A 72,089-nucleotide genomic window follows, 5' to 3' on the forward strand; every position below is an offset into this window, starting at 1 on the left:
GTAAATGTAAAGTATCTTCTAGGTCAGATACTGGGTGTAGTTCAAATGCCACTGGGTACAAGCACTTTTGTGTGACTGCTTCCCTCTGGTGGTTTGTTAGAGTACCTGACCAGCACGCGCAAAAAAAAATCCCCACCTGTAAATACATATATTTAAAAAGAGCTAGCAATATAGTTGCAATGTCTTATGGGTTTAATGGGGCTGTCTTGAATTCCATTAATCAGGTTTGACTACTTGTGCTTTTGACATGGACCATCGTTGAATCCTGCAGGCAGACATGAGAGTGAGGGTGGATTTGTCTTCTCTGTGCAGTGCTACATTTGGAGGTGTAGTGTGAGCTTGGCTCATCCGGTCTGAATGTGCAAAGCTGTTAGTGGTAACTACAGGTCACCTACACAAATGCACATAGAAAGAATTGTTCTTTGATGACAACAACTTAACTTTCTTACAGGTTAAATAATTAATCATGACATAATTAACTCACCCTCATGTTGTTGCAAACCCATTAGGCATTGTTTATATTCTGAACACAAATGAAGATAATTTTTATATTGTCATAATTTTTATCCATTAATTCGTTTCAAGCTTTCAAAATTTTATTTAAAAACAAATTGTGAAAGTAATCCATATACGGTAAATGAAGTGGTTTAATCCAAGTCTGAAAATATTTAATTATGCTTTTATTCATATATACAGTCAGGTCCATAAATATTGGGACATCGACACAATTCTAACATTTTTGGCTCTATACACCACCACAATGGATTTCAAATGAAACGAACAAGATGTGCTTTAACTGCAGACTGTCAGCTTTAATTTGAGGGTATTTACATACACTTGGTTGCAAATCCTTTGCAGTCAATTACAGCCTGAAGTCTGGAACGCATAGACATCACCAGACGCTGGGTTTCATCCCTGGTGATGCTCTGCCAGGCCTCTACTGCAACCGTCTTCAGTTCCTGCTTGTTCTTGGGGCATTTTCCCTTCAGTTTTGTCTTCAGCAAGTGAAATGCATGCTCAATCGGATTCAGGTCAGGTGATTGACTTCTTTCCCTTCAAAAACTCTTTGGTTGCTTTTGCAGTATGCTTTGGGTCATTGTCCATCTGCACTGTAAAACGCCGTCCAGTGAGTTCTGAAGCATCTGGCTGAATATGAGCAGATAATATTGCCCGAAACACTTCAGAATTCATCCTGCTGCTTTTGTCAGCAGTCACATCATCAATAAATACAAGAGAACCAGTTCCACTGGCAGCCATACATGCCCACGCCATGACACTACCACCACCATGCTTCACTGATGAGGTGGTATGCTTAGGATCATGAGCAGTTCCTTTCCTTCTCCATACTCTTCTCTTCCCATCACTCTGGTACAAGTTGATCTTGGTCTCATCTGTCCATAGGATGTTGTTCCAGAACTGTGAAGGCTTTTTTAGATGTCGTTTGGCAAACTCTAATCTGGCCTTCCTGTTTTTGAGGCTCACCAATGGTTTACATCTTGTGGTGAACCCTCTGTATTCACTCTGGTGAAGTCTTCTCTTGATTGTTGACTTTGACACGCATACACCTACCTCCTGGAGAGTGTTCTTGATCTGGCCAACTGTTGTGAAGGGTGTTTTCATCACCAGGGAAAGAATTCTTCAGTCATCCACCACAGTTGTTTTCCGTGGTCTTCTGGGTCTTTTGGTGTTGCTGAGCTCACCGGTGCGTTCCTTCTTTTTATGAATGTTCCAAACAGTTGTTTTGGCCACGCCTAATGTTTTTGCTATCTCTCTGATGGGTTTGTTTTGTTTTTTCAGCCTAATGATGGCTTGCTTCACTGATAGTGACAGCTCTTTGGATCTCATCTTGACAGTTGACAGCAACAGATTCCAAATGCAAATAGCACACTTGAAATGAACTCTGGACCTTTTATCTGCTCATTGTAATTGGGATACTGAGGGAATAACACACACCTGGCCATGGAACAGCTGATAAGTCAATTGTCCCATTACTTTTGGTCCCTTAACAAGTGGGAGGCACATATGCAAACTGTTGTAATTCCTACACCGTTCACCTGATTTGGATGTAAATACCCTCAAATTAAAGCTGACAGTCTACAGTTAAAGCACATCTTGTTCGTTTCATTTGAAATCCATTGTGGTGGTGTATAGAGCCATAAATGTTAGAATTGTGTCGATGTCCCAATATTTATGGACCTGACTGTATATATGTATGTGTATATATATGTATGTGTATGTATATGTATATGTATGTATATATATATATATATATATATATATATATATATATATATATATATATATATATACATTGATCAGTGCATATAGACAGTGCACAGTACAAATACAGTAAATGGAAGCTGAAAAGTTACTGCTTGATGCTTGAGACCCTCTTGTCTCAAGCAAGCACTTTTGACCTTATGTTTAAAATATTTCATAAAAGAAAACTGTTGAAATCCAGTCCTTTTTTATGCGTGTGCTGTACAGTATATGATAAACTCAGGTCGTGTCAGTTTGTATAGTACTGTTCACTGTCCATGCTTTTTTTATATCAGCTTTACATAAAATATTGCCTTGATACCCCCCGTGAGCAAGCCGAAGGTGACTGTGCTACGGAAAGGGCTCGTAAAATGAATTAACCAGACTCTTACGACACCTACAGTGCACAGCTGGTTTAAGTGTTCAGCCAAGTGTTCAGCTCGGTCACAGGGACCCACATTTTCCTCTTATTCACAGCTGTGCTAGCATTACTAGATTTTTTTTTCATTCTCTTAAATAAAGCTCCTTTTTCGATAAGTCTCAGGAACATTCCTGCTGCATTAGCTGCTCGGTCTGAAGCGGCCGCTGGAAATTCTTTGTGTCAGGGCAGTAATTGGAGGCAGACTGTTCATGACACGCAGGGCCCTGCTTTACTGCCTCTGTCCCTGCTCACCTCATCTTCCCTCTTGCTCTGGGGGGAAAAAAAACATGGCTCAACCAACATTGTACATTTTGTTTATCGCTCAAAATGCTGCACGTCTGGTTTAGTCTGTTTACAAGAGGTTGTGATAACATTTTTAGAGGGATTGAGGAAGGAGAATGCCACAAACCAAATAAAGAAGTAAAGATAGGTCATGTGGGAGTTTAGAGTTGAGTGGGAGAGAGAGTGTGAATATAAAAGAAAGATGTGGTGAGAGCCAGAGATAGGAGGGGATATGGTGCTGTTCAGGAGGGGGATTTGTTAAGAGCCCAACATATGGGAGGAACACAGGAAATGAGCTCTCCATCCTGCAGTTAAATCTGACCTTTTGGCTCATGATCAAATGTTCCTCCATCCGAATACCATAGAGTCTCTGTCCCGGGCACAGGCTGACGGAGGGAGGAGAGAGAGAGAGAGAGGGAGAGATGGAGGGAGGGAAAGAAAGAAAAGGGGCACTTCCCCAGCGTCTGTTTGTGAGTTGCAGGAATTACACAGTCACGCAGTAAGGGGAGAGAGAGTGCTAGATGCTCCTCCTGCTCCAGAATAACACGTCCCCTCTGACACAAACATGCACGCACTGACCAAAAAAAAAAAACAGTGCCTTTTCTAGCTCAGCTGATCACAGAAGCACCAAGGGACAACTTTGTCTGGGCATTGCAGCTCTTGTGGTTCTCTTATCACTTCCACTGTGGCTATCATCTGAGCGAGGGATTTGGGAATAGAAGAAACTGTTCTATTAATAGCTGGCCAGTGGACTGAACGGATGGATAGAGTAATGGACAACTGAGGAAAATGACTCTAACATACTCTGCAAAATCCTTTTCAGACATACAACAAGGAGGACATCACCTCACAGTTCTTGTGATTTGCTTCAGACCACGCAGTGTGAACTTTGTTTTGGGATGTTTTAACTAGGCTGCCAAGTGAACATTTCCCTTTGGCAGACCTCTCTCTCTAGTGTTTTCTTGCCTTGCCCCGCACAGTCCCCTACACACAAGTTCTCCATGCTAGCGCTGAGCTTCGGTTAAAGGAGCTTAATTTGGATTGCCCCGCGATGGAATGTAGTACATCGGCTTTACAAGTTGTGGAGACTTTCCAACTGAGGAGACCTTCAAAGTTTTGGAGCCGTCTCTCCATCTCTAACCCTGTTCTCCAGCAAAAGAGTCTCGGACGATTAGGCTGAACTTGTCTTTTTGTGGATTTTCTCTTAGAACTCAATATGCGTCGGTTTGACAAGCTCAAAAAATCATTTCCGTTTCTTGCTCATTTTCATGTTTACAGAGTAAGTCTGTTTTTCATTCTCTTGTGCAGCGCATGCTAGGTTTCAGTATGAGGTATAGAGCTGGGAATTTCAGAATTGATTCATGCTTGAGCGTACGTGTGTGTGCTGGTTCATGTCAGCATCTGTGTTGGTGTGAAACCGCACCATGCTTTTACACACGTGTCAGAGCTTAGCTGTGTTCATGGATATCATCAGACCATACTAGAGCCTGACACTAGCAATACATGAAACCTTCACAGTGCACAACATGAGTATCATGTCTAACAATGTATTTCTCACACACTGTCAGAAGTCAGGTGGTTTTTGCATTTGTTTGCCATTTATATAGCATTACGTTGCATCCATTAATCCATTCTTGTTGACTTTAATTGCATCACCATAATGTTGCCAATCTTTGTAGCTGATTTATTGTGCCTTATTATGGCAATTCATTTGTAATGTTCTTTCTTAAATTTGCATGAAGGGTGTAACCACTCTTAGTTGTAACTCATGGACTCTGTCCAAGGGCCATGGCAATAGTTTCCTTGGGCTTAAAGTCTACAGTCCTGTAATGCCATATGCAGTACTTCAAATTACACAAGCTTCACTCGTTGCCACTAGTATTGCTCAATATACCTGCATTTTGGTAATACTTCTTAGCAGTGCTACCACATTTTCCAAATGATAATACCGTCATGCAGTATTAAAATATATTATAGAGGGGTCTTGATTTGTTTGGAGTCACTTTTGGAAATTCTAGTGAAACATGCTGTATTGTAAAAGATGAATGCACACTATGCATGACCAGGATCAGGTGGATCAGACTCCTCACATATCAAGATCACAATTTAGCCAGACATTTCATGGATGCTTTGCCACAGTGGTTGTGAGGACAGATTGCTTGCTTAAATTAGCAGTTGGATTTGTCAGAGTGTTAGCCTTCATATCAAAAACAGAAAGTTGTAACTGATTTTAGTCTGTAGATTTGACTGACATATTTACTCACTTCACCCACAGAACAAGTGTTTTTCCTCCTCTATCATCAGTCTCTGAAGAGGCCTGGATTTCTCTCTCTCTTTCACACATTCCCCTTGCTCTTATGCATAGGAAAGATGTTTCCTGTATGTTCAAAGGTATACTGTATCTAAACTTTTGCTCCTAAGTTTGCAAGCCAGCAGGGTAGACCGGTACTATTGAGACATATTTGGACATGATGTTGGATCTGTTCCCAGTTTAAGTGTGAAAGGTTACTGGGAAGTTCATTGTGGGGGAGGGATACAGCTCTTTGTAGATGTAAATTACTATTTTGTCAATATAAACTCCAATATAAAAGCAATTTTTCAGTGGCATTTGCTAATGCATGCATCACTATTATTGGGCTGTATAGAATGAGTTTTATTTTTTCAAAATTCTAAAACTTTAACAATGTAATGCTATTGAAATAATAAGGCCATACCAAATCAGGTTTTTCCCCAAATTGTTGTCTGTTTTAATTTTTCTAGATTCTGTATTTTGTGATTGAATTCAATTGTGCTCAATTATATCACCTCCACAGCTCATTCACTTTGATGCAGATTTTATATTTAAATACATATTTAAGATGTATTTCAAGCATTTGAAAGAAATGCTTGAATACATTCAATACCAAATGTGCAGCAAGCTATGTTTTTATGACAGATTTAGCCATTTCTGCATCATGAAAATCATAGAGCCCTACTATTACTATTCTCATACTTGAAGTTAACAAAATGGAGAGATAGAAAGTCAGTGTGTTACTATGCTCTGAAATATATTGATGGTTAAATTAAAAGTTAAAAAGGCCCTGACCCTTATGACCCATGACTTTTCATGTGTCAACAGAGGAAGCACTTTGGCCACAAAGGCTGCTTGCACTCTCTCTCTTTTCCGACACTTATTCAAGAAACCTGTTGACTTTGTAACCCTTTGTTTTACGTTCATGAATATCCCACTTTTACAATTCTGCAACAGAGACCAACTATTTAAAAAGCAGCTCTGACAGAACACAATATATATATTTTTGGTCTATTGGGTGCGTTTCTTCCTCAGTAATGTCTTTTGAATTATCTAGTTTCAGCAAATGTTGATATATGATTATATGTAGTGATTGACTGATATATTGGCTTTGGCCAATAATTTTTTTTTCTTTTTTTTTTTAATTATCGGCCGACAAATTTTTCTGTTTGGCAGATGGATCACGCAAATCAGAAAGAATGTGAAGGTCATGATGACGGCAATGGACATGTGCAGGAAGTTATAGTTCTCAAGGAATTTGTTTGTTCCTTCCAGAATATTTTCAGGTGAAAGCATAATTTAAAAAGGTACGGCACTTACTCACACGCAATCGCTCTCTCAGTAAAATTGAATCTTACAGTGCTACTTAATCTGTATCCGATTTTGAATGAGCAGAAATCTGTAAAAAAAATACAGCGATCCATAGATAAAATAACTGGCGAAAACATAATTTTCGTCCTTCACAAAATATATTTGCAAAAAGCAGCAATGATACCTTTTAATGCTGACAACAATGTAATAAGTTTGGCATGTGGTAGGAATATTGTTCACACACTAGTGTTCCAATAAGCCACTTTGAAACTATTCATTTTTTATTTTATTTAATTTTAATATATGTTATGAAAAGAAGTTCTGTGGTATTTCAAAACATACTGAAATACTTTAGCCGTAAAATTCCTCAGGGAACGAAGATGGAGCGCTGTTTCTGATATCAGTGAGTGAGGAGTGGAGCAGGGAGCGGGAAATGGTGAACCCGGAGCGGAGCTGGAGTGGAGTGATTATTGAATACTTGGAGCGTGGAGTGGAAATTGTTGCTAATCCACATACCCTGAAAATCACACAAAGAGTGCCGTTTTTCCCCCCTCCAAATATCACTAAGATTGCAAATGTGTCATTGATTTTATACAAGTTAAATAAACAAGAAGTTAGTATAAAGTAACTTAGGCCTATATTATAGAGAACACTTCCCATTTTTGCTATTTCACTAATGGAAGAGTTTCAGACCTACTGCTGGCATTTTTAATTTTAAAGTTAAAGTATATTTTAAAGTAAAGTGTGTATATACTGCCCTACAAAGGCAAAAGATCTTAACTCGCTAGAGTGTGAAACTGAGAAAAATGACTTTGAAGTTTTTTACTTGTCCAGCCAAATTAATTATAGGTAGGACACTGGAAATTTGGCAATTAGATGTTTTAGTAATGAAAATTATCTACATTAAAAAATTGTGAGCTCAAACTTGTTAAACTCAAAACAGAGTACATTAACAAAAAAGTTAATGTACTCTGCCTTTGCATTATCTGCAAAAAGTGAAAAAGTCACACCAAGGCAAAAGGCAGTAACTTCCACATTATCAATATTTGATTGCTGATCACCATTTGCAAAATCGTTATAGTAACACCTGTATAAAATCTACTGATCATGGGCTATCTCATATTGGCTATTGCATATAGTAATGTGACTGTATTAATATTTTTTTTGACTGTAACAAGCAGACTAAAAGTTAAATGGAACAGTTAAATGGACAGTAAAACAAGGCAGAACACCGTATAACTCCAAGCCGGCACCGTAACTTCATTTTGATGCGCAGCTAAACAAATGCAGAACACCGCAACTCATTTTGAGCGTTCCAAACAAAGCGAAAGAGCCGTTACTGGTGTTATAAGGTGTTCTGCCTTGGTTTCTCTGGGGCTTTTTGAAGTTACGTTTGAGATGACCCATTATTTTCTCGGAAAAACAACGAAATTGACACAAGATACTTATGTACATGAAAAAGGATGTCTTCAATGTCCCAAAAATAATAGAAGTTACGGCCTTTTGCCTTTGCACGGCAGTATAGTGTCTAGTGTCTGATTGAATTTGATTTAACAATTCAACAATTCAACACAATGCATGCATTTAATTAGGTTAGGACAAATTGGCCTTAAAAAGTTACAATTGCCCATAATTTAAAAGGTTATTAAGTTAAAAAAAATTAAAGTTAATTTTTGTTACTGTGGCAAAATAAACACCGCACAGAATATGAAGAATATCTAAAGCTTGGGGATTCAGCAGTCCTAAACCTGTTATGCATGTGTTTTGTCCTAAATATGACTTTTGAGTCACAACCAATGATGTACTGGTGATACTCATCCAGCCTGATCCATGGTCTCCTGAGACTGAAGGATGTCTATAAATAAAAATCGGCTATCGGACACCCAGAAGAAGAAAAATAATGGTTGACCACCGTTTTATATCATTGTACATCATTTGATCATTTGACATTTCATGTAGGCTAAATAATTTGTGTACAGTCTGTAATTGATTGACAGCCCTAATTTCAACACATCAAGAGAAACGTAATCCCTCACAGCTCATAATTTTTTTTTTTTTTTGGAAGTGCAGACTTATTGATTACATTTGATTGAACTGACTGAGTTTGAAGCAGTTTTCCCCCATGGAATTTAGCATTAAACTAAAAGTGCAAACATATGTCTGCAGTTGTATTGCAGTTTTCACCCTTAGCAGCCTGTTATAGTTGCGCACATCATCAAGAAAGTGTCATGAACCAAAGCTTAAAAGTTACAGTCACAGATGCATACAAACATGCAGTGTCATTCAAAAGAGCGAGTTTCTCTGATTGCAAGATATGCTCTCCACCTCCTACCCTTCACCCTCCCAGGTTTTGCCTTAATGTTAAGAAGTGACTTACCACAAGACCTCCTGAGAAAGAAAGCGTGTCAGAGAAATATCACCAGTGTGAAGGAGTGCAGGGGGAGGGAGAGATTGAAAATTCAAAGCAGCTGATGTCCAATACGCTCCAACAGAAAAAAGAAGCAGCACAAAATCAGGCCATGGAAAACAGTAGCACACTTTATTTGTCCCAGAGCTTCCAAGCATCAGTGTCAGTGTTCTTCCATCCATTTGCTACACCATTCATCTGTTCCTTAAAGCTTAAAGGGACCATTGATGTTCATTGTTTGATACGTGATAAGGACTTTGGGACTTGAGGATTTAGATTTTTATGGATACGTCAAGACGTTGTTAATTGGGTCTGAAATTGAATTAGAGATGCAGCAGATTCTGTGAAAAGGTAAGGCCTATGTAATCTGGTCAGTTTTGGAGGTTTGGAGATGCTTCTTTTGGGAGTAATTAAATAGCTTTAGAGAGCAGCTTAGCACATGTGGCCTGGACCAGGGCCAATGCCATCTGTGTTTTATGAACTTCAGGTGTGCATGTTCATTTGTGTGTGTGTGCTCACCAGATGTGCGCCACGGTTAAACAGTGAAAGCCAACTGTATTGCCCCCCCCCCCCCCCCCCCCCCTCCTCATTGTTGCCGCACACTCTGAACATTTAGCATGCTATTCAAACTAGGGCTGTCGCGATTCGTCGATTTTAGTCAACTAGTCGATTTTTAAGAATCGTCGACTTCATTTCGACTAACCGGCCAAATAGTGGCGCATTTCACGGACGAGAATCCATAAAACACATTATTAGACTGTTTTCCAAGGCTGCATGATATATTAAAACCATTTAAAAATCATTATTAATCATAATTGTGAATTCACAAACGCTATGATTTAATTAAATAATTACAATTTTTCACCTAAATAAATTCTGGTAAATAATATTTCTGGTAAATACTCCTTTAAAAAGTGTTTTTTTTATTATAATTTTACTAGAACACATGGATATGTTGTCATTCTTACACTATGATACTGAACTTTGATTTCAGTGATTTGGACTATGAGATGGACACTTGCTTCTTGCACTCTATGTTGCACTTTACTTTTGCTTTAAAAAGGATTTCATAGAAATTTGGATTTCATTTGGTTTAATAAAATATTCTTAAGTAAAATTGTTGTTTTTTTTGGGGGGGGGGGGGAATTAATCGTTTAGATTAATCGATATATTAGTCAATAGATTAATCGAAATAAAAATAGTCGTTAGTGGCAGCCCTAATTCAAACGTGATTCAGTTCAATCACAATTTTGGACTTAGTCGCTTGGTCCTGTCTTGTTTGACACTACTTTTTGTTTTTGACTGTTTATTTTTCTGGAAATATCATGAACATGCTTGCTTCTGGGGTTTTGGGAGAGTGAATGCCTATGGGGAATAGCTCTGTGGAGTTCATTGTTGTGTCTCTGTCTGTGCAGAAGCTGGGCAGTAGTATGCAGTGTGAAGAGGGCACTGAGTGGCTGCTGGAGCTGCTGATGGAAGTGCAACTGCAGCAGTATTTCCTGCGCATCCGTGATGAGCTCAACGTTACACGTCTCTCACACTTTGACTATGTGAAGAATGAGGACCTGGAGAAGATCGGTATGGGCCGGCCCGGTGAGTCTAACCAAGGTTTTGCTTGTAGGTTCATTAACAAACAATGCTTTCCAAAAGGCAGTGTACTCAAAGAACAGAATCAACATATATGCAGAGATTCAAAACAAATGTTCCTGATTTAAATTTTGGCAACTGACATAGTGATAACCATAGGAATGATGAAGACCGAAAAAACTTTATTGTATTACAAAATAAAAACATATTATGTATTAGCTCTAAGCAGTAAGTCAGTGTAATGCTAAATATTTTCTGCCACAGTAACATTGAGATGACAAAGAAAACAAATCAATCATGTCTGAATATATTTAGAAGCTTTAAAGGGGTCATCGGATGCCCATTTTCCACAAGTCGCTATGATTCTTTAGGGTCTTAAAGAAAAGTCTTTAACATACTTTGGTTAAAATTTCTCAATGGTAGTGTAAAAAAACACCCTTTTTAACCTGTCAAAATCAGCCTGTCAGTTTTCAGCAAGCCATTCTAGTCCTTGTTTTAAATGCTAATGCTAAATTTAAATGCTCGCCCCACCCCTCTCTTCCGTGGGGTGACGAGCAGACTGTAAACTTCAGCCGCAAAACTTGCTAACTAGCATATATAAGGAAAGGCGATTTGCAAAGATTCATAAACTCTTATACTCACGTCCTCTGTAGATTAAGCTGGATCATGAATGATTCGCGCGAATATAAACGCATTTCGACAGATCGAGTATAATCACATTCCTTTCAAAAACGAAAGTAACGTTAATCCTCTGCGTCTTCAGCAGCTCAGATGTCGGGAGTAAATAACGACTGCTATATTCATTATTACATCCAACAATAAAACACCTCAGTTGCTCAATCGGAGACATTCTCGTCTTCCCCTGCACCGGAGTTGACACAATGGCGGACGGATGACAGCTCACTCAGTGCGGGTCTAAGGTAAAACGGCCCTGTCAATCAACTGTCGTGGAAGGGGCCTGTGCAGAACTACGTCATTCTGACAGGAATCTCAGAACAGCCTGATTTAAGAAAGGGGATTTTAAAATAGGGATTTAATAAAAAAACACTGGATGGATTTTTTTTTTCCATTGTCCACACACTTCCAACACACATTTGTGTTCAAACAACATGTAACAGTGACTGGCCACCACCTTCTGGCGTTTTTAGTTTCATATTTAAGAGTATCAGTTCTTTTTTTTTATTTATTTATTTTTTTAATTTTTATTAATTTGACATTTTACATTTACCATTAATAGGTTTTAATTTGGCATTAATCTCATAGCATTATTTTTCAGTTCTAATTAATAGCACATCTATTCTGTAAAAACTTTAATCGCTTGACAGCCCTATTTTATATATATATATATATTTTTTATTATTAACCTGTTAACGTTCACCAGAGCGACAGAGAAGCGTTTGAAGCGTTTCTTTCCCCACTAGTTTAATGTTTATGAATGAATTTAACGTGAAAGAATATCATTAATCTTGACAAACTATATATCATTCTGAAGGTCTAAGCCTCAAGCATCGACGACAGATCGCTGTTTTCCGATGGAAAGCTTATAAGGAATGTATTTGCTACATTTGTGTAAGCAGTACACATCAAAACAGGCAGAATAAAAAAGCAGTACGTACCTTTATCATTGTAATAACGAGCCACAAACACGTCCACTGCTGAAATCCCAGTTTAGTTAGAGAGGTAAGGGTCCACAGAACAACATCCCAGCGAGCACTTTTAGTCCAGCGAAACAATAACGCTGTAATAAGGATGAATATTCCTCTGTTTACGTTTCATTTCTTCGGGAGAGTTATTGTTCGTGTCCGTTATGGAATAAATTACGCTCAAAAACAGCGTCTTGGTGGTAAAAAAACAACACGGTGCTGTAGCATACAGTTTTACAAACAGAATGAGACCATCCACGGAAAAAAAAGTCTCAGAAAAGCGGAATATAGTTTATTTGAATTTGGCGCTCCCTCCTGCAAGCTCTGACGCAGGCTGTGACGCAGCTGTCATCTGAGCGGGGCGTAACTTAGCGATCTGCTTTTTACATAAAAAACTGTTTTTTTTTTTCTTCTACATTTTTTATATGTGTGTGTGTGTATTGTGTGGGAAATGTGGCCGTATCTGCATGATTATCATCTGTATGGACGGACATCAGCGTGTTTATTACCGACTCTATGACGGCTATCATTGTGATTCAATGATCAGCTATTATTGATTATATGGCCCATCTGTATGATTATCATCTGTATGGAAGCACATCAGCGTGTGATTACTGACTATATGACCATGTCTGCCAATATCACTTCATGTCTGGCAATCAGAATACTTCAGTATGCATACTATATACAAAGCATTTTTTTCTATTTTTTTTTTCCTTTTTTATTACTCAAATAATTATTTTTGTATTTTTTAGTGCTCAAATAAATCTGTCTATTATTTTATAATTGAAAAACTATGCAGGAACATGTATAATGACTAAAATAGCTTGTATAATTCTGCAATCCATTTGGTGGTTATTTTTCCTCAAACAGGGGGGTGGGGGGACTATAAATAGTTTCAGAAACAATATTGCAGGAATCTCATTTTTCATGGTATCTTCTTCAAATTTGAAATATGAACTCATGAGACATGTGGCGTTCAATCCATTACTTTTCTGGATTGCTCCAGGACTTATTTCATGTATTTGTATATGAAATAAAAAAACAATAAATATTTTTCAAGGCACGTCAGTGTCTATAACTTTTTATCTTTTTGAGCATTACCAACTCTGGATGATGGATAGTAAAGCCTAGAGTGTCTTCTTTCCAAAGATACCTAATTTGTTTGTGTAGCACACTTTGTCACGAACTGTTACCATTTTAATTTAGGTAGGTTATTTTCACCTGTGAGGCCCACAATGGGGGTGAAGGTTAACAGGTTAAATAGTTAAATAGATAATTTCAAATAGATTTTGCAGTAGTATCAAAATTGTTACGGTGAATTGTCAAAGTTGACTGGTATTGATACTGACTAGATTTTGTAGGCATGAGAACACTAATTTAGAAAATGGAAGTATATTTTAAAATTACGTTTCTCTTGACTTGTAGATGTATTTTTTCACAGAACTAGTTGCAATGCATTCTTCAATTTTTGAGTAGAAAGAAATTCATTGCCCACTCCAGTCAGTGCTTTGTTGATGATTGTTTGTGGATGTTGGGCGATGTCAGTAAGAGCTTTTGCAGCTCTCAATACAAAATCAGATGCTGTTTACATAAGTGGCAGGTAATTGTTCTTCAAAAGCCAGCTTTGTGAAGCTTCATCAAGGAAGGACATAGCATTTCTGTTTGTGTCTACTAATGTCAGGACCTTAATCCAAAGGTCACTAGATCTAAATTGGTTCAACCCAAGAATGAATATTTTCTCATTTATATAATGGACAAAGGTGACAAAGATGCATCTGAAAAAGTAACATTTTTAGGTGCATCTTTTTAATACAACAGAAGGCAGTCTGTGACTGATGAAATTTATTGAAAAGCAGGGATTTTTTTCTTTTCACTGGTAAACCCAGCACAAGTTTGATTGTCTGCCTAATCTAATCAGTGTGTCATTCCACACTCAGTATTAAGCCTTTGTGCGATGCCTGAAGTGTTAACTGTGCTAATGCAATTTCCTTTAAGCCAGCCTGATTATTGCCCAACTCAAGCTCATTACATGGCCCTTCTATCACTCTCGCTTTTCTCTCTTTTTTGGCACACATGTCCTGTTATATCCTATTATATAATGTTTTAAAAATCATTTTATTATAGTACTATCATTACATTAGGCTAAGTAATATACTTCTATCACTGTTTCTTCAAGTTAAATCGGACTTTTATTTTGACGGGTTGTTTTGAAGACCTTTTTAAGTTTTTCTGTATATATACAGTATGACAATAGTTTGTCTCAAATGAAGTGGTAAAATGCTCATGAAGTGACTCAGAGCAGTTTTAGAAATTATGTTCATGTACTCCTATACAGTGGGTACGGAAAGTATTCATTTTTCACTCTTTGTTATATTGCAGCCATTTGCTAAAATCATTTAAGTTAATTTTTTTTTCTCAATGTACACACAGCACCCCATATTGACAGAAAAACACAGAATTGTTGACATTTTTGCAGATTTATTAAAAAAGAAAAACTGAAATATCACATGGTCCTAAGTATTCAGACCCTTTGCTCAGTATTTAGTAGAAGCACCCTTTTGATCTAATACAGCCATGAGTCTTTTTGGGAAAGATGCAACAAGTTTTTCACTCCTGGATTTGGGGATCCTCTGCCATTCCTCCTTGCAGATCCTCTCCAGTTCTGTCAGGTTGGATGGTAAACGTTGGTAGACAGCCATTTTTAGGTCTCTCCAGAGATGCTCAATTGGGTTTAAGTCAGGGCTCTGGCTGGACCATTCAAGAACAGTCACGGAGTTGTTGTGAAGCCACTCCTTCGTTATTTTAGCTGTGTGCTTAGAGTCATTGTCTTGGTTGAAGGTAAACCTTCGGCCCAGTCTGAGGTCCTGAGCACTCTGGAGAAGGTTTTCGTCCAGGATATCCCTGTACTTGGCCGCATTCATCTTTCCCTCGATTGCAACCAGTCGTCCTGTCCCTACAGCTGAAAAACACCCCCACAGCATGATGCTGCCACCACCATGCTTCACTGTTGGGACTGTATTGGACAGGTGATGAGCAGTGCCTGGTTTTCTCCACACATACCGCTTAGAATTAAGGCCAAAAATTTCTATCTTGGTCTCATCAAACCAGAGAATCTTCAGGTGTTTTTTAGCAAACTCCATGCGGGCTTTCATGTGTCTTGCACTGAGGAGAGGCTTCCGTCGGGCCACTCTGCCATAAAGCCCCGACTGGTAGAGGGCTGCAGTGATGGTTGACTTTCTACAACTTTCTCCCATCTCCCGACTGCATCTCTGGAGGTTAGCCACAGTGATCTTTGGGTTCTTCTTTACCTCTCTCACCAAGGCTCTTCTCCCCGATAGCTCAGTTTGGCCGGACGGCCAGCTCTAAGAAGGGTTCTGGTCGTCCCAAACGTCATCCATTTAAGGATTATGGAGGCCACTGTGCTCTTAGGAACCTTAAGTGCAGCAGAAATTTTTTTGTAACCTTGGCCAGATCTGTGCCTTGCCACAATTCTGTCTCTGAGCTCTTCAGACAGTTCCTTTGACCTCATGATTCTCATTTGCTCTGACATGCACTGTGAGCTGTAAGGTCTTATATAGACAGGTGTGTGGCTTTCCTAATTAAGTCCAGTCAGTATAATCAAACACAGCTGGACTCAAATGAAGGTGTAGAACCATCTCAAGGATGATCCGAAGAAATGGACAGCACCTGAGTTAAATATGAGTGTCACAGCAAAGGGTCTGAATACTTAGGACCATGTGATATTTCAGTTTTTCTTTTTTAATAAATCTGCAAAAATGTCAACAATTCTGTGTTTTTCTGTCAATATGGGGTGCTGTGTGTACATTAATGAGGGAAAAAAATTAACTTAAATGATTTTAGCAAATGGCTTCAATATAACAAAGAGTGAAAAATTTAAGGGGGTCTGAATACTTTCCGTACCCACTGTATTGGCAGCAGAGACTGAAAACACCGTGAGCATCATGCATGCTTCATTATGTGTAGTAAGCGAATCCACACGTCTGCTCCATTCATTCACACAGAGGCTCGCAGGACATCCAGGATTTGTATTTAAATACTATTTTTGCAGCTAAATATACACATTGTTTTGATTTGTGTACTGATCTACTTTTGATTTATTCATCCAAAATTTGGCAAATTCCATGACATTCCGCGTTATTACAGTAAATTCAATTTTTATGGCTGGATTCCATGATTCTGTCCATGTTTAACGCATTGCGGAAATCATAGGGCCCTAACAACCAGGGCTTGAATTTCGGGATGGGATTGCAGGTTTTGCGCATTGTTTCTACTCATTCTCGCAGGTTTTTTATTTAGCGTGTAAGACGCTTGGGACAAATGGAGAAATGTGTCATTTGCACGTTTTTTTAAGTCTTACCAATTTAAACATTCAAGCGACTTTAAACCATTCAAGTGCAAGAATGCACGAGAGAGAACTTAAGTACATAGACACAGCACATATGCAAATTGCCAAAATACCCATCTTAGTGAGTGTTCACGTAAACACAGTTATATTATATAACGTGAATGTAAACAGCTGAGAAACAAAACACGTGTATAAGAAAATTAGATCCGCACATCCTCCAAGGTCTTAAAGAGACAGCAGTATAAATAAACCTGTTTGTGTCATTTGTTTATTCATACAGTGAAGACCACCCAGTGTTTTTACAGGTGAATAGATTATTCAGTGTCTGTAGTATTTCTACAGTATATCCGATTATTACTGTTACCGAACTGAAAAGATTAAAGCACTATTAGTTTCATTTGTGTCTTGTTCTTGTATTTATTTTTCTATTGGTTGTCATTTCTTTATTTGTTCCTATTTTATTACTGACTGTTTGCTTTTTTTAGAAAAAAAATTCAATTCGGAGTTTGAAATCAGCGCTGTGTGTAATCTACTGCACAACAAAATCACCCCATAGCACTATCTATAGTTGTACACTTTCAAATTTTTGCAAGTATCTTCCTAACAATATAAATATGAATTAACACAAAATTTTAAATGGTAAAACACAAAGGCATTGAGTGATTAAACATTTAGGTTAGATGACAGTAGTTTAAAAATGTCTAAACATTTACTGATGTAATTCCTACGTTTGGGTTTTTCTCTATATAAAGAGTACTTTTCTGGAGTTCTTGCACATGTCATGACAATTACAAGGTTTAACATGCTTTTTAGCTTTCTTTTGACACAGGTAGTAAGAATTTTTATTGCACTAATATGTAAGTGTTTATTTTTATTCAGATACATTGGTTTGCTCCAGATGACACTGTTGATAAAGTTGAACTTCTTTTTGACCGGCAAAATTCATTAAAAAAAATAATAATTCTCTCATTTGCTTTTTTTGACAGGGCAAAGACGGCTGTGGGAGGCGGTGAAGAGGAGAAAAACCATGTGCAAGCGCAAGTCTTGGATGAGCAAGGTATGTCATCAGCCTTTCTCACATGCACTGACAGATTAATGAGGCTTCCAGTCCAGGATGGGTACCCACACACATCTATACACATGCAGCCGGAAAAGGGCTTTGCTTTGTTCATTGGTCATTCAGCTTACATTGTCCCTCAAGCGCTTTAGAGTCTCTAACTTGCATTTAAAGCACTTGACCTAGACCAGTGGTTCTCAAACCTTTTACACCAAGTACCACCTCAGAAAATATTTGGCTGTCCAAGTACCACCATTATGCCAACATTAAAATACAGTATAGCACTATGCATAGTTAAAAAAAAATGAGTCAGTTTTATTCCTAATAAGAATATTTATTATTGTCAGCCAAAACATTGTAAATACACAGTTTGAACATTAACACTGCACCGTGCTTACTTCCAAGTAAATAAAAAAAATAATTATTACATTTAAATATATTGTACCTAAAAGTTGAATAAAAACTGTACTGTACTTCAGTGTTAAAAAACTGTACTTAAAGATTAAATGAAAATGTATCGTACTTAACATTTAAGAACAGTAACTTAGTTTTTTATTTAACTTTTAAATACAAAAGTACTTGATTTAAAAAAAAAAAAACAGGCTGTATGTGTAGCTGCAAGTAACTACAATCATGCCACGTGTCCACCAAAGCCAGCTGAAAACGCCCAGCTGTGAGCGCTTAAAAGGGCAGCGTATTTTAGTTTTTTTTCAGTTGAGATGCTGTGGTTGCTATGATATGGAATATCTGCTGAAGTAATATGAAGAAGTTTTTCCAAGCATTATTTTCATAACAATATTATGGTACAACGGCAAATCTGGTAAAAACATAAATATTCGGAGACAAGCAATTTTAACTTCTCCATTGTTGTTCAGTCGTAGTCGGTCGTAGTACAAGAAGGGTGTGACGGTATTAGTCCCTCCCCTCCTCCACTGTGATTGTTTAGCTGACTAAAAAGTGACAGTGATGAGCGCCAAGTTTTACCCAAAGATGAACATTCTTCAACTCTCTGTGCCGAGAAAAAAACACCCGAGTGCTCAACATGAAAAAAGACACTCCCATTTAAAACAATTAAAAACATTTGCTAGCCTCGGGGGGGAAAAACAAACCGCTTTGGTGGACACGTGTGGTCCTCTGCGTACCACTAGAGGACCACACTTTGAGAACCACTGACCTAGACGATTTCCAAAGCCTTTCATCTTTTTTTTAACAGCCTAAATGTCAAGCTGAGGTTATGATGCTTCTCAAAATATAACTCGCTGTTCATGGAGCTGAGCAGTTCAGGAATAGAGATTCTTTAAAGTTAGAGTAAGGAAACATATTTTGCCATCGACACTAAATTTGAGTGAGGCCTGTTGCTTCACCCCTCTGAAATTTACCAACTTATTTTCTTTCTTTTACACATAATACTGAAATGTCTGCTCTGACTGCTGAAGCAGTAAGTGTTGGCTCAGGCCTGCCGCTCACTCTCTAAAGCACTAACCAGGTTAATGGTCCATCAAATGCTGCAGGAAGAGGATCAAATTGGCCTCAGTCACAAGCAATAAATCAACACCATGTGGGCCATTCCCTAGGGTTTGTGTGTGCATGTGAGTGTGTGCATGTGTTTGACGATAGATTCGGAATGCAGAGGAAATTAAGTTTATAGCTGATCCTGTAGGCCAGGCTGAAATGTGGTTTGCATCATTCTGACAAAATAAAATTTTCAGAATATTAGATGATACATTGACTTTTTACAGTATTTTGTTGATAAAAAGTGAACTAATATCATAAATATTGCATTGATATTAACAGAATTTGTATTTGGTCTGGCAAGCATGAAAAAGTTTGCATGAAGAAGATTCACTTTGTTTCATCAATTAAAAATAAAATGGCAAAATTTAGAAAGGTAAACATAAATGGTATTGAAAAGCTAAAATATTAAGCGTCCCTGACGACGCATTCGCATGCTGTCCTCTGCTCGTGTTCAACGTAAGCAGCAGCATGCACATGCGTTGTTTACATGCAGAGGAAAGCATGCAAATGCGTCGTGGCAAGACAGGATGAGGAGGAGAAGAATTGTTGAATAAAGTCATTGTTTTCTTTGCTCACAGAAAGTATTCTCGTAGCTTCGTAAAATTACGGTTGAACCACTGTCACATGGACTATTTTACCAAAGTCCTTACTGCGTTTTTGTGCCTTGATCGTGGTAGTACCCTTGCTGTCTATGGAGGGTCAGATAGCTCTCAGATTTCATCAAAAATATCTTAATGTGTGTTCCGAAGATGAACGAAGGTCTTACGTGTTTGGAACGACATGAGGGTTAGTAATTAATGATAGAATTTTCAATTTTGGGTGAACTATCCCTTTAATTTGACCCATTTTCACTGCTACATACAGATGATACCTATGGTATTTAAATGGAATCATTAATGTTAATAAGGAATAAATAATGTTTAAACTAGAAATGTAGCTTGTTTCCCTCTATCAGAACAAACCTGTCTGAGTGCCAAAAATCTATTTAAGGAATATTAACTTGCTCTCAGTAGTCTGTTCATAAGATTTTGTATTTGACTCAGTTTCTGGGATATTTGGAAGAAGGGATTTTGTTCATTTTAACAGCTTCTGAAGCTAACGAGTTTAAATATGCAATATTGTAACTACATGTTACTGCATTGAGAACCCATTATCTCTGGAATTAAACTATATATGGCATGAAATATGACAATTCCAAAAGAATAATTTCTTAGGAACCAGAATATATATATAAAAAATGTATTAAGATATATTTAATACTTTGAGTTGCAGTCGTGCAAACTTTGTAAAACAACGTTTTTGGCTCCTAGAGCGGTATGTTGTGCAATTTTTTTTGGAAACAAGCTACATTTCTTGTTGCAAAATTATTTGTTCTTCATATATTCGTTTTTAAATGCAATAAGTATAAGCAATATGCAAAGTGACCCACATTTGGTTTTTGTACAATTCAACTGTGTATCAAACTAATTATCCCCATAGTTCCCCATTAAAATCCCAATATCTCTTGAAATAAACTTAAGATAGGTAAGATACCATAAGAAATTGTAAAAAAAAAAATCATTAATGCTTAATGCAAGAATTGCTTTGATCACTAAAGTCAATAGATTTCTGTGAAAAATAAAATGATGAGGTTGGCATCATTCTAAAGTAAATTTTACCCCCTAGTAATTTTCACCCCCCTCTACAAAGCAGTGTATTACTCAGAAAATATTCTTCCATGACATTTAATATTTAGGCTTTTTTTAATAATTCCTAGTAATTTTCACCCCCCTCTACAAAGCAGTGTATTACTCAGAAAATATTCTTCCATGACATTTAATATTTAGGCTTTTTTTAATAATTTATGTATTTCATTCTCTAGAACAAAATATATATCAAAATGGCCGGGGACCATTTGCCATTTGAGAGCAAATAGATGAGTAATAAAATGCATATTAAACATTGTTAAAAGGCAAAAAAATAGCATCCATTTGTAAATGTATTTATTTAGAAAAGAGCCTGTTTTTAGGTTTGTCAGACTTTTGAATGTTGGTTTGGTGTAGAAACAAATAAGCTAGGAGCTATATTGGACTGCATAAAAGGAGCAGCTTGTTTTGCCCAGAATATTTTTATTACATACAATAAACTGACCTGAATAAATGTATACTTTGCTTTGAGCTGTTTCTGTACGGCTGGTTATAATGTGTCCTCATTGTGAGAGTTGTTTTCATAGGGCTGGATGTCTGGGTGGTGCTGACCAAGGGCCACACTAGAGCGAGTCAGTTTTAACCCGAGTAAACCGCAACAGCAGTTGCGTATTTTTGTGTATTTATTTTTGTCTGCCCTGCTCTGTTTTTAATATTTAAAATACCACTACAATGTTTTGTTTCTGTGTTTGCCTATTGAATGTGTGTTAAGTGTGTATTATTTGTGCCTTACTGGTATCAAAGAGCCAAGGCTAGAATTAGAGAGACCATAGAATGAATCTGGCTCTTCCAGCTCCATCTGACTTGCCACATCATTAATCTCCTACTCTCACTTATATTTACATAATAGACAGTGTATGTGTGTTTGCTCATTTACAATATGTGTTGAGAGGAAGCGTGTATGTGGGAGTGATATGCACACAGGATTGCTCTTGGGCAAATTCCTCTGTCTGTGGGATGAGAGGACATCTTGACCTTTGGCACCAGAAATGGCACACTTGTGTTAAATGAAGCACATACACAGATATCCTCTACTCCCATACTCTGTCAGGAAAAATGTGCAAAAAGTTTACCTTTTTGGGTACAGCAGCTTGCCATTGGTGCAGTACCCTTAAATAGACAATGGCGTAACTTATTTAACCCTAAAAGGTGCATGTTAGTAGTAATATTATCTTAAGGTACTACTATAAACCTTTTAGGTGTAGATAAGGTATAGAGTTGTCCCTTTTGATGTTAAAAAGCGTCAAGCTTTTGTACCCCTAAAGGTACAATTTTGAACATCTGAAAGTGTACATGATTACGTTAACTGCTTTTATAAAGAGCATGCATATGTGACCATCCGCTTAGCCTCCTCTCAGCTCTTTCATACATGTCAAATAATGAAACCAACACACACACATACACAGACATATTTTCTCCCTTGTGTGAAGGCTTTGGTTACAGCTTTGGCCTGGGCCTACAGGAAGTGGCCTGAGAGGATGAGAGCTTTCTAAATTTACACCTGTTTGTTTCCGTTTCTGGCACCGAGAACAGACTGAGTAATCTACCTCCTCACTCCACTGTTAGTGTGTGGGGGCATGCTTTAGTTGACACTTACCCTTAGTACGTGTTCTCCTGTTTCAAGTGTTGCTTTCATGCAAATATGTGTGGATGTCTATATAGTTTTGTGTTTGAATGTTTTTTGTGATAGAGTTTTGGTGGCAATTATTATGTGGACAGTAAAACCTGAATCATCTATATTGTGGAGAGCAACTATCCCGCTTTGAAACAGCTTAATAAACATACTGATTAATGTCTTAATGAAGGTGTAAAAATATAAAAAGCTATTGTGAGGGTCAGGACGCGAAAATATCATTGGCTCAGTATACAAATGTCAATGGAAAGTCCAGAACCGAGATGGAAAGATGAGTTTGGATTTGTTACACATTGAGGCATTTGTCAGTGTGTAATATATGTTTGCTATGTGTATGGCTATCAGACAGTAGTCTGGGGTTCAAGCTCTGTCTAGATCCTCTATATTCACTCTGGTCCCAGTTCAGTTCTTCTATTTTTAGCCTGTCCATCAAATCCAGGCTCTCACTCTCAAGGCTACAGACATTGCGTTCTGGCTTTCTCTATTTTTGTTTTCTCTTTTTTGCAGTGTCACCACTCTCTCTAATCTGATCTTTCTGTCTGTTTTTAAAGGGTTAAAGTCAGGGTCACCTCTTACTCCTCCACGTTCCGTTCACGTCCATCCCCCTTGTCCCTTGAGTGTGTAGCCCCTGGCTTCCCTCAGCCCACACTCTGGTTCTTGATAGCTCAGCTCTCCTTGGCCAACCCACAGGCTCCTCATACAAAGTGCCTCAAGAGCCGATAAGCAGTTCTTCGTGGAATCACACACACTCTCTCTCTTTCTCTCTCTCTATCGCTCTTTCTCTCTTTAATTGTGATTTCTACTGCTGTCCTTTTTGGTTTTGAGATGTTCCCTGTTAGCACATATCATTACAGAAATGGGATAGAGACTGTCCAAGGAGTCCTCAAGTTCCCGGTACACATTTGATGTAGCTCTGGCAATTAAAACATGGTTTGTGCACATAGGTTGCTGAGGGCTTTTACTTGTCACCTCTAGTTGTTGACTTAATTGTTGTTTATCCCTCAGGTGTTCAGTGGCAAGAGACCAGAAGGAGACTTCAGTCCCCAGCCGGCCAGTACGTTCCGAAAACTCACCGCCACACCTCCTCCACTGGATGGACAGCAGCAGGCCCTCACCTGTCTCATCAGTGAGAAAGACCTGGCCCTCTTTGAGAAACTGGGCGATGGCTCCTTTGGCGTGGTCAAGCGTGGAGAGTGGTTCACGCCAAATGGAAAAGTGGTGAGTAGCCCTGCACGCTTAATTGTTTAAAGATTGCTATCTTGATTCAAACAGTCACGCGATCTTATTCCTAAATGACAACAATTCAGCTATGCCTATTAAGCCTGTTCTGAGTGTCAAGCTTAACTTGCATTGAAAAGAATTAAAACCGCACTCTCTGTGCCAGTGTCATTTATTAATGTGCTGCTCATGCTGGACTGATGCTTGCACTGTAAAACATTCAAATCTTCGTTCGTGCTGCCGCTGATCAGGAGAGAGCAGCTGCCATGAATATGTACAGTGTGAGAGCTTCACAAATAGTACACATTATCGTTATTTCTGTGTTATAAATATTACACAATTTCTGTGTTACAAAATAACAGAAGTACTGGGATAAAAAAATATAGTTTGGGTGTAAACTGATATCTACAGCAGTTATATGGAAACAACTTGACTAAAAAATGTATTTGTCATTGAATTATTAATTCAGAGATTCATTCACAAATGCTGCTGCTTCCGATAAAAAGCAGGTCTTTATAAATGAGACTATGTCACTATGGGACGCAGGGATTGACCCCTTCATTCAATTTTTAAAAAATATTTCATTCAAATAAATATATTTGGTCATAAATATTTTGTCATCAGAATTCTGGGAGAATCACAAAAAAAATCATGATTCTGAATTTATTCATTAATCATTCAGAGTTCTAGTGGTGAGTTGGGGAGGAGAGAAAGGTTAAAGTGTCTGGGAAAAACAGAGGGGGCTTTGTTAAAAACACAAGCTTTGACATCAGAATTCAGCCACCATCTCTGTCATGCACTAGGACGTACTCGAGATGAGGATTCAAATTGTACCATTGACATTTTTAGTGATATGTTTATCTGTTAATCTTTTTTTTTATTTATTTTTTATCTCCAACACTTGAATTCAGAAATTGAGGGTGACACTTTGGTAAAGGGACCAATTCTCACTATTAACTTGTTGCTTATTTACATGCCTATTATTAATATATTGGCTGTTTATTAGTACTTACAAAGCACATATTCTTGTTGGAAATGTTCTACATCCAATGTTCTACATTGTTTGTCACATTCAGAAACTGAGATCAACAAAACAATAGCTTTCAGACACTTTGTATCTGTGGTCCCACCTTTCCCTTAAAGTGTTCCAGGGCTCCATGTGAACACCCTGTTTCAGGACTGATTTCTATGTGTCATTGTAGCAGCTGTGTTCTCTAGAGGAGGTTTGTGGGAGAGATGGGCCTCTAATGACCTGATGAGGGGTCAGATGTTGTGTGAACTGAGCCGGAGGCTGTAGTGATAGTGTATATTGCACACCAAAGGGTTCTTTCCACATGGGACTTGAGTGGGAACTTTCCTGTGGCCATCTGTGCAGATCAAACACTGCTTCATTAAGCTATACAGAAAAATGTCAGGACCAAGCTGAGATTTGTCAACTGCTCTTTTCCTGCATGTAACATTCAAACACCCTCATCCAGTGGTCTCAAACTCGATTCCTGGAGGGCCACAGCTCTGCAAAGTTTAGCTCCAACAGTTTCTAGTAATCCCGAAGAGCTTGATTAGCTGGATCAGGTGTGTTTGATTAGGGTTGGAGCTAAACTGTGCTGAGCTGTGGCCCTTTAGGAATTGAGTTTGAGACCACTGCTTTAAAGCCCGAGACACACTGCACGATTTTCGGCTGTCCTAAACGAAATATTGGCATCGTGAAACAATCCTGGCGAATCAGAAATCACCACGACTGTTTCACGATGCCAGTCTTTCATCTGGGACAGCCGAAATTCGTGCAGTGTGTCTTGCATCACTATTACTGTTTTTCAAACATAGAAATTAAGATTTGAACAAACCCCTAACCCTTAGTGCGATACTTGTCCTGTGTTTGTGTTCTACACTGTACATGCTTATCACCTCAAAAAATCTGAGTAGAGTGCTTTTGATTTGAATTGGACTTGATCAGTTTTCACATGCAAGGCAGTTAACCTGTTAGCCTGCACCAGAGCGACCTCGCACTGAACGCTCTTTGTTTGCATGTGTCATTGTTTTCTAATAGAATAAATGAAACGGGACAAAGTTAATCTTGTCAAACTCTATATCATTCTGAGGGTCTAAGCCTCAAGCATCGACGACAGATCGCTGTTTTTCGATGGAAAGCTTATAAGGAATGAGTGGCACAAATTTGCTACATTTGTGTAAGCAGTACACATCCAAACACGCAGAGTAAAAAAGCCGTACGTACCTTTATCATTGTAATAACGAGCCACAAACGCGTCCACTGCTGAAATCCCAGTTTAGTTAGAGAGGTAAGGGTCCACAGAAAAACATCCCAGCGAGCACTTTTAGTCCAGCGAAACAATAACGCTGTAATAAGGATGAATATTCCTTTGTTTACGTTTCATTTCTTCAGAGAGTTATTGTTCGCGTCCGTTATGGAATAAATTACGCTCAAAAACAGCGTCTTGGTGGTAAAAAAACAAAACGATTTTGTAGAATACGGTCTTACAAACATAATGAGACCGTCTACGGAAAAAAAAGTCTCAGAAAAGCGGAATATAGATTATTTGAATTTGGCGCTCCCTCCTGCCGGCAGTGACGCTTCTGTGACGCACGCTGTCATCTGAGCGGGGCATAACTTAGCGATCTGCTTTATCCATAAAAAACTGTTTTTTTTTTCTTCTACATTTTTTATATGTGTGTGTGTGTATTGTGTGGGGAATGTGGCCGTGTCTGCATGATTATAATCTGTATGGACGCACATCAGCGTGTTTATTAGCGACTCTATGACGGCTATCATTGTGATTCATTGATCAGCTATTATTGATTATATGGCCCATCTGTTTGATTATAATCTGAATGGAAGCACATCAGCGTGTGTTTACTGACTCTATGACCATGTCTGGCAATATCACTTCACGTCTGGCAGTGATATTTATCATTGTAATAACGAATAACGAAGAATACTTCAGTATACATACTATATACAAAGCATTTTTTTCTATTTTTTTTCCTTTTTTATTACTCAAATAATTATTTTTGTATTTTTTAGTGCTCAAATAAATCTGTCTATTATTTTATAATTGAAAAACTATGCAGGAACATGTATAATGACTAAAATAGCTTGTATAATTCTGCAATCCATTTGGTGGTTATTTTTCCTCAAACAGGGGGGTGGGGGGACTATAAATAGTTTCAGAAAAAATATTGCAGGAATCTCATTTTTCATGGTATCTTCTTCAAATTTGAAATATGAACTGATGAGACACATGGCTTTCGATCCATTACTTTTCTGGATTGCTCCAGGACTTATTTCATGTATTTGTATATGAAATAAAAAAACATTCAGTGTGGAAAAATATTTTTCAAGGCACGTCAGTGTCTATAACTTTTTATCTTTTTGAGCATTATCAACTCTGGATGATAGATAGTAAAGCCCAGAGTCTCTTCTTTCCAAAGATACCTAATTTGTTTGTGTAAGCACACTTTGTCACAAACTGTTACCATTTTAATTCAGGTAGGTTATTTTCACCTGCGAGGCCCTAAATGGGGTTGAAGGTTAAAGTGTTAAGCAGAGGAAAAAAATATCGTACATAACAGAAGCAACAGGTGGACAACATAAACTGTCAAATACATTCTAACGATGTATGCATATTATTGACACTACCAGGTAAATTCATACGCAGTTTCCCAAAACTGTTTTTGAGTGACACCTGCTTTGAATTTACAGAAGGATGCCGTTCAGAAAGATCCAATTTATTTGCACTATTTAGTTCACTCTGAAAATGTAAAAACCTAGATAACCATTTAAAATGTATTTAAACTCGTGAAGTAATGCAGATGGGTCTGGTCATAATTTAGGCAGAGTAATGACAGATGTTACATGATTTCTTTCCAAAAGGTGGAACTTCAGCCAGAGTCCAAGCTGAGCACAGGAAATAAAGTTGCTCTGAACTTCAGTGATGACCAGCAACAGTGTAGAGACAGGTCTCAGAGGGGGTCATTAGCGTGTGTGGGATTGTAATGTGTACAGGTTAGTCCAGCTGCTGGGAGCTCTCCCCAGCAAAGGCAGATGTGTTCTCATGCAGGGACTTATGATGAATTTGTGCTGATTTCCTGTCTGAGTTGTTCTTTCAACATGTCCTTCTCAGCTCAATGTGGCAGTGAAGTGTCTGAAGACAGACGTGCTCAACCAACCAGATGCTCTGGATGACTTCATCCGTGAGGTCAATGCCATGCACTCTCTTGACCACCAGAACCTCATCCGTCTCTACGGAGTCGTCCTCACACACCCCATGAAGATGGTGAGTGAGTGTGCGTGTTAACATCTACATCAAATTGGTGGTGAAGACAGGGTGCTAAAGTATCGAGGTCTTGAGAAGGGAGGGGTGAGTTAAAATAAGGCTTGACATTTGCGTGCTCTCTTTGACTCATTATTTGCTGACACTGACTTCTCGAGTTATTCCTGATTGGCATTGTCTCCAACAGCAAGATGCTTCTTGTCAAATCTGTTTTTCAGTTGGGAAATGAAACTTAATATTGTGCCCTCCTTCTTCCTCTGCTTCCCTTCCCTAAATGACCCTCTTCATTACCCTTCTTTCTCTAAGGTGACTGAGCTTGCACCTCTTGGCTCCATGCTGGATTGCTTGCGAAAGTCCCTGGGCCATTTCCTCATTTCCACTTTGTGTCAGTACACCATCCAGATATGCAATGGCATGGCCTACCTAGAGTCCAAGCGCTTCATCCACCGAGACTTGGCAGCCAGAAACATCCTCCTAGCTTCCATTGAGCAGGTCAAAATCGGTGACTTCGGACTGATGAGGGCGCTGCCTAAGAATGATGAGCATTATGTCATGCAAGAGCATCGCAAAGTCCCATTTGCCTGGTGAGGGAGAGGGTTGGAGAGACTGGATATATATTTACAATTGAAGAGTTTGTTTGCATGTGGTTTGAATCTGTCGAGAAGGGATACGGAGAGCTTTAATTAATTTGGTTGGTTTTGTTTGTATTCAGTGACAGGCCAGAACTCAGGATTCAGATTTAATTTGAATGAGGTCATTGTTTGTGGCCCTTGATTTGATTAAATGAACTGTGCATGATCCTCATGTCATTTTCCCCTTAGTGGGTTGTGTATTTACAGGCATTTTATTCTACTGACCAAATTTCTGCATGGTGTTTTTTTCTTACATAGGTGTGCCCCAGAGAGCTTGAAGACACGCACGTTTTCTCACGCAACAGACACATGGATGTTTGGTGTGACGCTGTGGGAAATGTTTACCTTTGGTCAGGAGCCATGGCTGGGTCTAAATGGTAGTCAGGTACCCCTCCTCGTGCACTCTGAATTTCCATTTAGTCATAAACATCTGTCTAATGAAAGACCAGCTTTGATATTTGACAGTGATCCCAAAAATCAAGACATTCATAGCCTAATATTGCATTTATTTCTGAATAGTGATCATGATATTATTGCATTTACTTACTGGGTAAGAAAATCATAAGAAAAAATAAATGTGTTTTTGACAGATCCTCCACAAAATAGATAAGGAGGGTGAAAGACTGCCTAAGCCTGAGGACTGTCCTCAGGACATCTATAATGTCATGATGCAGTGCTGGGCTCAGAAACCAGATGACAGGCCCACCTTCGTGGCTCTAAGGGAATTTCTGGTGGAGACCATGCCTACAGACATGAGGGCCCTGCAAGACTTTGATGAACCTGACAAGCTTCAAATCCAGATGAATGATGTCATTACCATCATAGAGGGCAGGTGAGCTTTTATACCATAGAATGTAATGGGGCTAATGGATTCATGATTGATATGACACTTTCATTTTATAGTGAATGATTTTAGGACAGGCAAGCTGAAAATAACAATCTACCCCAGTGGTTCCTGGAGTAACTTTTTGAATCAAGGACCTGAGAAATCCATGCATTTTAATGACAATATGTTCTTTGGTGATCTTTTTAACCAGTGACTTTAACGATTTTGCCACATATTTTTGACTTGCTATATAATGATGAAGGATACAGATTTTTAAATTTTCACAATTATCTGGGGGAAAAAAAATATGTTTGGCATAACTAGAAAAATGTATGTTCATTATAAAAATTGCCATGAAATTTAAAAGGATAGTTGATCCAAAAATAATAATACAAAAATGTAGTTTACTCACCCTCAGGTTCCAAACCTGTATGGGTTTCTTTCCAAACAATTGAATGTCTACCATCAACTGTTGTTTACCAACATTCTTTAAAATATTATCTTTTTTGCACAACAGCAGAAAATTATTTGTGCTCAACAGAAGAAAGAAATTTAGGTTGGGAACATGAGGGTTAGTAAATGTGAGAATCCTGGTTCTTCAAAGGAAGCAGTTGTTCATTTATTTAATTCACATTTTGTTGTATTTTAAATAATTTGAAGTCATCTTGAGGCCCTCTTGGAAGTCTGGTCTAGATCTAGAGATGGAAATTGTAATGAATTTAATTCTGGTTCTATAGTTTCTTGTATAGTTTGATTTACTAACAAGAATCTGCTCATTTGATTCACTCCTTTGGGAATCATTCAATACTGGTCGCAAAAACTGTTCAAGAACTGTTAAAAATATAATAATTAAAAAAAAAAAAGAATACTAATTAGTTCTCAGTTCCCAGCCCTCTTTAATGCACCTCTTTAATGAAGTAGCCAAATAAGAGAGATGCTATGCTTTTGTCTTTAAATGGTCTCTGTGTGTCCTGCAGAGCAGAGAACTACTGGTGGAGAGGTCAGAACAAGCGTACCCTAAAGGTTGGTCAGTTTCCTAGGAACACAGTCACGTCAGTGGCAGGTCTTTCTGCCCATGACATAAGCCGTCCACTGAAGAACAGCTTCATTCACACGGGCCATGGAGACACTAACCCTCACCGCTGCTGGGGCTTTCCTGACAGGATCGATGAGTGAGTCTCTTAAACCTAATCTCACATGTACATTCTGTATTATCTGTAGTTTTTATTACATTCTCTAAAATGTTTTAATTGGTGGTTCTCCGGTGTTTTTTCAAGTGCTAGTGACCATTTTTAAGGAGTAGAGTGGCTCTATTCTTATGTATGTTCATTTTTGAGAGCTTAAGTATTAATTGGCCACACAGTCACAAATATCGGCTTAACTTTGGCTGATTAATTGTATCATTGGCTGGCCGATGTATCGGTCTATCGCTGGTTTAAAGGCTTGTCTGTATCACAGTGAAAGTGTCGGTTTTGTGTATTGGTTCGAGATGGCTCCACAGATGGCAGCTACTGTGCATTGCTCTTCAGTGTTTGTACTGTTTTTGTTTGTTTTTCCTGTTTTTTTTTACTCAAATACGATCAGTTTTACCAGGGATGACCTGCTGAACATTCGGCAGAACACACCACAAAATCTTTTACCATATTTTGACTACTCAGACGTTTTGCTGGACATTGTAGTTGGCGGAGCCGTAGCTCTGGTCAAACGCTTCAGGAGGCGCAGACGGGGGAAGCGAGCCGGCACGGTCATGAAGCTTTGTCAGTATGGATTTCGAATGCCGTTGCCTAGTATCCATCTGGCGAATCTCTGCTCTCTACCCAACAAAACGGACGAACTCCTTCTGCTCTCCCGGACAAACAAGGATTTTTGTAACTCTGTTGCTCTGTGTCTCACGGAAACCTGGCTAAATGGTGACATACCGGACAGCGTACTACATCTGCCTAATTTACAGCTGATCAGAGCAGATCGGGAAGCGGAATCAACAGGGAAATCGCGGCAGGATGTGCTTTTACATCAATGAGAGGTGGTGTACAGATGTAACTGTGTTAAAGAAGATGTGCTGTTCAGATCTAGAAACGCCCTTCATTAACCTGTTAACCTTCACCAGTGCGTGAGCGCACTGAAGCGTCCCCCCCCCCACTAGTTTAATGTTTATGAATGAATTTAACGTGAAAGGATATCATTAATCTTGGCAAACTATATATCATTCTGAAGGTCTAAGCCTCAAGCATCGACGACAGATCGCTGTTTTCCGATGGAAAGCTTATAAGGAATGCATTTGCTACATTTGTGTAAGCAGTACACATCAAAACAAGCAGAGAAAAAAAGCACTACGTACCAGATTCATTGTAATAACGAGCCACAAACGCGTCCACTGCTGAAATCCCAGTTTAGTTAGAGAGGTAAGGGTCCACAGAACAACATCCCAGCGAGCACTTTTAGTCCAGCGAAACAATAACGCTGTAATAAGGATGAATATTCCTTTGTTTACGTTTCATTTCTTCCGGAGTTATTGTTCGCGTCCGTTATGGAGTAAATTACGCTCAAAAACAGCGTCTTGGTGGTAACAAAACAACACGGTTCTGTAGAAGGTTTTTTTTTCTTCAACATTTTTTATGTGTGTGTGTGTGTATTGTGTGGGGAATGTGGCCGTGTCTGCATCATTATAATCTGTATAGACGGACATCAGCGTATTTATTACCGACTCTATGACGGCTCTCATTGTGATTCAATGATCAGCTATTATTGATTATATGGCCCATCTGTATGATTATCATCTGAATAGATGCACATCAGCGTGTGATTACTGACTGGATGACCATCTCTGCCAATATCACTTTATGTCTGGCAATCAGAATACTTCAGTATACATACTATATACAAAGCAATTTTTTTTTCCTTTTTATTACTCAAATAACTATTTTTGTATTTTATAGTGCTCAAATAAATCACTTGTATGATGTCTAAAATTCTGTCTATTATTCTATAATTGAAAAACTACTGAGCACAGCTTTACAGAAACTCGCTGATATGATCACAGAGAGTGAGCAACAACACCCGGACTCTAATACAGCAAATCTCTCCCGCGAACTGCCAAAATACAGACAGCACATCACATGTCCCACCAGAGACAGTAATATATTGAATCACTGTTACACAGCAATAAAGGATGCATATCACTCTGTCCCACGGGCAGCTTTAGGACTCTCTGATCACTGTTTGGTTCATCTTATTCGACAGGCAGAAACTTAAATCTGCAAATCTGTATTAAGAACTGTTAAAAGATGGACTAATGAAATAGAGCGGGATTTACAAGCCTGTTTCTCTCTCACCGATTGGACTGTTTTTGAAAATGCTGCCACTGATCTGGACGAGCTCACAGAGACTGTAACATCTTATATCAGTTTCTGTGAGAATATGTGCATTCCTACCAGGACTCATTTAACCTACAACAATGACAAACCATGGTTCACTGCAAAACTCAAACAGCTCCGTCAGGCCAAAGATGCTGCTTACAGAAAGGGGGATAAAGTCTTGTACAAACAGGCCAAATACACACTGGAAAAGGAGATCAGAGTGGCAAAGAGGAATTATTCTGACAAGCTAAGGAACAAATTCTCTTCCAATGATTCTGCTTCAGTGTGGAAAGGTATGAAGGATATCACCAGTTACAAGTCACCATCCCCCAGCACTCTGGAGAATCAACAACTGGCAGACGATTTGAATGACTTTTACTATAGGTTTGAAAAAACAACCCACACCCGCCCTGAACACCTCTCCACACAACCATTCACACCTCCAGCAACACCCCTCTCCCCCACACCTACAATTCAAATCAGTGAAGATGACGTGTGTCAGGTCTTCAGAAAGAACAAAAGAAGGAAAGCACCAGGCCCAGATGGTGTGTCACCAGCCTGCCTAAAAATCTGTGCTGATCAGCTGGCCCCCATCTTCACACAGATCTTCAACAGACCACTGGAGCTGTGCGAATTCCTCTCATGCTTCAAACGCTCCACCATCATCCCCGTCCCAAAGAAACCCAAAATTGCTGGACAGTATATAAATTACTGGCTCTAACGTCTGTGGCCATGAAATCATTTGAAAGACTGGTTTTGGCTTATCAGAAGGACATCACTGGACCCTTTCTGGACCTTGTGCAGTTTGCCTACAGAGCAAACAGGTCTGTGGATGATGCTGTCAATATGGGACTGCACTTCATCCTGCAGCATCTGGACAGACCAGAGACTTATGTGAGGATCCTGTTTGTGGACTTCAGCTCCACTTTTAACACCACCATCACGGACACCCTTCAGAATAAACTCTCTCAGCTCTCCGTCCCCACCTCCGTCTGTCAGTGGATCACCAGCTTCCTGACAGACATCCAGCATTCATACCATCAGCACTGGAGCTCCTCAGGGCTGCATTCTCTCCCCACTGCTCTTCTCCCTCTACACCAACGACTGCACATCTAAAGACCCCTCTGTCAAGGTCCTGAAGTTTGCAGACGACACCACACTGATCGGCCTCATTCAAGATGGTGACGAGTCTGCTTACAGACAGGAGGTTAAGGAGCTGGCTGTATGGTGCAGTCTTAACAACCTGGAGTGGAACACGCTCAAATCTGTGGAGATGACCGTGGACTTCAGGAGAAACCCCCCTGCACTCCCCCCACTCACCATCATGAACAGCACTGTAACAACAGTGGAGTCATTCAGATTCCTGGGCACCACCATCTCTCAGGACCTGAAGTGGGACAATCACATTGTCTATATTGTGAAAAAGGCCCAGCAGAGGTTGTACTTCCTTCGCCAGCTGAGGAAGTTCAATGTGCCCCAGGAGCTGCTGAAACAATTCTACTCTGCCATCATTGAATCCGTCCTCTGCACTTCAATAACTGTCTGGTTCAGCTCAGCTACCAAATCTGACCTCAGAAGACTACGGAAGGTAGTCCGGACTGCTGAGCGAATCATTGGTACAACCCTCCCCACTCTCCAAGAACTGTACTTATCCAGAGTGAGCAAAAGGGCTGGTAAAATCACTCTGGACCCCTCACATCCAGCACACTCCCTCTTTGAACTGTTACCATCTGGTCGATGCTACAGAGCTCTGAGAACCAGAACGACCAGACACAGGAACAGTTTCTTCCCTCAGGCAATCCATCTCATGAACACTTGACAATAAAACGTGGAACGCACAACTCTATTATTTATTCACTACACTTGCTTACTTTTTTATTTATCTAATTTTTTCATTTCAAATTTGCACATATCAGACCTGTACACACATAATTGTCTATATTATACAGTATATTGTGTTTTAGCTGTTTTGTACATTGCCTATTTGGATATTTGTATTATTCTTTATTATCTGTGTCCTGTCCTGTTGCTGTCTCTCTGTTGCACTGTGGAGCTTCTGTCACAAAAACTAATTCCTCGTATGTGTAAACATACTTGGACAATAAAGCTCATTCTGATTATGATTATGTAACCAGTGTTCTCACAAAACAGGTTTATGTTCTGCTAACCTCTCACAGAACCACATTTCTCTTTTTATAACCTGCTCACAAACCTGCAGCACGTTTTAATAAATGCTACATTAATATAGATCAGAGTAGGGCTCCCTGAGATTAAGGCCCTTCTTCAAAGAGGAAATAATGCCTTGTTTGTTTGTAGTGAGCACCAGCATGCATAGTGTTACTGTGTAGACTAGAGGGCCTGCAGCAGTAGTTGTATAATGTCCTCATTGAGTGAGATGAAACCTTGCAGGTCGCACACTGGATGGACAGATACTTCTGTCATGGCCACTAAGTAAAGTGCCACATTCACTTACATGGAGCCAAGGCCCAAGTCTTTGCACATGATATAAGCACTTTGCTTCATCAGCACAAGGTGGCAGTATAACTCTATCCCTACCATAAACTTGGCTGCATCAACTGATATCACAGCTGTAAATACCTCCATAAAACATCAGCTGCTGTTAAAATCGGAAATGTCTTTTTATTACTTTGGTTATACAGTGTCATTAAATCTTCGTTTGGCAGAGTTCCAGAGGCAGTTTTTCTCAAAACTAAGAAATGATCTCCTATATACACTGATGGGCTGCTAAATGCTTTTGTCATTCTGTTTCTTTTGCAGTCTTTATCTTGGGAATCCCATGGATCCTCCAGATGTGCTGGGGCTGGAGCTGAACTCTGCCAGACCAACTCAACTCCCTGGACGTGCTAAGAGTGAGCAAATGCCTTTCAGTTAGTAAAGTGCAAACATTATTAAACATGCTTCCCATGGTCATAGAAAAACTAGAAATGTTAAGGTATTTTAAAATTGTGTTTTCAGGCCTGAAGAAATCATGCATCACAGATTCAAGAAAAAAACTTAGGCAGCACAACTCTTTAATTGATAAGAAATGTTTCTTCTCACTCAAATTTGTAAATGCAGCTATGAGTAGGGTTGCGTATTAGCCGGGAGGTCCCGTATATTGGGCTCAATTTATGTGTCCCGTACATGACCTCCCTTGTCCCGTTTCTGCTAACCGCTGACTGATACAACAGCAGGAGTGCTGATCACTTGAAAATGATCACCGATACCTGTCATCATCCAGTCACAGCCACCCTCACGTAGTATAGTAAATCAGAAATCGTGAACATAACTGAGGAAGACTGCGCAATCCTCTGACGGCTGGTCGCTCCCCCCCTCACAGCAAGCGAATTCCTCACGCCAATTCCGTCCGTGTTTTGACTTCAGTAAATCAGTTTTGGTGAATATAAACAACGTGATTATTTTTCATGAGTCCAACATCCAGCCGCGTTACAGACATGATCAGTAAGGGAAGACATCTTTCAATGTTGTTAAATAGAGAGAAACATTTTACATTTTTCTCGAAACACAAAATGACCAATAAAAAGTGTCAAGCACCAAAAGCAGCCCATATTAAATTTATAAGATACTCATTTTCATATACACTACTGTGTATATATGTGTGTGTGTGTGTGTGTGTGTGTGTGTGTGTATATGTGGATATATATTTTTCTTTAGTAATTTAGCAGACGCTTTTGTCCAAAGCGACTTGCAAATGAGGACATAAGAACCAATCAAAACCAACTTGGTTAGCCTAATGCAGTACAGATAATTATTATTATTATTATTATTATTATTATTTTTTTAAATAAAAAGACTAAGATAAAATAAAATTAGAATAGAGAGTGCTAGAGTTAGAGGGTTAAGTAAAGATGGAACAGATGAGTTTTTAGCCGTTTCATGAAGATGGGTAAGGATTCGGCTGCTCGGATCGAGTTGGGCAGGTCATTCCACCAGATGGGAACAGTTAATGAAAAAGTCAGTGAAAGTGTTTTTGTGCGTCTTTGGGATGGCACAATAATGAGCCATTCACTTGAAGAACGCAAGCTTCTAGAGGGCACATAAGTCTGAAGTAATGAATTTAGGTAAAGGGGTGCAGAGCCAGTGGTGGTTCTGTAGGCAAACATTAATGCCTTGAATTTAATGCGAGCAGCTATTGGTAGCCAGTGCAAATTGATGAACAGAGGCGTGACGTGCGTTCTTTTCGGCTCATTAAAGATTAATCTTGCAGCGCCATTTTGGATTAATTGTAGAGGTTTAATAGAATTGGCTGGAAGACCTGCCAAGAGAGCATTGCAATAGTCAAGTCTGGACAGAACAAGGAGTTGTGTTGCAAGTTCCAAGAGAAAGGGCCTGATTTTCTTAATATTGTATAATGCAAATCTGTAGGATTTATATATATATATATATTAAAGACATACTGACATAACATAACCCCCCCCCACCCCCCCGATTGTCCCGTATTTTCATTTTCTGAGGTTGGCAACCCTAGCTATGAGCTAAATCCCAGAACAGAAATGGTTAATAGACATTGTAGCCAATCAGGAGGCATTTCACAAAAGAGTCTAACCAAATAGAAGAAACATTTGAATGATTTCCCCCGTTTAGAAAACAAGAACAAGAAAACTACAGATCTGAGACTGCTCTGAATGATTTACTGGCAAATCAGTTAAATCATTTAAATGCTTATCTAGAAATCATAAATGACTGGAAAGTAATTTATTGTAATTTATAATTTATTTATTAAAAGTGTGGGAACCCTGTAATCTAAAACCTGACTTGAAACTATTGATTAAAAAAATAACTCCAACCTCTCAAATTAAAAACAAAAATACTTTTTCCTTTTTCAGTTCACTGCTTCTTTAATACAGGTCCTCATACTTTGTGCTTCTTTCTTCTCTCTCTGTTATGTACTTATTGTTCTTATGTTTTTTTTTGTTGTTTTTTTTCCAACCTGCTTTTTTGCATATCTTGCTATCTTTAACTCGCTTGCTTGCTCTGCAGAGGAGCCTCCCCCTCGGCCCCCTCAGCCATCTTTGCTGGTTAAGAGTAAGTGTGGACCCTCAGTTCAGTTTAAGCACTGCTCATGCTCCCTCTGTTCTCTCCTAGCACCCCTCCTCAAAGGTAAAGCACATCTGTATTGTATGCATTTGTGTTTGCCCTTTCACTCCCTCTGTTTCTCTCTTAATTGCTCAAGTCTTTTAGTCATGTGTTTGCTGTGGTCTCATGCGCTGACATGACGTTTGGTAAACAGCTGGTCCTATAATATCCATTTTTTTTAACCAAAATGATGCTGATTACAGAGCTGTACTCTGTGGATTTGCAAATCTGTAAGAACTGGTCTGCATTTCATTGACTTGAAAGTTGAATGATGACATAACTATGTTACGACATGTTGTACTATGTCCACAAACATGGTGGCCTATAATAACATACAAATAGTACCATATTAATGTATTTACATATTTTGCTCATATTACAAGGCTGTTACATTCATTTTTATTAGTATTACATAGTTATTAGTAGACATTCTTACAAGACATTGTCTTGTTTGTTACATTTTCATTTTAATTTGAATGTGGGTGGGTCAAAGAAACTGTACTTGTTAACTTAAGGATTAGTTAAGTTAATATTGTATATCCATTTAACATGTTTTTCCTTTATTTATTTTTTTTGTATTTTTCACAGACCACAAATAGAAAAGGCCGTATCGCCAAACAATACACCTAATGTCACTAAGATACAAAAAACATCTTTCAAAAAATATATACATATCTCAGACATAAAACAAAATACAGCAAATGCATTTCCAAATCATCCAAAATGATCCATATATAACTAGACCAACAGAATATACATACAAATATATACCAATAAAACAATCTCATCAGTTTTTATATACAATAAATAGACATCATACCAAAGTACTTGTTAGGGTTCCCCAAATATATCCTTCAATTATTATAAGAAAACATTTCAAAGATAAATCTTCATTCTTACCAAGAGGGTGTAAACATTTAAGATAAAAAATCCAACTACATTCCTTCTGCAAAAGTCTACGTTCTAAATTCCCTCCTCTACGAGTATGGCAAGCCGTTTTGACTTTTATTCCTTCTCAGGATATGAATTCTTGATATCAACAATTCAGTTTTTACTAGTTAAAATGTTTATTCTTGATATCAACAATTTAATTGTCACTAGTGACAATGTTCATTTCTGATATCTGAAAATGTATTTCTGATATCAACAATTGGGAGGGTAATTTCTGATATCAACAATTTAATTCTTGATATCAACAATTTAATTGTCACTAGTGACAATTAAATTGTTGATATCAAGAACTAAATTCTTGATATCAAGAATAGACATTTTTACTAGTAAGAATTGTATTTCTGATATGAGAAATTGGAATTTCAACTAGTAAGAAATTAATTGTTGATATCAAGAATTGATTTTGAATGACAGCCTATGGTGACATTTAACTAGTGAAAATACAATTACAGATATCAACAACTGAATTCTTGATATCAAGAATTAAATTGTTGATATCAAGAATTAGCATTTTAACTAGTGAAAATTTAATTGTTGATATCAAGAATTAACATTGTTACTAGTGGAAATACAATTGCTGATATCAAGAATTAGCATTTGAACTAGTGAAAACTGAATTGTTGATATCAAGAATTCATATCCTGAGAAGGAATAAAAGTCAAAACGGCTTGACATACTACGAGTCTGTCAAATGTTCAAAATACATTTTTCACAAAACATTTAGTTTGAGATCAAACAATAATTTGGAGATACCAGCAATAGTGTCACAAACCCTTGTAGTTTAATACTGAACCACAATTTTTGTATGTAGAAGCCAAAGATTTCTGTCTGTTTGCATTTCTGTTCATGTCAGTGGCAGTTGCTGGCCTGTCTCAGTGAGACCAATATTAACCTACATAACCTAGACCTTTATAGAATCGCTTGGACACAATATGAGACATGTTAGTGTTCATTAGTTTCTCTGGAGGAATGTGAGATATAATGTACCTACATGACTGTTCTAATGTGTGCTGTGTTTATATTTTAACCCCGAAAAATATTTCTTCTGTTTTACAGTTCCTATCATTAAATTACATTTCAATCTCAACATTTCAGAAAACATTTGCTTACAATTTTTTATTTATTTTCATGTAACTAGAACCCTCCTACGATGCTGTTGCTGAGGACGAGAACCAAACACAATCAGGCCTTCGGCGGCTCTCTTTGAAGAAGGGCCTTAAGCTCAAACCAGCTGCCTGGGTCTGTGCTACCAAATTAGGTGATCGTTCCATATACAGTGTGCGGACTCCAGGGGGCAGCACTCACACAGAAGTCTCTCTCATAGACTTTGGAGAAGAGTTTCCATCGGCCACACCTTCACCCTCTCCTGTGGTGGAGCTTCAGATCCCAACCCTGGCTAAACTGGCACTTGAAGCAGAGAACATTTTAGACATAACTCCTCCACAGAGCCCCTCACGCTCTCTACCCCGCCCCCTTCACCCTACCCCAGTGGTGGACTGGGATGCCCGGCCTCTCCCTCCACCCCCAGCCTATGATGATGTAGCACAAGATGAGGATGACTTTGAAGTGAGCTCCATCAACAGTGCAGAACAAGGAGCTGATGAACTATGCTCTCCACGTATGTCCTGCACTCCTACTGGAGAATGTAAGCCTCATGTAGAAGACAATTTATTTTTGCCCTGCAGGCAGAGCAATGCCAGCACCTTCTCGCAGTCTGCTGAGATCTTCCAAGAGCTGCAGCAGGAGTGTATGAGGCACCTCAATGTACCTGTGAGCTCTACCAGCCCCGGTCTGGAGCCACACCGCCAGATAGTCCTAACTTTTTCTGAGGACAAACCACAGCTACCACCACGTATCCCCATACCACCCCGTCCAGTCAAACGTGCAGGTGGCGATTATGCTCGCTGGTCTGGTGAGCTGTCTCTAATCTCTGGAAATGATGATGATAAGGAGCGTCCACCCAAGATTCCTCCTCGGGATCCCCTCTCTCAGCCGGGCTCTCGCACGCCAAGTCCACACGTGGGCTCCCCTCAGACTCGAAGCAGCCTCTGCTCAGGTTCCTCCATCTATGGCCCATCCTACCTCTCCACCTCACCTGCTAAACTAATGCCAACTACTCAGAGCTTCGCCTCCGATCCCAAATATGCTGCTCCCAAGGTCATCCTGGCACAGGGCAAAGATAAGGAGCCGGCCAAAGGGCCCTGCATTCTGCCTATCGTACGTGATGGCAAGAAGGTCAGCAACACACACTACTACCTCCTGCCTGAGAGGCCTCCGTATCTGGACCGCTACGATAAGTTCTTCAAAGAGGCAGAGAGTGGTGAGGAAAAGAAGCAGGTAAACACAGCCACTGTTAAGCCCATGGTTCATCAACAAGGGGATCTCAAGTCCAATTTCTCCTCCAATAACAACAGCAGTCTGATGGGCTCTGGATTTAGAGGGGGGCTGAAGAACTCTCTCAGCCTGTGCCGAGTAAGCTCTGATGGCTCATTTAACAGGGCTGACAGCACCAGCAACCATGATAAAGTCGAACTGGTAAGAGATTTGGAGATTTATTTTAAACTGATCCATGTTATTCAGGGCTCCAGACAAAAAAATCGAGTAAGGAGCCATTGGCTCCTATAAAAGAAAAACTTAGGCGCCAAATAATTTTTTTAGGTGCCACAGGGAAAAAAGTGGTTTATTTTATTATTATCATTTTATTTTTCCCCCCTATTTTAACATTTCAATCATTTTGTCATGTGTTTATGTCTTATCTTTTCTAGGCTTTATCAGCATTTTAATCCATCTTGTAGATGATCAGGTCGACCGGGGGACTAAGGTTCACTTAAAGTGTGAATTAAATGTCTTTTACAACTTGAAATGTACAGTCACAAAGAATTGTTCGTTACACAGAATCTGTACCAATATCATGGACCATAAGCATCACTTGGCAACTGAGTGCAGTGCATCCTATAAATGTTGTCACGTCTTTCACACATTCAGTCTGTTTTTCTTCATTAGTAAAATGCAATTTTATAGGAGGAGTTGAATCATGTACAACACAATAAGTAAAAATATGAATATGCAACAGCGCATGAATATAGCAAAACGCTCCTCTTTATAGTTGTTTTTCTAGCTGACTGATGAGTTTATGGACACTGAGTGGTTATTCTGAGGTAAATGTATTACAATGCAATGTTTACAAGCTTTATACATTTCCTCAGTTTGAAACACTGAATGAGCTTTTACATAAAACATTTCAGTAAGTTGTACTATAGGTTTTCTTATTGCCTACCTTTTGATCATGTTCATTTCATACTATAGTAGTAAATGGAAATATATAATGGGTTCACTTGCTGCTTTAACTGAGGTGCTAAAGAGATCGCGCCTGAGCATTAAGTGCGATACTCTCCGCTCGCGCGATCCGGACCAAAAGTGGGACGAGACAGCGGGGGTTTACAGAGCTCGCGCCGCGCTGACATGTCATCTGCGCGGTTCAATGGTCCGAGCCGCGCAGAATAGGGGACAGAGACATTCATTCAGAAAATGAGAGACGAAGACTTTTTAACCGTTTGCCACAAACCAGACCCATTCCAGTTCGCACGTAACTTCAGTGGTGAGGCCTCACGGGGAACTGTAAACATGAGAAGAAGGTAAAATAGTGAATAACAATGTATATGCTATTCGTCTAGCAAAGTATTTGCATTTAGTCATAGACATAGTTAGCCTATAATTGAGTATTTAACTGCCTGAAGTAAGATATGTTATTTCTGAATTAGATAATGAAAATGCAAGTGCACAATTGCATTTTCTTATTTCCTTTAGGTGCCAAAGAAACACAGGTGGTCCCTTCATTAGAGAAGTGTGTCTATTGACCTGGTTATTAACCATTATTTAGGAGTTGGACTCTAGCCATTCCCTTTGGTACAACTGTGGTTTCCGGGGAGGTCAATAGACACACTTCTCTAATGAAGGGACCACCTGTGCAATTGTGCACTTGTGTAACTATGTCTATGACTAAATGCAAATACTTTGCTAGACGAATAGCATATACATTGTTATTCACTATTTTACCTTCTTCTCATGTTTACAGTTCCCCGTGAGGCCTCACCACTGAAGTTACGTGCGAACTGGAATGGGTCTGGTTTGTGGCAAACGGTTAAAAAGTCTTCGTCTCTCATTTTCTGAATGAATGTCTCTGTCCCCTAGAGCCTCCTCAATTCTATTCAAAATGTCAGGAGTAGTTAAAATTGTTTCTACAATGCGCCTAGCCATTTTACCTCACTCATTTACATTAATAATAGCAGAGGTTTATGGGTAAAATGTAATTGAGTGGCGCCAAATGAACTTGTATCTGTTTAGATTGGTCAGCGCAGCGCTGGTGAGGATTGTTCGCGCCGCGCTGTCCATTGGGTGTCGCTAGGAAACACGTCCGCGCTGCGCTGACGAATCGGCCGCGCGGCTTGGACCATTGAACCGCGCAGATGACATGTCAGCGCGGCGCGAGCTCTGTAAACCCCCGCTGTCTCGTCCCACTTTTGGTTTGAATGGCTTCCCATACATACACGGACCGTGTGGACGCGGGGTACTGGTGTTTATATTATCACCTTTCAGGTCTCTCTCACTGCGTTCAGCAGACTGTGTGCGGCAGAGACGAGGACTGTTTGAAACTCTTTTCAGTAAAACTTTGATGCGCATCGTCTTATGTAAGTTTAATACGTGAACATAACAAAAGATGTGAGCGCAAAACAATCGGGAAAAAAGTCCTTTCATGCAAATTATATATAGTCGCCAGTGGCGACCTCAGCAAAAACTTCACTCGCAAATTAATATTTTTGGTCGCAAATGCGACCATTTTAGTCGCAGTTTGGAGCCCTGTTATTACTGGTTGTTTTCTGTAATGAAATGTATCCAAGATGGCAGAAGAAAATGGCAATTATATTTAGGAAGAGGCTATATGCACTATTTGCCCTGTTTAGGTGCAGGAGGCTGTCCATGGAGTAACAATTGAAGAATGTCAGACGGCTTTACAGAATCACAGCTGGAATGTACAGAAGGCTGTACACTACTTGAAGGTAATGGTCATCACAGTAATCATGGTTCACTGGCTGGTTAGGGGTAATCCAATTGTAATAAGTGATCAGACACAAACATACATTGTAAATCTTATTCCTCCTCTGTTTTTGGCACATTACTTATACAGAGACTGGAAGTATATCCATAATGTTCTTGGAGGACCTAATGAGTTAAATCACTTTTATCCATTTTCCCCTTCTTTTGGTGCCCAGGTGGATCAGCTCTTCTGTCTGGGCCTGAAGACAAGGGTGGAGTGTCATAAGATTCTAGAGATGTGTGACTGGAATCTGGAGTTAGCCAGCACACAACTGTTAGACTCCTATGGCTCAGTGAAGCTGAGGTAGGATGGTCTTTAATTATGTGCACACTTGCGTTTCCACTGCAGTTTAGTACCGCTTTAGAGTGGGTGGGTTTATTCACATGTCGTTATAGTTGCACCGCCTCTACTGCTGTGACTCCTGAAAAACTTTTTCATTCCGCGTCGCTCATTCAAAACAGTTGCGTTCGATCCTTTGCTGGCTGCGCTGATTTAAATCTAGCAGGTCTGTTGTGTCTCGTGCCGCAAGTTCAATGATGCAGGCAGTGAATATTTTCTCCAGCCAATCAGTGATCAGCAGAGTTTACACGTCACGTTTTGTTTGGTACGGCTCCCTTGGGAACCTCGGCCGAGGTGGTACTAAAAAAAGTTGAAAAAGAAATCCATGTTAAAACGAGTTAAAAAAGACAACAGCTCAAAAACAGCTCTTTTCAGAGCAAGCCATACAGTGTCATTCTCCTTTTAAATTTTGCTGAGCCCTGCTGACCCCACCCCTCTCTTTCGTGCCACTCTCTGAGGGACTGTTTACTTTAGCCACATGAAACTTGCTAATTAGCACATTATTAGAAAAGGCGATTTGCAAAGATTCATTTAAAAAACCTTGTACTCACTTCTTCTGGAGGTGAAGCTGGATTACGAATGATTCGCGTGAACATAGATGCATTTAGGTAGATCGAGGGCGCATTCCCTTCAGAACCAAACGTAATACTCTTCAGCCGCTCAGATGTCGGGAGTAAATGACGACTGCTATGTTCATTATTACATCCAACAACAAAACACCTCAGTCACTTAGGAGTCATTCTTGTATACATCTACTCTGGGGTTGTGGCTAGAAGGGATACAGCTCCGACCGGAAATGAACAATGAAATTAATTGTATACTTATTAGATTGTGTTTTATTAACGTCTATACCTACCCCAACCCTAAACCTACCCCTTACAGGAATTAAAAAATAGTAACTATTGTTGTACAGTGTGACAAAAATTACGCTGTTTTGATGTGCGCATGCCCAGTAGCGCCATACGTATCCCTTCTAGTCTTTACCCTGCTCCGGTGGTGAAACTGATGACAACTCACTCAGGGCGGGTCTGAGGTAAAACACCAGTGCAGTCTGTGCTAAAACACTACTGTCAATCAAACTATCATGGGAGGGCCTTCGTCCGTGTAAGATCATGCATGTAGCATTATATGACCCCTTTAACCCCAAATCAGACAGGAGAGTACATTAACTTTGGTGAACTTAAACTTGAAAAATAGTGTTCCACAGCTGAAATAAAATACTTTCTGATGTTTATTTATGGTAATTTCGTACTTGAAGTAAATATGAAAAGACGATCGGTTCACGTGTTTGACTGAGGCAATACAGTGATCTGTCACGACACATTAAAGAGCCACAAAATGGTATTTATTGTTTCAATTTCTTTAAAAATGACAGTTTAAAAGCTGTTTCATATCAGAAGTAACCTGCTCTGTCGTCTCTGTCGGTGTGTTGTCAGTTTCCTCTTTGCTCTGCGATGTAATTTCACTGCGTGTTTTTTGCATGATATTTGCATAAAGTTGAGCATCTCTGACCATTTGGCCACTCTCAACACTTTCTCAGCGCATAGGAATGAACTGCAAATACTCACTTGCAGCACCTCAGTGGACATGCACTGTAAGGGGGTTGGTGGAGAAATCATGCGTGTTCACCAGAGGTGGGTAGTAACGAGTTACATTTACTTCGTTACATTTACATGAGTACATTTTTTGGGTAACTAATACTTTTAGAGTATATTTTAAAATGGGTACTTTTACTCTTACTCAAGTATATTTTTAGAGAAAAAAACGGTACTTTTACTTTGTTACTGTGGGCGACTCTCCTCTCGTTACTGTATCTTAATGCAATACAAGTTAAAAATGCTTCAGTTTATTCCAAACGCGCCGTCTACTTTTCTCTGGGCAATGAACGATGCCCATTCGCTAATGATTCATTCTTTTGAGTCAATTCTGTTTAAAGGCTTTATCAAACCAGTTGGCAAACCAGTGAATCGGTTCGCGAATCAGTTTGAATGATTCGTTCAGTTCCCTGCCGCACGCACTGAGTCTCTGAAGCGGTTCTCACTCAGATAACAGAGAGTTTAAGAACATCAAGAGCGCCGAAGACGTGGCTTTGGATCTACAGTTGAAAAGTCGAATTAGTTGAAAGCAAATCTGCAAAGGCTTGTTTGCTAGAGCTATATGAAGATCTTTTATTAGATGAACACCGCGTGTGCTGTCTACTGTTCCACAGGTATAGGCCACGATACCACTATGACATTACCAGTTTGTTGTACATGTACCTTACATTAAATACAATGTATAATTTATACATTAAATAAGCTGTCACAGAGTATGAAATGAACACCCGCGGAACCCGCGTTAGCTCTGCGCAGCGGCGCACGGCCTGTTCTAGACACAATTAATATTCATATTTTTACAATATTTACGCTTGCAAAAATATAGGCTACATTTGTTTACATTTTGCAGAACAGAAGATCCGTCAATATGCATTTGTTTCGTTATGTTCAGAGCAGTCATGTGAGGCGTTTTCAGAGGTTTCAGTGTCAGAGGTTATAGGATAATACATAATTTACTTTCAAATATAATTTAATTCATTGATGCAAATCAGAATTTTCATCAGCTGTTACTCCAGTTTTCGGAGTCATGTGATCCTTCAGAAATCATTATAATATATTGGTTTATTACCAGTGTTGGAAACAGTTTTGCTGCTTAATATTTTTTGGAACCTGTGACATTTTGTTCAGTATTCTTTGATGAATAGAAAGATAAAAAGAGCAGCACTGCTAATAAATCAACATGATTTCTGAAGGATTATGTGACTCTGAAGACTGGGGTAAAGGCTGATGAAAATTCTGATTTGCACTGAAATAAATTACATAAAAAAAACATATATATATATATATATATATATATATATATATATATATATATATATATATATATATATATATATATATATATATATATATTATTTTTTTTTTTTTTTTTTGAACGGCAGTGTGTGTGTGTGTGTGTATACACATACACATTACATAAATGTAATCTATATATCTAAATAAAAATAGACTATATTCAGTACCTATATGATCCAAAGTAACTAGTAACTAACTACTTGAGTAGTTTTTTAATCCGATACTTTTTTACTCTTACTCAAGTAACTATTCAGACTATTACTTTTACTTTTACTTGAGTAAATATTTCTAGAAGTACTTTTACTTGAGTACAGTTTTTGGGTACTCTACCCACCTCTGGTGTTCACATGGCTATTTTATTACGATTGTGATTAAATCAGTGTTGGCAGTGGCATTATTACTACGTGACTTTGGCTTCCTAGTGATCACATGAGCTGAATAGATGATTGTGGACAGCTGGCAGATATTGGACTGCCATACAGATTACTATAGAAAAAAAAAAATATTTTGCTAAAAATTCTGATAATTTTCCTTTTCTTTTTTTTTTTATATTTTCTTCATGTGTCTTCAGTTTTATGAATCATGTACATCTTTAATTATCTTATCGTAATACATTTGGGTTCAAATTGACACCATACTCCTGTAGAGCAGAATTGTGACGGATGGATCTAAAGTGATGTCACATGATTCCCAATATGACTGTTCAAACTGAGGTCGCATTGAAAAACATCAGACTTGGATTTATTGTATTGGATTTAAGAAAATATATGGCCCAAATCTGATTGAATTGAAAAATCATATTCCACGTGGTTTGTGCTGTATACTCTGTTATGAACTGTTCTAAGTCATGTATTAGCAAAAAAAATTGGATGAACGACTATTGCCTCCAATCTTAAAATAGCCTTTCTCTCTTGTTGTTCAATGTGCACCCTACGGGTAATTTAACCTCCAAATTTGTTTGGTATTTTTGTGTGCTATTCCATATAAATGGCTGATTTGTAGAATGAGCCTATCATTTTCCAGAAAGTTTATGTTCTTAGTTCCCAGTTCCCAACTCTTCCATTTGCATTGAACAAATGACCAAAATGGATTGTCAGTACACTGATTCTATGCCAAGCCTACTCTATTTAATTCACCTCACAACTGCTCATACTATGATCCTAACAGTTTGTAATCTAAGGTGAAATCAACCCCTTGAACCAGTAAAGCAGATGAATTCCCCTTCCATGGGAAGTTTTCCTGAACCTCAGTTTTTGAAACCATACCTGTATAGAGATGTTGAATTAACTCTAAATTAATTTCAGTCAGTAAACATAGCGATTATGCCTCCGGGCATGCTCATTCATGCCTAGTTTTAATCAATTTGAGTTCCTGTGCTCAATTGAAAACTGTTGTAGACACTTCTGCTGTAAGAAAACTTCCAGACAGGGGGCTGAGTCTACAAAAAAAAAAAGTGTGTGTTATTCCAAAGTCAGCGCTTTTTTTTTTTTTTTATTGCTGCCAGTATTAAAAAAAATAAAGTTTGTACACTTTGACTATTTGCTTGTGCAGGACTGCATTTCAAGATGTGTTTTTAATTATAATGCAAATTTTTTAATTTTTATATTTTTCCTGTCTCCGTGTTTTTGATTATATCGTATGTATTAGTTTAGCTACCTATTGTCAAGTGCTGTGTGAATTTTATGTATCAAATCTTATTTTTTCTCTCATTTTTGCAGACGATGATGCATTGGAAAAGCCTCATGCCCTAAAAGAAGTTTGAGAGCACAGAAGGGACACTGAGGGCCAACCAGGACTCTATCCTAGCACATTTTACCTCCAGATCTGACTTGTGTGTTTGCGTGTGTGTGTGTGAGAGAGAGTGTGTGCATACATGAGGCAGTGACTGTGCTCCTCCTGAAATCTTTCTTTAGGGTGCAATAGAGTTCACAGGTCAAAATTTAAAGAACCTGCTTTTTATTTTCCAGTTGATAGCAACAGATGGAAAACAAGGTGCTGCTTGTGATTTTTTTCATTGTAATTTTACAAACAAGCTTTTTCATAAACAGGCTTATGAAAGCCTCTAAGTATGTATATATTTTCAGATGTTTTGGTTATACATATGCATCTGATTTGAGTTGGTCTTTATCAGATTATTTGTCAGTTTTACATTTGCCTTTTTAATTTAATCTGTATTGTGTTTGTCACCTGTAAGAGTAAGAATTCTTGAATCCTGACCTAGTTCAAATGTTGTATACTGTATATGTTGAATTTATGTATATGTTAAAAACCTTCATGTTGAACTATCATTTTTTGTCACCCATGTTGACAAATACTTAAGACCCTCTCTCTGCCATGTTTGGTATTATTATTTTTGTACTTTGATCATGAATCACTATGAATCACTCCTTATACGCCAACTGAAGTTGCTGGTGTCATCAGTAAAGTCACAAAACTGTTTTTATGTTGATTTGCATAATGCTGCTTCCAATCTGAACGTAAAGACAAAACCTTAAAAAATCAAGGTTTCAGAATCAGAAAAGACCACCAAAGCACAAATAAGTGAACCTTTTCTTCTTGCGCTCATCTTATTTTAAATTGGACAACTGACTGTTTTTCACAAAGCACAACTTATAATGTGTTATTTACATTGTTCTCTGGAACAGCACTAGTCTCAAATAGTAGCTTCTATAAAGTTGTACAGAGATGATGTGGCATTGTTGCCATTATATCACTCTGCAGTAAGGTGTTTTTTTTTTTTTTTAAACCTGCCTGTCTATATAAATAGATCTGCTTGGAAAGTGACCAATGAATAACACAATTCTGACAAATTTATGCAAATGAACTCAGTGATGTTAAAATTAAGAAACCCTTTTTGTCTGTACAACTTAATCGCAGTGTAACAGTGGTGTGTGTTGACTGTTAGCAACCTTTCTTTGTGAATGCTCAGTGTCGTATGTGTGGATTTCATATAGATGCTGCTTCTGTGTTCATGATGGAACACTGTCTACCATCCTCTCCTGCTTTCTAGCAATCTGAGAATGGGACTTATAGTATTTGTTGCAATGGCAAACACCATCCTGCTACAATGCTAACCATCTGAAGATTTAGTCCAGAGTGGAAGCTAGTCCTAGTCTTACCTTTATGCTGTTATACTTTTAGGAAAACTGAAGTGAGTTGCCCAGTAACAATGTGTTCATGTTCATTAGTTATTTTTTTCCGTCTAGTCTACCTATGTGCTCAAAAGGTTTGCTCTGAATAGCTTTACAATTAGAACCTTGATATCCTAAATGTGTAAGAAAGAATGACGCACAATTTATAGTATATAATCTAAATATATAAATGTATTTTTTATTAAAATGATTATTTTTTATCTTTTTCTATGTAAGTGTCTTAATATTTTCTTTCTTCCTCTTAAAAATGGAGTTTCCCCAGACTGGTGAAGCTTTTTGAAAGACCCTACAGTGATGAAGTGCCAAATACCAGCTAACATTTTAGTAGGGATTTTTTTTATTTTTTTTTTTGGTGTGTGTTCAAGTATGATGATCTGCTTGTCAAGATATAAAGACAGCTATAAATGTTAATGCAGACCCATTTATTAATGTTGTGTGAGGGAGGGGGGTGCATTCAACATGTTTATTTTGGCTAAATTAAATAACTGGCATTTGTATTGTAAAGTTGACTTTTTTTTTTGTTTTTTGGGTCTTCTCACAATTAATGATAAATGTATAAACCAGTGTTGTAGTCATGACCGAAACCAGAAGAGGGTCAAGACCAAATCCACATTCTTCTAAATTTCATGACACAAATCAAGACCACAAGGTTGGATTCTTATTTAACCCTCCTCTGGTCTCAGACTTGACTCACTGGTATAAACCGGAAGAGAAAAGGTTTCAATTCAAATTTATACAGTAAATTACAGATTTATCAATAGATATTAAGTACAGACTATTTTTAAACTGATGGTACAAGAAAGGGGAGATAGATTTGTAGGCAATAAAATTCATAAAATCATGACCAACCTATTTTTACAAAGTAAAATAAAAACAAGTTCAGTTTGTTAAAAAGTACGTTAAAACGTTTTTAACAAACTCTTTCAAATTTTTTAAATCCCGTGGTATTCCTAAAACCCCTGACCTAGAACATGGAGGATGCTGTTTTGGCATAGCTTGCACGATTCCACACCTGCACAATGGCTGCATATTCAAAATCCCATGTTTCTAATGCCTGTCGACAGCTGTCTACATAATATTCCAACAGAAGTAAAACATAATCATAAACGGGTCCATACTGTGTATTCGTTTACACATCGCATGTCACTATGTGTTGATGTATTACATATTTTGGCAAATTGTTTATTGCGTTCAGATGCCAATGAATTGTTGTACTCTTGTTATGTTGTTTTCATAATCCATTCAGAAGACTTTTACCCCAAAATCAGATACCATCAAGGGCACCTCAGTCGTGGTATTGAGATTGGAGAGAACGCTGTACATTCACTCCCCCCACCTACAATCCCTGCCGGCCAGAGACTCGAATCCACAACCTTTTGATTACGAGTACAACTCTAACCATTAGGCAACGACTTCCCCCAAAGTTTTGAGAACGCAGTGGACGTGGAGGACTATAATGCGATAAGAGCTCGCTCAAGTACTGAGGAGCTAAACCATTCAAGGCTTTAAAGGTAATTAACAAGATTTTAAAATCTATACATTGTTTAACAGGGAGCCAGTGCAGTGTTGACAGAACCGGGCTAATGTGGTCATACTTCCTGGTTCTAGTAAGAACTCTAGCTGCTGCATTTTGGAGCAGCTGGAGTTTATTAAACGTGCAGAACAACCACCCAATAAAGCATTTCAATAATCTAACCTTGAGGTCATAAATGCATGAATTAACATTTATGCATTTGACTTTGAGAGCATAGGTCTCAATTTAGATATATTTTTAAGATGCCGTTTTACAAATGCTAGAAACGTGGCTGTCAAAGGAAAGATCGCTATCAAATAGCACACCTCTTTTCCTAACTGATGACAAAGATCATCAATACAAATTTCCAGAGAAGCCATCGAGTGTTAGACAGTGTTCTAAGTTATTACATGTGCGGGTTTTAGGTCTGATAATTAACACACCTGTTTTTTCAGAATTTAGCAGTAAGAAATTACTCGTCGTCCAGTTTTTTTATATCGACTATGCATTCTGTTAGTTTATCAATTTGGTGTGTTTCACTGGGCTGCAAAGAAATATAAAGCTGAGTATCATCAGCATAACAGTGAAAGCGAACAGTGTGTTTCCTGATGATATTTCCTAAGGGTAACATGTAAAGCGTAAAAAGTAACGGCCCTAGTACTGAGCCTTGAGGTACTCCATACTGCACTTGTGATCGATATGATACCTCTTCATTCACTGCTACAAATTGATGGCGGTCAGATAAGTATTTGAACCATGCTAATGCACTTCCACTAATGCCAACAAAGTTTTCTAGTCCATTCAAAAGAATGTTGTGGTCGATAGTGTCGAATGCAGCGCTAAGATCCAGTAGCACTAATAGAGAGATACAAACACGATCAGATGATAAGAGCAGGTAATTTGTAACTCTAATGAGAGCAGTCTCAGTACTATGAAACGGTCTAAATCCTGACTGGAATTCCTCACAGATACCATTTTTCTCTAAGAAGGAATATAATTGTGAGGATACTACCTTTTATAATATCTTTGACAGAAAAGGGAGATTCGAGATCGGTCTGTAACTAACTAAGTTGTGTTTTTTTAATGAGAGGCTTAATAACAATCAATTTGAAGGTTTTGGGAACATATCCTAATGACAATGATGAATTAATAATAGCCAAAAGGGGATCTATTACTTCTGGAAGCACCTCTTTTAGTGATTTAGATGGAATAGGGTCTAACATACATGTTGGTTTAGATGATTTAACAAGTTTATACAATTCTTTCTCTCCTATAGTAGAGAATGAGTGGAATTTGTCCCTCAGGGGATTTTTTGTTAATTTAGCCACTGTATTGAATAAAAACCTGGGGTTATGTTTGTTTTATTCTAAAAGAGTCGAAAAATCATCAGATCTAGCAGTTTTTAATGCTCCCACCAAGCAATACGAAATACCTTTAGTTTTGTTTTCCTCCAGCCGCACTCCATTTTCCGGGCTGCTTTCTTTAGGGCGCGAGTGTGCTCATTATACGGTGTTGGACTCTTTACCTTAATCTTCCTTAAGCGTAAAGGAGCAACCGTATCTAAAGTGCTAGAAAAGAGGTAGTCCATAGTTCCTGTTACATCATCAAGTTTTTTTTTGTTCTTTGTTTTTTTTGCTGTTGGATATGCTGAGGAACTGAGGTAAATCAGGAAGATTATTTACAAAGCAGTCTTTTGTGGTAGAGGTGATGGTTCTACCATACTTGTAACAAGGAGTAGAATTTACAGTTTTAGCTATATGGAGTTTACACAAGACTAGATAATGATCTGAGATATCACTTTGCTGCAGAATTTCAATACCACTAACATCAATTCCATGTGACAGTATTAAATCTAGAGTATGATTTTGACAATGAGTAGGTCCTGAGACATGTTGTCTAACCCCAATAGAGTTCAGAATGTCTACGAATGCTGATCTTAATGCATCTTTTTCATTATCAACATGGATATTAAAATCACCAACGATTAAGACTTTATCTGCAGCCAGCACTAACTCTGATAGAAAATCAGCAAATTCTTTAATAAATTCTGTATGGTGCCCTGGTGGCCTGTATACAGTAGCCAGTAAAAACATCACAGGGGATTTATCATTAACACTTGTTTCTCTAGATAATGTTATATGAAGCACTATTAGGTCAAAGGAGTTATATGTAGGATATCAGAGACCGAATCGGACAAATTAAGATTCAATCAGATTGGTGTTGAACAACCCAAAGAGCCAAATTCCGCAAAGAGGCCCAGGGCCACAAGACAATGTCATAAATCTGTCCAAATCCTGGCACCACTGGTCTGAAGCAAGTCCACAAACTAGCAGCTTTGAGCAGCTCACAGCGTTAAAACAAAGGAACACTTATTGACAATTCCAACTAAGGACGGAGATTGTCAAATTTGGGGCAAGTAACCAAGACTGATGGTCAAAGAAATGGCCATCACATGTGTTCCACGACAGAAATCACGAGCTTCCTTAGATTGACTTTTCCCCCACATAGAAGACACAGAGCAGACTGAAATTCCTTTGATCACAGAACATGTCTATAAGAATTAATGTGTTTTGCAGTGCAGTTTCCTTGAGTTAATAGTTTTGCAGTTTACTTCAGTTAAGAGTTAGAAAGAGTTAGTTCTAGATAAGAATGTTTTCTCCTGTGTGTTGTCTGCCTTTTTCAGGGTTGTCTGTCGGCAGGGAACCAGTTGGATGCAGCTGCACTCTCTTCTTTTTGTTTATTCTCTCATCCAGCTGCCCTGGACTATCTGTATTCTTCCATACCGTGTATAGAAGTGCTTCTTAATTTTGTATGAACACGCCTACATGAAGGCTTATGTGAGTGTGCTGTATAAAAGATGGGATTGCCCCTTCTTTAGTAGTAGAGAACAATAAACCACTTGTGCTTACATCTGGAGTGTTGTTGTCTATTCCAAGCGCTTGTTGCTAATCCACTCGACAGACGAAGAAAGCTGCAGTGACCCAGAGTAGAGTTCTTACAATCTGGTGACCCCGACGTGATGTCTCTGATCAGGTAAGACAAGTTTGGTTGACTACCTGATTAGTGACATTATTGTTTTGATGCGTAGTCGGATAAGACAAAGTATAGTTTGACTATCTGTATACTGACGCAGGAATACCCTCAGCGAGAGGCTGGGAAGAGCGCGCTAAACAAATAGTTGATGCGTAGTCGGATAAGACAAGGTATAGTTTGACTATCTGTGGACTGACGCAGGAATACCCTCAGCGAGAGGCTGGGAAGAGCGCGCTAAACAAATAGAAAACGAAATCAAAAGTGAAAGTGTGGGTCGTCACGAGTTTCGGTCTGTCTTGTGGGGAGGCTAATATCTGTCATGGGAACCACCTATCCTAAACCAACTCCTGGCGAAACACCAAGTGATTGGATGAATAGATGTAGTTGGGGATTTTATACAAATCTCTGGGTAGATAATTTGGCGGGGTGGACCGAAGCCAATGGGATGTATCCTACATATCCGCGAACGGGTTCTTTTGACCCAAATCACATGGCACAAGCCTTTCGATTGACATATAAGGGCGAGGGCGACCCTGATTGGGACCAAAAGTATATGAAAGACGGGTATGATGTTTGGTTGAAGATGCAAACTGTGTGGAATGATAAACAAGGCATTTCGCTGCCGAAATCGGTCAAGAATGTCGTGCCAAAAAAGCCTAAGGGGAAGAGCGAGAAACAATTGTTAGTCGAGGCTGAGTCGAATTTGCAGAAAACCAAATTGATAAAAGCAACTAAACTCTATCCAGAATTACCGTCTATTTCCTCATTCCCGCCATGCGCGCCGCCGTTTTACCCTGCACCCGCGCCTAGCGTGCCCGCGCCTCTTACTTCCGCGCGCCCCCCCGCGCCCCCGTCAGCACCCGTTGAGAAAATAAATGAAGCTCATTTGTGGATAGCAAAACGGCAGGGCCATATAGAGATAACTCCGCCGTCCGTCTCGACTTTAAAAGATATTTTGAGCATGTTACCAGAAGTGGACAAACCATTACACTTCGTGGAAATGTTGATAAAATTGTCGCGCCACAGCCAATATACTGGTGCCGATTATAAGTTTATAATCATGTCAAAAATGGGCAATAAGTACGATGAAACGCGCTTACTCGATGTAGTTCCCTGTCTACACGCAGACAATGACGAGTCCCATACAAGGGCGGTAGAGGATGAGGAAGAAGACGGGGAGAGTAAAAAACCCTCGAGCGCTAAGAGGACCGCGAGTAGAATTTATTTTTTCTGGCGAGACAACCCTGACGCTTTAGCCACCCTCCAGAAGCAGCTGACTAAATTTCTTATAGGTGAGAGACACGCTAATCGGGACCTTTCACATGTGACTAACTGTAAACAGGAAAAGAAAGAACCTGTGCCCGTTTTCTTTAAGAGGTTTAAAGATGCATGGATTCACTTAGGTGGATTCGCATTAGAGGAAAATGAGCCTGACTGCCTCTTTGTCTCCACCTTCCTCAACAATTGCTCACCAGAGTTTCAGCCTTTGCTGAAACTGCAGTTAACAGACCGTTCACGGTTAACTGTTGAAGATGTAGGGAAAAAGATTAGAACAATGGCTGGTGACGGATTATTTGATATGCCCAAAATGGCTAATCCCGCCTTCCTGCATTTTGCAGGGGGCGCAGCCCGCCCAGCAGGAAATGCAGGGCAGGATCAACGTAAAAAGGGGAAGTGCCATTATTGTGGCAAGCAGGGGCATTGGATAGTAGACTGCAGGAAGAGACAAGCTGATGAGAGGAAAGGCGGTAGATACCACCCACAGCATCAGCATCAGCCTTGTTATCCCCTTCCTCCACCTCCTCCACCTTCACATCCCTATTCCACCCACTAGGGTTGCCCACAGAATCACGCCCCCAACGACGCCCTTTTGTCTATAACCATAGACTCACCCAATGGGGAGGAGCCTGCCACTCTTATGATCACCATTTTAGGGCAGGATTACCCTTTTCTCATTGACTCAGGGGCCACTATGTCATCGATGGGAGGGGGCTACGAGGGGCCACACTCTAATCAGAGTGTTGATTCTGTAGGGATTGATGGTACCCCTTTCTTCACACCGCTCACACCGCCTTTAGAATTGAAAGTAGGCTCTTGCAGATTAAATCATAGATTTGTATATATGCCATCATGTTCTTATAATTTAATGGGGAGGGACCTAATGGCTGCCCTAGGGGTAGAAATGAGGTTTAAAAATGGCAAACTGGTTGTACACACCTCGGACGAGGTGTGCAATGAAGTAGGCGCCCTGAACGGCCTGCAGGTGTCACTGTTGTCCACCTGTCAACCTACAACGTGGCCTGAGTTAGCACAATTACCAGCTAGTCTGTGGGCTGCCCATAAGGATGATGTAGGTACCGTCTCTTGTTCACCATACACTGCCACTATTAAACACATCGATCGTGTATATATTAAACAATATCCTTTATCAGAGGACAAGGCAAAGGGAATAGATGTCATAGTGCATTCCATTTTGGAACAAGGTCAGCTTTTTCTGCGTCTCAGGGACCTGATGACCTTTGGCGTGACAAAGATGGTCGCCTCTGTTTACCTGCGTCTGCTTTACCGTTTCTCGTCCGCGAATTTCATGGTGCCACTCATCGCGGACGAAGAGGGGTACTAGAGACAATGCAAGATTTATTTTGCGTTGACCAATTACCACACACGGTTAATGACATGCTTGACAGATGTTTGGTTTGTGCTCAAAACAATATAAGCAAAGCTCCAGCAAAGCATCAACACCTGCCGAGGCCTAACCAACCACTTACTGAATGGCAGGTTGATTTTACACACATGCCCAAGAGGGGACCTTTCAGATACCTCTTGGTGTTTGTGGACAAATTTTCTAAGTGGGTGGAGGCCTTTCCATGTGCCAGAGAAAATGCCAACGTGGTAGTGCAGTTTTTAACCAAAGAAATCATACCCAGGTATGGTATCCCAGTGTCAATGGATTCTGATAAAGGCACACCTTTTACATCAAAAGTGACACAGCAACTAGCTAAAGAGCTACAGATTGACTGGCGATTGCACGTACCCTATCATCCACAATCCTCGGCTTTTGTAGAGAGGACGAATAGGACCATTAAACAAAAGATAAGAAAAGCAATGGTCAGTATGAATACATCTGATTGGACAAGGGTCCTTCCAATTGTCTTAGCGGACCTAAGAATGATGCCTCAGCCAAATTTAGATAATCTATCACCCTATGAGGTGGTGATGGGCCGACCTTTTCCCATCCCTTGGCGCCACGGAATGGTAGGGATAGGTGTGGTAATAACTGATCACATGTCTGAGTATGCTGTAGGCCTAATAGACAAATTAACTGAGTTCTGGGAAAGGGTTAACATAAAACACCCTGCGGTCCCTAAAGCTAACTCACACCCCTTTGAAGTGGGTAATCAAGTATTGATAAAGAAACTAAAACCTGAGGGCCTTAATGACCCTTTGTACGATGGGCCTACAGAGATACTAGCTGTGACAAGAACGGCTGTTCTAACAGATCTTTTTCCACAGTGGATCCACGCAACTCGGGTGAAACCCATGAAATGAAGGAGATGAATTGTATATACTAACTTCTTTTGTTTTCCAGAGCAATAACCTGTATTGTCCTAGCTGGATTGATGGTACCCAACGCTTCAACGGAGGAGGCCAAAAGAAACCTCTTCTGGCAGTATGCCAACTGGACAGCGCGTCAACTGACCAATGCATCTTGTGTAGTGTGTCAGGAAGTGTTCAGCTCTGCAATAACCATATCCTTAAAACCCTTTTTATATAAATGTGACAGCCCGAATTTTACTGTGTTCTGTCCAGACTATGCAGGGAAAACATACATATGGTCTCCACAATGTAGAACGGAAGAGACCACCCCTGGTGGCCGATTGAATGTCAGCCGTAGTTATTGTACAATGAATAAAACAACCAAATATAACAAAACCAATCCTGTTGATGTAAAAATTAGCTTGGTTTTACCAGAAGGTTTTATGTTTCCTTATTGTTTTAATGGGACATCAGGTAAAAGCGTAACAGGTATAAGTGCTACAAATTGTAAACAAATAATACATGAGACAGATGGAGCACGTTATTGCCCAAGGTTCAAGAGGGGTTCGTGTGAGAAAAACACGACAAGGTGTACTGAAAGGGGGGAATTCTCCTCTCGCTGTTATACTTCTAAAAACCCTTCCTGCATTTCCCTGAACTTGTACTGTGAAAAACCCCTGGCCAGCGCAAGGTGCAGTACTGGCCAATGACTGGTACTGGTACTGTGGTGAGGACACTGTCAACAACACTTACGAGATGAAGTGGACAGGTCTCTGTGCACCAGTACAGCTACAACATCGTGTGACTGTTATGCATATACAATGTGATCAGTTTTTCAGGAGCAAAAGGTCAGCTGACAACGAGGACGTCCCTGATGGACATCAGATGAGGTCACACTGGACTCGGTTCTGGAAGTCAATGATACCTCAGTTCGGCGTCTCAGACCTAATGAAACAACAGGACATCATGCATTATCGACTGGCATCATTTGTTAACAGCACCACAGTTGCACTGGCAGGGGTACAAGATGAACTGAGAGCGGTGAGACAAGTAGTGATGCAAAACCGTTTGGCACTTGATATGTTGCTTGCTCAGCAGGGAGGGGTTTGTTCGGTAGTAGGTGATAAGTGCTGCACCTATATCCCATCGAATGATGAGCCTGAAGGGTCAATTGGCACAGCAGTAACAACAATGAAACAAATCTCATCACAGATATATGAGGATGAGCTAAAATCTAGAAATAATAATTGGAATTGGGGTATTCTCTCTAGCCTATTTGGCACGCTTGCACCTTATGTCTCAATGATAATACCGGTATTACTTATTTTGTTTTTATTGTGTATTTTTGGCCCATGTATTGTGAAATGTTTTACACAACGTATGTATACTATGGTGTCTGCTATCTCTGCAGGATATCGCCCGTTGCCACAAAAGGATAGAGGAGAATCCAGACTCTAGAGGAGAGTCTGGAAGAGGGGATTATAAGAATTAATGTGTTTTGCAGTGCAGTTTCCTTGAGTTAATAGTTTTGCAGTTTACTTCAGTTAAGAGTTAGAAAGAGTTAGTTCTAGATAAGAATGTTTTCTCCTGTGTGTTGTCTGCCTTTTTCAGGGTTGTCTGTCGGCAGGGAACCAGTTGGATGCGGCTGCACTCTCTTCTTTTTGTTTATTCTCTCATCCAGCTGCTCTGGACTATCTGTATTCTTCCATACCGTGTATAGAAGTGCTTCTTAATTTTGTATGAACACGCCTACATGAAGGCTTATGTGAGTGTGCTGTATAAAAGATGGGATTGCCCCTTTAGTAGTAGAGAACAATAAACCACTTGTGCTTACATCTGGAGTGTTGTTGTCTATTCCAAGCGCTTGTTGCTAATCCACTCGACAGACGAAGAAAGCTGCAGTGACCCAGAGTAGAGTTCTTACAATGTCCTTATGTCCTACACAGAACTTCACAGAGACTGTCTTTTCCATATGCACCTAAAATCATCTTAAAAGGACTTATGAGCAACTAATGATTTCTATGCATAGCTCCATATTATGTATGTAACCCACACATTGACGATCATGTTTTAATCACATATTGTGTATGTCTTTTTAATAAGTATTGAATGGCTTAAGAGTTCACATTCATGTTTAGTATGTGTGTTTGAATCTTCTTGCTTAAAACGTTTCTTTCAATTAATTCTTTGTCAAATGTATCATATTCTGGTTGTAGAAATCACATCCAAAATGTACTTTGCAAGAGCTTGTAAAGTTCGGATGTAACTGACCAGATAACAAGCTGATTTATGATGGGGGGAGAAACAGAGCAACACCCCTAGCTAAGATAAGTTTGTGTTCAAAAGTTAAGTTTGCTGCAAAGTCCAGCTCCAACTGCACCCGCTTCAAACTTCAACTAGCAACGGACTCTGAAACCATCTTCAGCCAACGCCCAACCCTTGGCTTCCCAAACCTTCACTACAAACGATCACTGAGCTGTCAGCCAATCAGCAACCTCGGGAAACCCCCTTTCCTGCAAAGACAATGACAAAAGGGAAACCCTTAACACAAAGGCAACGCAAGCAAGTAAATTGAGCTGGTGCATTTAATATACATTTTAGCCTCATTGAGAAACTCAATGCGAGGGTTAATTAAGTGATTGATGGTTGTTCAGGTCTATGCAATTGCACATATTGCTGTAAACTTGGGATTTCACATTTTCATTCTCTAAACTCATCCTTTCCTCACTTTCTCTCTTTCTGCAACTTGTGTTAATGTGTGTGGTCATATGTTAGATTAGTTTACATGTCTTAGATTTATCAAATAACATCTTATTTTTATTGAAAAGAGAAGTATCGTGTGTTTTGTGTTTACAATTTAATGTCTTAAACTGCCGATCTTGTTACTGTGCTATTTAATAGTGTTTTCACTATATTTTGGATTTTAATATCCAGTGCAGAGTTGATGTTATACGGCTCGTTCAGTGAATCGCTGGCCGACTCAGTGATCAGCCGTGAAACAGTGAGCCTGTTCAAATTCCCTATAAAGTAATAAATGATTCCCATTGAGTTAAATTGACCTGTTTCCCTTACATTACATTATATATACTTAAAGCCTGCCCTCTGAGAAATACTGAGAATATTGCTATAAATTGTAGCAAGACCTCCCCCTTTTGCCTTTTGGACGCGGTTCATTTTTATAACAGTAATCTTGGGAGGTAGACTGGTCATCTGGTTTTAGCCAGGTTTCTGTCAAACAGAGCACATCTAGGTTGTGATCAGTGATCATATCATTTACAAAAAGTGCTTTTGTAGAAATTTATCTAATATTAAATAAACCAAGCTTTATCATTTGTTTCTCTGTATTCTATACATTTTTTTATTTGTTGAACGTCAGTTAAATTGTTACTCTTAAATTGGTTTGGACGTTTTTTTGTATTTTCTAGTTCGGGGAACATCTAGGTGATATCTAGGTGAAAGAGTCTCTATGTGCTGAGAATTAACTGATTTCTGTGACGCGAGGCGGCTAGCAGATGGTCGGTTTTGCCAGTCTGTCTGCTTCCTGACCTGGGCCCTAGTTAGTCAAGTGTGAACTCTTAAGACTATGTGCCATATTTCTAGAGAGAAGAGCGGCACCACCCCAGGAGGGATGAAGACCATCTCTTTTCAACAGGTCAGGTCTGCCCCAAAAACTCGTCCAATTGTCTATAAAACCTATGTTATTCTGCAGGCACCACTTAGACATCCAGCCATTGAGTGATGACAGTCTGCTATGAATCTCATCGCCCTGGTAAGCAGGGAGCGGGCCATAGCATATTACAGTGTCTGACATCGTACTTGCAAGTTCACAAACTGGTGAAGTCGAACCAATTCCCAATTCCCATCATGCCTCATACCTGGGACTGATTGCACTCCACTCCTGTACTTCATTAGCACACACACATATAAGCCATTCACACACAGCACCACACTGCGAAGTCTTGGCCCCGGCTGTCATTTCCGAGCGTTATATACCCGTGTTTGTTTTGTACCTCTCGACCTTGGACTGTTTCACGTTGCTGATTGTTCTCTGCCTGCCCCGACTCGGATTGTTTGCTGGACTATTGATTCTCGCTGCCTGCCTCGACCTTCTGCCTGATTCTCGACTCTGCCTCGTCTCCATTGTTCAGTTTGCTGGTGGTTGACTCTGCCTGTTTGACCATTCTTATTAAAAGCTGCAAATGGATCCAAACCAGTCTGATCTTTTGCAACAATTGTCACGTTCCATACAATAGAATCGCCAATAACACTTTCATCAGGATTCTCAGTGGGTGCGACACTGAGTGGGGAGAACCTGTTTGATATTTTGATCGGAACGGCAGAGCAGTGTTTTGACCCGTGACTATGCCACTTCACAGTCACCCAGTTGCCCTGCTGCCGAGGCACTGAAACCAGAACCGAACAATGTAGTAGTAGGTAGTAGCCCTTTATTGTCACTAGTCACAAGTACCAGTGAAATTAGCCATCAACCTGTCCATACATACACAACATACATACAATATGACAAGGGGGTAGACAGGACAGGAAGACAGGGTAATTGAGGAAGAAATACAGCAAAACATGAGGAAGGGGGGGGGGGGGGGGGGGAAATAACCCCCAAACTATGCTCCTATGGGAGTACAGTGTGAGAACAGGAAAAACACCCCAGCAACAAAAGCACATAATCAAAACAACATAGACACACGGCTTTGCAACAGGGGAGATAATCCAGCTCCGACAAGCAGCCATCCGGTCTTGCAGCCATTCTCGGCGCTGGTCACAGACCCGCTTGTCAAACTGGCGGTACAAAGTGGCGAAGGCTAGGGATCGGGGGTGTGGAGGTGAATGCATGTCTGTATATGTGTGCGAATGTGTGTGTGTATGTATGTAGAGTTCGTGAATTTGTAGGCCTGGAGATCCGCCCCGCTGGCATTCAAATCAAGTTTGTCTCGTCCGCAGAATGTGATAGCGACACAGCAAGTTGCCATGACGACAGCCTTGATCAGGACCCAGACAGAGTCAACAATCAGCAGGTGTCTGTGGAAGGGGGGAGGAACGCAAGAGCGTCTCACTACAGTGCTCTTCCCTGGGTTGTTTTTCCAAAAGCGACCTTGACCGAGGCAGTGCTGGTTGAGGGGAGCCGAAAAGAAGATAAGATTGCGATTGTTTGGTCTTGGGGCGAGTAGCCGCATTCAAATTTTCACGGCTACTCTCTTTGTCCATTCTGGTCTCCAAATCCATCAATTTTCCTTTGCAAAAGCCGTAAGCTTATCCGTGATGGTAACCATATTGCGGTTAATAGTCTCAGTCTCAGTGCTGACCGCTCTGCCCACTGCTTCAATCATAACGGACAGCCCTGTGGGGCTTTTTGACAACTGTACCCGTTTCCTGAATTTTTCGATAACCCAGAGCAAAGCCTGATCCAATCAGCAGAAGACCTGTTATCGGTTGCGATACATGTGCAGGACTATGTACAGGACTCCCTGAGCTAGTCGCATCCAAAGCAGTATCTACAGCCCTCACATTCTTACTATCCTCAGCTAAAGTTTGGATGCGTGTCTCTACTTCTAAAGTCTTCTCTGTCAGCCTATTTCCCTGCATTTATTACATGTGAATCTCTCGTCACCGACAGAGAGAGATAAACTATACATGTGGCAAACAACAATAGCAGGAGAAGAAGCCATTACTCACCATGATTGATGAATGATTCACTTACCACTGTTGATTGATGAACTCGTGAAAGAGAGAGAAATGAAACGGAGCGAGAAAAAAGTAAACAATAATAGGCGCAAATAGAAACGCGAATGGAACCACGAGTGACAAGCTAACTGGCTAATGAATGCTAACGCTCTGCAGTTGGAGTTTTAAAAAGCGAACGATCAAATTAGTTCGATTAGTTTCATAGATAATACCAGAAATATGGTGGGAATTAAGTTATATATTATCACTTTAAACAACAGAGAGTGAAAGATGGAGATTCGACAGAAAAGCGAAGCTACACGGAGCTACAATCGCAAACCTCTCAGCAGCACGACAGACAGGAACTGCTGTAAAGTTAAACGGGAGAGAGAAACACCAAGGTGGTACAGGGTCAGGCCACTATTTGGTGTCACCAGAGTGGAAGAAGAGGGCATGCTCAGCCAGGGCATAGAATTTTGATGTACTGGAATGTATGGTTTTGTGGTTCATACACTGTTTTTAAAACCTCTCTCAAACCCTGAAGGATGAGTCTGTTTAGCCACTATGGTGCGACACAGTTCTGCATCCCATAAGTTATCAAATAAATAGACAGAAAAAAAAGAAAATTATAGGTTAGTTTTATAGATTTTTTTGTTCAGGATCTAATATTAAAGGATTAGTTCACCCAAAAATGAAAATTCTGTCATTAATTACTCACCCTCATGTCGTTTCAAACCCGAGAGACCTTCGTTCATCTTCGGAACACAAATTAAGATATTTTTGATGGAATCTGTGAGCTCTCCATAGACAGCAAGTGTCCTTACATGATCAAGGTCCAGAAATGTAGCAAGGAAATCTGTAAAATAATCCATGTGATATCAGGGGTTCAACCGTAATTTTACAAAGCTACAAGAATACTTTTTGTATGTGTGACCCTATGAATGAGGTAAGTGGTGCTTACAGTCTTATGTACACTTTCACAAATCTTACCCTGTGCATGCAAATCTTTATGGCATTATTTTACCTTCATAGAGATGAGGATTTTAAAGCCCATAATAGTGGAATGTTTATCACTAATATCCAAAATATATCAAATGACAGATCCATGTGGAAGAAAAGGTCAAAGAAAAGGTGTTGTTACAAATTTCCTTCCAGAGTTCGAGATTGGGGGAGAAAGCCAAGACTGGTTCCCATTTGAGCATTGGTGGTGCTATTTTTCATCGGTATTTGATATAAGTTTATATAGTTTGGTTATTATTATATAACTGACAGGGGTGTATTTATATTAATCCTTGATTTATCTAAGGACTTGTTGATAATGGAGAAACTGCTCTCCCCCAACCCCATATCTCTGAACTAGTGTGCTAAATGATATGAATTGGTTGTTTTATAATAAGTAATAGAGATGAATAATTCCTTTGTGCATCCTTTTGGGTATGGTTACAAAAAAAGTTGATTTGTTATAGTATATATCGCTTTATGTGAGTGTACTGGGATAAAGTTGGCTATATATCCAACATTATGTATACAGAGCTACAGTTTACATTTTGTGACATTCTTCAAAATATTTACCTTTGTTTTTTACATTTTAATTTTGGTTGAACTATTCCTTTATCACTAAGACAAATGGACACTTTTGTGGCATTTATCTTAAATTCGTTTTCAGATCCTCAGGGAAAAACGGATATTTATGAAGAATATTGTGCATTGATTTAGGAGTCAATACTTGTATGATTTTGTTACAGTACATAACACAAGGACCCACATGAAGTATCAAACAAGCCTTTAACATGCATCTGTAGAGGACAGTCTATTGCGAGGTCTCTGCGTCTGTTAATATTCTGCTTTGGCTGCTTGTTGATCAGGTTCTCAGAGCCTTAGACCATTCATCTTCCTGTTCTGGGCTATTGTTCAGTGTCCCAACACCCCAGCAAATTATTAATACCTGTCACACTGATTATTACAGCATGCACAAACCATCTTATTTGGCCGAATGCCCCACTGAACCCCTGAGAAATACTTTTTGCTGTGCTGCATTTTTGAAAGTGGTAACAAGACTTACTTATATAATCTCTCTTTCCCTCTTTCAATTAATTCAGCCCAGCTCTTTGTAATATACAATATGAATTAGCTTTCCAAGTCCCACTCCAACTGGAAACAGGGTGAAGATACGGTTACACGTGATGTGTTACTTCTAACCAAACTGCACATTATTGCTATCTAAATTCAAATACAACCTAACAAGGCAATAGAAAATCATACACTTTTTTGTTGTTTTGTTTTTCACTATTGGATAAATCAACACATAGGGTCTATTTTAGAAAGCATGTTCAGAAACTCACAAGCTAACTCAGGTATTGAATTGTCTTCCCTGTTCTTTGAAACAATAATATTTAAATAAAAATAATAAACTAGCTTCAGAATGTATTCAGACCCTTTCACCCCCCTACACAAATTTTATGTTGCAGCTTTACGCTATTAAATTATGCTTTTAGATTATTTTTCTTTTGACATTAATCTATACTCTATACACTATAATGACAGATTTGTTATGCAAATTTATTACAGATAAAAACAACCTGAAATATTATGTTGCAAATGTCATAGATTCCCTGTATTTGTCTTTGGACTTTTCTTGTGAAGTGTAATTCTCTGTCCCTATTGCCCCTGTTGTCCCTCTGCCTGTTCCCTTATCTACAACCCAAATTCCAGAAATGTTGGGACGTATTTTAATTTGAATAAAATGAAAACTAAAAGAATTTCAAACCACACGAGCCAATATTTTATTCACAATAGAACATAGATAACATAACAAATGTTTAAACTGAGAAATTTTACAATTTTATGCAAAAAATTAGCTCAAATTTGAGGCCTGCTACAGGTCTCAAAATATTAGGGATGGGGGCATGTTTACCATGGTGTAGCATCTCCTCTTCTTTTCAAAACAGCTTGAAGACGTCTGGGCATCAAGGTTGTGAGTTTCTGGAGTTTTGGTGTTGGAATTTGGTCCCGTTCTTGCCTGACATAGGTTTCCAGCTGCTGAAGAGTTCTTTGACGTATTTTTCATTTAAAGGTTACGCCAAATGTTCTATAGGTGAAAGATCTGGGCCCGTATTCATGAAGAATTTTAATGCAAAAAGTAGCTCCTAGTGACAAAATTCTAAGAAAATTCTTAGAAATGTGGGCGTTTACTCTTAAAATTAAAGAAAAAATCCTAGTAAAGAAAAAAGTAATTCAGAAAGCATCTTAACCCTTAAAAGAGGTCTTAAGGTCAAACTTGTTAGGAGTACGGACGAGGACTTTTAAGGGGCTTAAGAGTTTCTTTAACAGCGGAGAAAATGGACGAAAATGAAGAGGGAGAAGAAATGTGTTGCACACAATGCATGACAATGAGTTAATAAGACACTACACATTAGTTCGTGCAGGGATCATGTTTGTGACTGATCTTATTAAAGACATGCTAACATCTCAGACACCGCGCAGAATTGCCATAGCGCCAGAAATCCCTACATTAACATATTTGGCAACTGGAAAAATGCAACTATGCTGCAGTGATGATTTGGGTCTGTTACAGCACTTATTAGGCTTATATGTCTCTGTTCATTTCCTATAAAACACAGTAAATATGCACGGCCGGCACCAAGGGCCGTCGCGGGCCGTGCCCCCCCCCCCCCCCCCAAACGAGTTACTGTGCCCCCCCACTTTCCATCCTCTCCCCTCCTTGCTGAACGCGATCGATTTTGAAAGCGAAAGTACCGATAAAACAGCGCACATAATGCGATTGCACGCTTTAGCGAGCATCAGCAACTGCACGAGATCACAGATTGCAGCCCCCCTACCGCCCCGACACACACACACACAACGTGATTTGTGCCCCCCCCCCCTAGAAATTTAAATGCCCCCCGATGGAGGTGCGCCACCGGCTCTGTAAGTATGACAGCATGGTAAATAAAAAATAAAGAATATATATACATATATAATGTGTGTGTGCGAGAAAGAGCGAGAGGAAAAATTCTGCCTGTAATTTCAAAGTGAAGGCTTATAATATACCCTACTCTTAAAAGCACTCTTTTATTTCCTTCTTGACAACCAACCAATCACAGTCTTCAAAAGATTGTGTCATACATAGCAACGGGGTCAACCCCGCCTCCTCACTAAGATGAAAGTTTTTGTCTTTTCCTTACTCAGAGTTGCTCTCAGATCGGTCCCGAATCGCTCTTAAGCTAAGACTCCTACGTAAAAGTTTTTAAGCTAAATTAAGAGTTTTCTGAGAGGATTCTTAGAATCTTTATGAATACGGGCCCTAGACTGCAGACAGGCCAATTCAGCACCTGGACTCTTCTACTATGAAGCCATGCTGTTGTAATAGCTGCAGTATGTGGTTTTGCATTGTCCTGCTGAAATACACAAGGCCTTCCCTGAAATAGGCGTTGTCTGGAGGGGAGCATATGTTACTCTAAAACCTTTTATATACTGTACCTTTCAGCATTTATAGTGCCTTCCAAAACATATAAGCTGCCCATACCATATGCACTTATACACCCCATTGCATCAGAGATACTGGCTTTTGAACTGAATTCTGATAACACACTGGAAGGTCTCCCTCCTCTTTAGCCCGGAGGACACAACGTCTGTGATTTCCAACAAGAATGTCAAATTTGGACTCGTCTGACCATAGAACACTTTCCCACTTTGAAACAGTCCATTTTAAATGAGCCTTGGCCCACAGGACACGATGGCGCTTTACATATGGCTTCCATTTAGCACGATAGTGCTTTAGTTGGCATCTGCAGATGGCACGGCGGATTGTGTTTGCCGACAGTGGTTTCTGGAAGTATTCCTGGGCCCATTTAGTAATGTCAATGACAGAATCATGCCGATGAGTGATGCAGTGTCGTCTGAGGGCCCGAAGACCACGGGCATCCAACAAAGGTCTTCGGCCTTGTCCCTCACGCAGAGATTTCTCCAGTTTCTCTGAATCTTTTGATGATGTTATGCACTGTAGATTGAGATTTGCAAAGCCTTTGCAATTTGAAGTTGAGGAACATTGTTTTTAAAGTATTGCACAATCTTTTTACTTCTGAGAGACTCTGCCTCTCTAAGACATCCCTTTTATAGCTAATGTTACAGACCTGAGGTGAATTAACTTAATTAGTTGCTAGATATTCTCCCAGCTGAATCTTTTCAAAATGTCTTGCTTTTTCAGCAAGAAAAATTAAATTGTAATTGTATAACATTTTAAATTGTATTTGTATAACATGGTGTAGAGCGTACTGTGATGCTTGAAACAAGGGGGGCTGTATGAAATACCGTATTGTGCAGTTTTTTTTTCTTCTCTTTTATCTATTTATTGTGTGGTGACCGTGCTGTGACATGTGAATTTCCCTTTGGGATTAATAAAGTCAATCAATCAATCAATGTTCTATTGTGAATAAAATATTGGCTCATGTGATTTGAAAGTCTTTTAGTTTTTGTTTTATTCAAATAATAAAAAACGTCCCAACATTTCTGGAATTCGGGTTGTAGTCAGTCTCTTGGCATTGCATATGGGGAAACCCTTTTCCTCCAAAATGCTAAAGCCTGATTGAATCACTCTATTGCTCTGCAATGGACAACAGTGTTCGAGTATTCGCCTGATTGGCGGGCTCAGCTGTTATATAGGAGATACCGGGTGCCAATTTATATCTTTCTCCTTCATCTGGAACCTGTTTCGCCATTGACCTGCGTGATGAGAGTAGATGCATGAAAAGTGATTCCCTCTTGCATTATAGAGAGAAAAAAAAAAAAAAAAAAAGCTAGATGATGTCTCTTCATGGTTGCTGCATGTTTTAGGGTATCAGAGCGTATCAGACAATTTAAGATTCGATCACAACATGGTTGAAACAACCCAAGACAACGTCATAAATCTGTCTACGATACCCTGGCGCCACAAATCTGAAGCAAGTCCACCATCTAGCAGCTTTGAGCATTCTCACAGCATAAAACAAAAGAATTCCAACTCAGGAAGGAGTTTGTCAAATTTGGTGCAAGTAACTAAGATTGATGGTCAAAGAGATGCACAGCATGACCATCACATGCAAATCCATGATAGAAATCATGAGCTAAAGACTTCCTCGGAGTGACTTCCCCCACCTAGAAGACAAGAACCAGACTTTTAACCTCTTTTAACATCTTTGTTACTCACAGAACATGTCCTCATGTTCACAGAATGGCACAGCAACTGCCTTCACATGTATATATGCACCTAAATAATGCTAAAAGGACTTATGAGTAGCTAATCATTTCTAGGCATAACTCCATATTATGTATGTAACCCACACATTTGACTATCATGTCGTAATCAATTATTGTGTATGTCTTTTGAATAACTATTTAATAGTTTACAGGTTTATATTTATGTTGGGTATGTATGAGTTTGAAAATTAATGCTTTAAACGTTTCTATCAATAAATTCTTTGTAAAAATTTATTATATTCTTGTTATAGAAATCATGTCCAAATTATACTCTGCAAAAGCGGGAAAATTCGGACCATGTGACTGACTAAGTTCAAGTTTATTTGTATAGCGCTTTTTACGATACAAATTGTTGCAAAGCAGCTCTACAGGAAATTAAGTTTCCACAATATATATATTTATTTTTTCCAACTTTCTTTATTAGGCATTTTACATTTTAACAGATATACAGAGTGTTAACAGTTCTCTTAGGCATTGGGATTTAAGAAACGGCACTATTGTATCTCAACTCTCCCGCATCCCACCCTTCAGACCAACCCCCATAAGACCACTCACCACTCACACAACACACTTATGGCCAACTAAATAAGGAGAGTTATTATATTTAATAAAAATAAATTAATAACACTACTACAGTATTTTTTATTCCTCTTCCAACTCATAAGCATGATTAAGTGTATTTATATGCTGTATAAAGGGATCCCAGATGTTATGGAAAGACTGTACAGAACCCTTGAGTGAAAACCTACGTTTTTCAAGCTTCAGATTATAAAGCACTTCTCGAACCCAATGAGTGTATGACGGAGGACAGGCAAGTTTCCAACTGAGCAAGATTAGCTTTCGCGCTATTAAGGTAGTAAAAGCCAGGGCATGATTCAATGGTTTAGGCAGGTCCATACTGGGAGGAACACCAAAAATGGCAGTTAGCAGGTTAAGAGTAATGGCATAATCATAAGCCCCACTTAATGTATCAAATATGTCCGTCCAAAACGAACTTAGTTTACTGCAAGACCAAAACATGTGAGTATGATTGGCCAGTGAGAGGTTACATCTGTTACAGGCATTGGTAACAGAAGGGTAAATTTTGGAAAGCCTGGCGTTGTATAGTGGGTCCTATGAAGTACCTTACATTGAATCAGGCTATGCCGGGCGCAAATGGATGATGAATGAACCAAAGATAGTGCCAAGTCCTACTGCTGTTCAGATATCCCAATACCGTCCTCCCATAAGGTTTTGGTCAATGTAAGGGAGTGGGAAGATATTAACCACAGGAACCCATATAGTATTGAAATGCATCCCTTAGTGTTAGGCTCTACAGATAAAAGAGTATCAGCTAAAGTTTCAGGGGGACGATTTGGGAAGTGAGGGAATAATTTTTTCACATAGTCCCTGATCTGAAAAAAGCGGAAAAGATGGCTGGTCGGGAGGTCATATTGAGTGGAAAGCTGAGCAAAAGAAGAAAAAACGTTAGCAGTATATAGGTCTTTTATTGATTTGATGCCCATGGAGTGCCATGTCTGAAAAACTGGGTCTGTTTTGGAAGGCTCAAAAAAGTAGTTCCTATAAATTGGGGCCAAAACAGAGGGACCTGTTAGGCCAAAATGTTTCCTAATCTGATTCCAGATTTTAAGTGACAAGGATACAATTGGACAAAAAGTTGAGTATGAAGGCGAGAATGGAAGCTGAGAACAAATTAACGACTGTAAAGAAAATGGAGATGAGTCCCTTTCCAACTGTGTCCAAACAGGCAAAGATTCTTGCTCTTCACACATACAAAAAGAAAGTTTTTAT

The 72,089-nt window shown here is 39.3% G+C and overlaps 1 protein-coding gene across 2 annotated transcripts; it reads left to right on the forward strand.

The window, feature by feature from the left end:
- Positions 1-3,869: 3,869 nt before the first annotated feature.
- Positions 3,870-49,467, forward strand: LOC306881631 (activated CDC42 kinase 1-like; the record flags this gene model as incomplete). 2 transcript variants are annotated; one of them, XM_079435803.1, is made up of 14 exons in its annotated part: positions 3,870-4,241; positions 10,386-10,563; positions 17,556-17,626; positions 23,465-23,677; positions 27,817-27,969; positions 28,273-28,550; positions 28,857-28,983; positions 29,189-29,430; positions 30,402-30,596; positions 35,559-35,650; positions 39,967-41,363; positions 43,790-43,885; positions 44,099-44,226; positions 48,872-49,467. In XM_079435803.1, the coding sequence occupies exons 1-14, from the start codon at positions 4,179-4,181 to the stop codon at positions 48,876-48,878; spliced, it is 3,240 nt and encodes a 1,079-aa protein (XP_079291929.1). In that variant the 5' UTR covers positions 3,870-4,178. The 2 variants fall into 2 exon arrangements, with proteins under 2 accessions (XP_079291929.1, XP_079291930.1); XM_079435804.1 differs by lacking the exon at positions 48,872-49,467 and having other exon boundaries at positions 44,099-44,230.
- Between the last annotated feature and the right edge of the window lie 22,622 nt (positions 49,468-72,089).

Source organism: Barbus barbus, assembly GCF_936440315.1.
Source record: "Barbus barbus genome assembly, chromosome: 15".
NCBI lineage: Eukaryota > Metazoa > Chordata > Actinopteri > Cypriniformes > Cyprinidae > Barbus > Barbus barbus.